Here is a 72,089-nt window from a genome sequence, read left to right on the forward strand (position 1 = left end):
AAATGACGGTTTTAAGGCCTAAAGGAGTCAATATCTCTACATTTGACCCATTCTTAGCTCAAGATGAGAAACTCTAGACTCTAAACCAATAGGCGCAGTCTTTCCCAAGGTCAGTTACCAGTTCAGGGTGGGCCTGTAACCGAGGCTAGCCAAGGAGACTGGTGAGAAGGATTTACACTCCACTGTGCCTTTCCATGTCCTACTGGGTGAGAAAAAGGAAGCCCATTGCCCAAGTTGATGCCAGCCTTAGGGTGGGGCTGACTCTGTGATGGCAGAAAAAGTGATTCGTCTCCAACAAAGTGGATGAGCTGCTGAATCAACCAACGCTGAAGCCTATCTTACTCTAGATTCTCTGTTAGGGGGATAATAAATGTTATTATTGTTTAAGCCATTTTGAGTGATGATTTCAATTACATTCAGCCCAAAGTATCTAACTGATTCAGTGTCTTGTTCTATTTTATAGATTTTTCAACACTATAATTTATAGAATAATACAGTACCATGAAATAGAAAGTATTACACACAACTTTAGCCATCAGTGTTATGGGCCACAGAACACAAACAATCACAAATGTTTAAATTTGGAGTTTCGAGTTCTTCTGAGATTTTTGATAACCCTTCCATGGCAAAGGTTTCTGCTAACTAGAGACTGTTTAATCCATTGCACCTCATTTAGATTTTCCTGCATTTTGGTGGATTTGATGCCCTTTCATAAATCTGGATAATTTCAGGATCTAAACTGCTGGAAGCCACACTGCCACCATTCTGTGCAATCGCTTCTTTGGGTGGCCTGTGGGGAACTCTGTCACAGCAATTTCCATATCTGTGTAAAAAGACTTAAGTTCATGGAACTCAATACCTGTGAGGACACAAGAACCCCATGCCTTCTAGATGTCCCATGCCTGATTGTGCTTCCTCTTACCATCTTGAAGGTGTCAAAAGCTTACAGCTACTGCAGATAGGAAAGGCTAGGGCAGGCACATAGAGCATCTTCTTAAGCTGCTCATTGCTCTCCCAGCTCTTCTTCTGGCTGCTGCCTGACATCATCTTCTAAATATATTGGCAGAAATGGAAGATGCATCCATGGCGTGAGCAGCCTGGGAACTCCTGAGAACTCCCTTTACAGTCACGATTGCAAAGCCTCTCACATGTGACAGAGGATGAGAGATAGATTCCAGCTCCTGCACCTGCCTCAGCAGGTAAGTGTGTGGCAGAGGGGAGGAATGGACCCTCACAGAACCCTGAAGAGTGGTTGGAACAGTAATGAAGCAGTTTTTGAAGCAGAGTTCACACTGTCTCTACGGTTTTAGGCAACTTTGGATGACAAATAGTGACAAACACACATCTTCAGCCCTGCAATCACTTGAGAGGAATTTCTTCCCTCCTTTCTGCCACTTGAAGCAGCCCATCTGGAAGCAGCCCACCACAGCATGAGCAGGGCTCACTGGAATGGCTGGCTCATTCTTACTCCTCCTATTGCTTTGTTTGTTTTTGTTTTTCGTGGTAGAAACATTAAGGAGCTGACGAGTTTTGACTACTGACCACTGGACTCTACTTACCCATTAACTAGATTATGCACCACTCCTGACTTGGTGCTTTGAATTTAGCATACACAGAGCAACTTCCCTTGGGGAAGGGTGACAGGGACAGGATGGGTTCTGGGGGACTCCCTCATGAGGATCTCTGAATTCCCATCACTTGAAGGTCTAGAGAGCCTGATCTTCCAACAGTCCCAAGGCTACTTCCAAGTCCTGTCCCTGGAGTGTGTGATGCTTATTTGAGGAAAGTATTTTACAGCAAAGAGATGGCCTTTTGCACAGTTAATAGCAGTTTCAGTCCCTAGATATGAAGCCATCATATTATTTGAGTTTGCCACCCTTTGTTTTGTAAAACTTAATGGGATTACTTATACGAAGATAAAGCTAGTAACCATCCATTGTTTTCAGAGATTAGTTTGAGGTCACTTTAAATCTGTGACAGATGCTACAACCTAGGATTTTAAGGATTGTAGAGAACAACGAACATTGATTGTAGAGTTAGTCAGAGCCTTCCCTCAAAACAAAAACCCCAAAAAACAAACAACATAAAAGGAAAAGTTTTCATTAGAAGGCAAAAGGAAATCTAGGTGGTGGCTCTCTTATGGGATGATTTAATATTGAAGAATCAATTACCAGCAGTGCTTTTCTAGGCCATAGTGTCCTTGGTAATTTGTATGGAGCAAATAATCTGTGTAGAGTTAAAGGAAATAGATTGCGTGCACGTGCACGGTTGGGAGTAAACTGAGAGGAGAAGCTTGTTCTGGGTATAGCGTATGGCTGATGCTGGAGCCTCTGCTCACCCAGCACCAAGAGGACCCAGCGGCAGGAACAGCAGCAACAGCGGCAAAGGGGCAGCTTCACTGGCCATTAGACTTCCTCACACTGGTAGCTATGGCCCTTGTGGATGAAGTACCCTCAGTATACTTAAATTCATCACAATGCAGATCCTAGAAAGATCAAAGGATAAGGGGAATAGGAGTCCCTTAAAAACATCATTTTTTTCCGTAAGCCCATGAATTGAAACATACTCATATTACAGGCATGTGTAATGGAGATACACATTAGAGTACATGGTACTGTTTATTTTCCACTTAACCGAGATATAATTGGTGTACAACAAACTGCGTATATCTAAGTGACCTTTGACCTGTGTCTACTGTGAAATCACTATCACAATCAAGATGAAGAACATATCCATCACTTCCAAAAGTTTCCTCTTGTCCCTTTGCAATCCTTCCCGCTCTTCTGCTCCTCCCCAGTGCTTCTTTCATCTCTAGGCAACCATCCATCTGCTTTCTGTCACTATAGATCAGTTGGCATTTTCTAGAATTTTATATACATGGAATTATACAATATGTATTTATTTTTGTCTGTCTTCTTTCACTCATCATAATTATTTTGAGATTCATTCATGGTGCTTCATATATCAATAGTTCATTATGTTTTTAATGCAGAATGGTATTCCATTGCATGGACACCCTACAATTTGTTTATCCATTTACTTGTTAATGGACACTTGGGTTGTTTCAAGTTTTTGGCTATTAAAAATTAAGCCCTTATGAACCTTCATGTACAAATCTTTGTATGAACATATTCTTTCATTTTTCTTGGATAAATACTTAGGTGTGGAATGGCTGGATCGTATGATAGATATATGTTTAACTTTTTAAAGAAACTGCCAAATTGTTTTCCAAAGTGATTGTACCATTCTACATTCTCACCAGTGGTGTATGAGAATCCCAAATGCCCCACATCTTTGCCAACACTTGGTATAGACAGTCTTTTTTATTTTAGCCATTCTAATGGGTGTGTAGTGGTATCTTATTGTGATTTTGATGTATGTTTCCTTAATGGCTAATAAGGTTGATCATCCTTCTATGTGCTTAACACCTGTATATGTTCACAGGTGAAGTGTCTGTTTAGCTCTTTTGCCCATTTGTAATGTACATATATGTATAATATTCTCTAATTAAAAATAGATTTTTTGGCTAAATCATACTAGATCAATATATTGAGGCAGATTACTATTTCCTCCAGATTTTCATCCCCACAACTACTAAATACCTTACAAATAAGATATTTGAAAAGTCTCAGCCCATTCAAGGAGTAGAACATAGAGACTAGAGTCTGACTCCAAAAGTTTCCCCTGCCTTAGAAATCTTACAGTATGGAATTTAGATGTCTTAGAGCAGGGGAGTGGAAGAAGTCAATTGCTAGAATGCCCAGATCCTAGGACCAGAGTATAAAAATGGCATCGAAAGGGAACTGAAGAACAAGGAGGTTGTAAAGTCAACCACTGTTTATAAGTGGTTCTGGGATGGAGGGCAAGATGAGGATCTTTTTTGGGCTACATTCTCTTCTTTGCCAACATGGCCTTACAGGAATGTGCCACCTTTCAGCTGGATATCTGTGCTGGAGGCAGCAAGAGTCACACAAAGAGACTGGGCTGCCTACAAATCCACTGGCTGTTAAGGCCAGAGCTCTCCTGAGAATCCCAATCTTAAGAGGGTTCACAGAGGCCTACAATTAAATAGAGTGGGCCCACAGAGTTGGAGGGGTGATATAGCTGTGAGAAAAGGGCTACGATTTAATAAGCATGGTGGTGCCCAGTGTGGCACACAGCATTTTGCAAAAATGGCTGCCAACACTTTCAATCCCTAGTGTTTTGCTTAAATGTGACCTTGACATTCCACTCATCAAGCAGTGAGCTCTATATCCCCTTGCCTTGAGTTGGGGTACACTTCTGTAACTGCCTCATCCAAGAAAGTGCTGTAGAAGTGAAGTTATGTGACTTCTGAGGCAAGGTCACCAAAGATGTCATGTTCTTTCACTTTGTTATCTTGGCATGTTCTTAGAACTCAGCCACTATGCTGCAAGAAACACTAAACAAACCCGTGGAGAGTCTCAAAGTATATCCCCTCAAATAAGTTACTATTTACAAGGGGAAGAATAAAAAACTATACAGTGGAGAAACCTGTGGACACCATCTGAACCAAGTGAGCAAAGTTAACATGACCAGTGATGAGGAAAATGAACATCATGCGTCTCCTGATATGATATACTAAGAAGGACACACATTCACTGCAGTGACATATCTGTAAAAAATGGAATCTAATAATGAGAAACATCAGATAAACACAAAGAGAAAGGCATTGTACAAAATAACTGGCCTGTACTCTGCAAAAATGGCAAGATCAGGAAAGACAGAGAGGGACTTCCCTGGTGGCGCAGTGGTTAAGAATCCGCCTGCCAATGCAGGGGACAAGGGTTCGAGCCCTGATCTGGGAAGATCCCATATGCCGCGGAGCAACTAAAACCGTGCGCCACAACTACTGAGCCTGTGCTCTAGAGCCCGTGCTCCACAACAAGAGAAGCCACTGCAATGAGAAGCCCGTGCACCGCAACGAAGAGTAGCCCCCGCTTGCCGCAACCAGAGAAAACCCACGTGTAGCAACGAAGACCCGACACAGCCAAAAATAAATAAATAAATTAAAAAAAAAAAAAAAAGAAACAGAGAGAAAGTTGCCTTACAGATTAAAGGCGACTAAAGAGACATCACAGCTAAATGCAACACATGATCCTGGATTAGATCTTACACTGGGGGTGAAAATAGCTATAAAAATATTATTGGGATAGTTGAGAAATGTTAACATAGACTCTGGATTAGATAATAGTATTCTACAAATATTATATCTCTTCATTCTCATAATGCTACTCTGCTTATGTAAGCAAATGTCTTAGTTCTCAGGAAATACACACTGAAATGTTTTCAACCTACTTTTAAATGGAAAAAAGAAGTGTATGTGAATAATTGGCAAAACAGTATACAGAAGTTTCTAGTACTATCCTTGTAACTATTCTGAAAGTTAAAAGTTAGGTCAAAGTAAATAGCTCTCCCTAACCCCCTAAAAGAAGAGAGGGGCCTAAGCGTTCATGGGATAGGGCTGGCTTGGGCACAGGCAATCTTCTTGCTCCTAGAAGATTCTCTGAATCCAGCAATGTTCATAGGCTGGTTGTGCTTTGGGAAGCAATGAGCGAGCCTCAGAAAATGGGAATACAGTACAGAGGGATGCCCTGGATTCTGGACAGGGGCTTGGACCAGCAAGTATTGCTTTGTAGCACAGGGTGGTCAGTCCATGCAAACTTTTCCGTGACATTTTGTGGCTATTGCAGACTTCAGTGCCATCTATTTGCCAGGATTAACCTTTGAACTTGGTCATCTCTCAGAGTTCTTGGACGATTTGGGAGGAAAGATGTTAGGAGGGGACACTATGCTTCCTGTTAAATATGGCATGTGAGTTTTCAAACTAGAAAGTAGAAAAATAAAAGATGTAACAGTATTTGTAGCCTGAGTTTATAAAGTGATGCCAATCCTACTTCCTTAGCTTTATACACTCCTGCACAACAATTGTGTCAAAAGCGATGCAAGTGCTAAGAGAAGATGGTGAAAATACAACCGGGTGTGTTGTCACAAAAGGTAAAAGTGCAACTACCAAACAGAATTATGAAATAGTCTTTTGCAGAATATGTGTTCATAAAAAGCTATGAATAATTTGTATTTTTATAATTGAAACCATATTTTCATTGCACATGAGAAGCATTTAAAAGAATATTATAGAATAACATTTTGAAATGTGAGAACATACAAACTTTTTAGTTCTTTAATCCAAATTTTCAGTGCCTAAAACAAACATCTTTCCTTAAAGTGCAGTATTCCTGCAAAGTTGGATGTTTAGATAGGTAGAGGCTAGCGATAAATCATGTAAGCTTAAGAGCAAAAATCCTATGTTTTAAATTAATGAACCATATGATAGGAAATAAATGTATACGTAGATATTAAGATAAATTTCTTCATGTATTATCAAGGCTGTTACGGTTATAAGTGACAGAGATCCACACCAACTAGTTTAAGCAAAAAATGGGAATTTATTGGCCTCTATTACTAGGGAGTCCAAAGGTAGTTGTAACTTTCAGGCATGGCAAGATACAGAGGTTCAAATCTTTCCTATCTATCTATCTATCTATCTATCTATCATCCATCCCTCCAGCCATCCAGCTATCTATCTGCCTATCTGCCTAAACATCAATCATCTATCATTTTCTACTTCCCTCCATATTTCTCTCAGTTGCTCTTTGTACAAACAGCCTTCTCCTTAAGGCCAGGGAAGACAGCCAAGAGCAGATAAAATAAGTCTCTTAATTTGCTTTATCAGCAATGGCTGGGGGAATACTCTGGTCCAATTTGAATCACAAGCACATGCCTGGGATGGGAGAAGGGAGGCAAGGTGATTAACAACCCTTCCAGGATCATGATCCAAGGTGGCGGGGTGGGGGCAGAATAGGATGTTACAAGGTGCAGTTCACCTAAAGAACCAGAAGAGAGAAGGAGACACTGGTAGACAGACAAAAACCATAGCTACAATTTTCCCCTATGCTTCATAAAGGCACAGTTTTATGATATAATTCTAATGAACCTAAACATAGATAACTATATATCAAAAGCTTTTTAAGGTAAATATTGGACAAAAACATAAAAATCTATTATCATAGATTTAAAGAAAACACTGTTTTATGAGAGCTAAAGATTTTTATTTAATCATCTAGTAGAGCTTCAGTTAAACAAATCTTATGTTATTCATGAAATGGTTTTGAATATATATAGAAATTTAAAAACTGTATGTATTTATAAAGCAGTATATAAACACTAAGTCTCTCTTTTCATCTTATAATGTATTTTCTTACCTGCTTACATAGATACATATGCATTTAAAATATAGGGAATGGGGCTTCCCTGGTGGCACACTGGTTAAGACTCTGAGCTCACACAGGGGGCCTGGGTTCGATCCCTGACCAGGAAACTAGATCCAACATGCATGCCACAACTAAGGAGCCTGCCTGCCGCAACTAAGACCCAGCACAACCAAATACATAAATAAAATAAATAAAAAGTAGGGAAGTATATACAATAGAATGTTACCAAGGGATATTTCAAGCTGGAAAGAAATGGATGATAGATGATTTTTAAAAATTTTGGCCTATTTATACTTTTTATTTTCCTATAAAATAAAACTCAAATTCTATATAAAATTTTATGCATTAAATGTTACTTGCAAGTAACCTAGTCAGTTTCACAGTGGTGGCAACAGGCAGGTGTCGGCCCCACTAACTTACCTAGTTAACTAAATGATTTGGTCAATGAGAAAAATTGGGCCAAAAGTCTCAGTGGATTGCAATGACCTGCAGGAAAACATTTAGATACCAAGTATGGGTAATGTTTCCCAATGTGTGGGTCTTGGGTCACCTATATCAGAATCATTTCTGAGGAGTTTGCTAAAATGCAGATTCCCTGTCTTATTCCTGTCTTATTTCTGATTCAGAAATTTAGGCAGTGGGCCAAAGAACTGGCATTTTCAGTAAGTCCCCCAGGGGATTTTTATGCACACTGAAGCATGAGAACACCTGTTTCAGAGATCATAAGGAACAGTGTGAGAAGAAAGTGTCTGCACTGCCAAGAAGGGACCACTGTACACCCCAGTGCCTTTATATTCCCACTATCATCAACTGCACAGTTCTTTTGTCTAACATTTCACCTATGAACATTAATCATAAAATTATACAGTTGTCATCAAACATTCTTTGATTTGAAAAGTAGAATCATTTTACTACATTTTTTCCCAGTAGAATACATTCCAAAATTTTAGGGATCAAAATTCATAAAATCTTCAAAAATTCACATTATAGAAACGATTCTAGGATCATATCTATGTTGTTAGCAAAGTAGTATTGAAAGTATAGATAGTCCTGAAAGAAACAGAAAAGGAAAGGAAGGAGGGAGGAGGATGGGAGAAGGAAGGAAAGAAAAATTCATTAGCATTTTTGCTAGGCACCAATTAAGTATTATACTTAGGACAAGCACTTTTATAATCAGAAAACTCCATCGAGGTTACTTTCTAAATGATTTAAAATATAATTTTATTACACCAAGTTTGAGTTTGCAGATTAACTTTTAGGGAGTCTACAATTTTAGGTGTTTCTTATTATCCTAAAACTTTAGTAGAATGATAATTAAATGAAGAAATAAAAGTAAGTTGAATAATTAAGACTGCTTCAACTCTACCTAGTAAATGAGTATACATAAATAATATAATGGAAAGCAGTCAGTAGTAAGGGAAGTAATTTAATGGAAAAGTTTTGTTTAATAGAATAAAATGAGTTAAGCTAAATTCTGGTAAATCTTTATTATGAATATACTGAATAATTTTCCATTGGGAGTAGAAAAAAATCTTTATTGGCTGCTATGAGTAGTTTTAAAGTACAGGGATACCACGGAGACATTGCGGGTTTGGTTCCAGACCACCATGCTAAAGCGAGTCACACAAATTTTTTTGGTTTCCCAGTAGGTACAAAAGTTATGTTTATGCTATACTGTAGTCTATTAAATGTGCAATAGGTTTATGTCTAAAGAAACAATGTAAATACCTTAATTTAAAAATACTTTATTGCTAAAAAATGTTAACCATCATCTGAGCCTTCTGCAAGTCACAGTAGTAATATCAAAGATCACCAATCACAGACCATAATAATAAACATTATAATAATGAACAAGTTTGAAATATTGCAAGAAGTAACAAAATGTAACAAAGAGACATGAAGTGAGCAAATGCTGTTTGGGAAAAATGATGCCAATAGACTTGCTCCATGCAGGGTTGCCACAAACTTTCAATTCGTAAATAATGCAGTATCTGCAAAGCACAATAAAATGTCTGTATCTGGAAATACAGTGTAGAGGGAAACTCAGCAAAATATATAAGTTAAATTACCCATTCAGTTATTTTTTTCTATAATTCTACAGTTTCCTAATAGCTTAAAGAAAGCTTTACTACAGAAGAGCTGTTGTGCACCGGATTTCAGTTATGCAGCACACAGCTTATTCTTAGGGACATAGTACTCATTCTATTGTATTCTAATATGATTGTATTAGTCAGAGTTCTGCAGAGAAACAGAACCAATAAGGTGTGTGTAGCTATAGAAAGAGATTTATTTTAAGGAATTAGCTCCTGTAAATATGGAGGCTAGTACATCCAAAATCTGCAGGGTGGCTCAGCAGGCTGGAGACCCAGGAAGGTTCAATATTGTAGTTCAAGTCTGAAGGCCATCCACTGGCAGAATTCCTTCTTGCTCAGGAGGAGGTCAGTCTTATGTTCTATTCAGGCCTTCCACTGAATAGTCAACCTGCCTTAGTCAACCTACAGATTCAAATGTTAACCCCACCTAGAAACGCCCTCACAGAAACATTCAGAATGATATTTAACCCAATATCTAGGCACCCTGTGGCCCAATTAAGTTGACACATTAAATTAACCATCACACAGAAACACCCAGAATAATGTTTAACCCAATATCTGGGCACCATGTGGCCCAGCCAACTTGACACATAAAATTAACCATCACAGTGACCTAAGTTGGATCTGATGTCTATGAGATGAACAGTAATTTTTCTTTACTTTTTACAGAAATGGTTCATTTTCCAGTTGAATATTTTATAATAAAAATTAAGGTTTTCAAGTTACTTTATGAAAAGAAAGATGAGTCTGTGTATCAGTATAATAACATAGAAGAACCATCAAAGTTAATTATATGTCATTTGTATCAAGAGGCTAAGATCTGAGGTGGACATTTCTCGGCTGACCAGCATTTTGACTCTCTTCTTACGTTTGGGCAGTCTTCCACTGGTTTATTTTGATAGCAGCCAAGCTCCCATCTCCCACCAAAAACACCAGACACGTGCTCCCATGAATTCCTGATGACTGGAAATGCCCAGTACTTTTAACCTGAAGTGAACACACAGAGAAGGGAGGGACAATTTGTGACTCTGGTGTGACCAGTGGTAGCTGATTCCAGGGTCTGGAGCTGGGGGTGGGGATGGTGGTGCTATCAATGACAGTTTTCAGTGCCAATGAGGAAGTAACATCATAACCAGACCCATCAAGTGAAATATTTAGCTGTGCTCTGTCTTACGTTGGTTGATTCCTGTCAATTTTCCAAGCCCGTACCTCTGGCTTTCCCATCAGCTTTGTGAGCAACTTGTACCCTTCTAATACATTCCTTGTATGCTTATGGTAACCAGAATTGGCAACCAAGAACCCTGACTAATGTAGCACTCTTGTCTAGGAAGTTTCAAGGGAAGTTCTTTTGATATAGTTTATAAAGTAGTTATAGCATAAGTGGGGCTATTTTGATATGTTACAAAGCCTGGATTAATTTTACGACATAACTTGTGTACATTTATATTAGTCATCCAAAATCCAAAGAGAAATAAGACAAGTTTCCCTCTTACTATGGGTTGAATTGTGTCCCTCCAAAAGTCATATGTTGAAGCCCTAACCCCCAGGACCTCTGAGTGTGATTGTACTTGGAGACAGGGCCTGTAAAGAGGTGATTAAGTTTAAATGGGGTTCTTAGAGTGGTCTTAATCCAATATGACTTGTGTCCTTATAAGAACAGGAGATTAGGACACAGACAACACAAAGGGATGACCTTGTGAGGACACAGTAAGAGGGAGTCATCTGCAAGCCAAAGAGAAAGGCCTCAGAAGAAACCAAACCTGCCAACACCTTAATTTTGAACTTCTAGCCTCCAGAATTGTGAGAAAATATGTTTTTATGATTTAAGCCACCTAGTCTACGGTATTTTGTTATGGCAGCCCTAGTGAAATAACACACATGTTTGCAAGGATCTTAAAACTTTGTAAAGAGTGATAAATATGAATAAGCATAAGAAAAAATATAGATGCTAAGATATAAATTAAATAGAGGATGGTGGAGGATAAGCATGAAGAGTTAGGGAAGAGGGTTAGGAAAATGCTATAATGGCTTTAGATATTATTTGTCTTATTTTTAAACATGATCTTTTCTTGAACCTCATTAGTTCAAGTACTAGTTGTTTAAGCTTAGGAAGAAAATGAAAATGTTTGGCTAATTAACCTACAATCACAAAAGAAATGCAGTAAAGGCAAACTATAAAGCAACTGATGGACAAAAAAAAATTCAAGCCTTAACATCGTATTTTTAAAGTTTTTCCTGAAAGATGCTTTCGAACATACTAATATATTAACCACTGTACACATTTATTGTGTGAACAGATAGAATATATAACTAATATCAGACTATTCCCACAAAGCAAGGTGACTAAATTATACCAGGACAGCAACTGACCATCCTGTGAAGAAAGACTGCTACTAGCACAACTAAGCCAGGGTCCACAGTGAAAAGTGTAATGCTTTAGAAAATGTTGAAACTTTGTTATAGAAAAAAAGAGTTAGCAGCAGGAGAGAGCGCAGCCCCTATGACTGTGTGCACCCAGGTGGAAGTCGTTATATTAAGGAAGGTGTGGTAATTTCTCCAGGCACCACAATGGAAGGTTTGGATGAGAAAGAAAACAAGGTCATATGTCAATTGTATATCAATAAAACTGGAAAAAAAGAAAACAAGGTCAGTTAGAAGAGAAAAAGAGAAGGTGAAGAAAACGTCAGTTGGCATAATCTAACCTCCCCTGCTGCTGAGTAATATCTAGCCCGGATTATCAGCATTCTCTATACAAGCTCATGAAGATATTGAATCTTGGATAATTTGTGATTCTATTCAAGTGCTTTTGATTAATACCTCAACCTTTTTTGTACTAACATTAGCACAAATGGGATATGATACAAGAGCATATCCAGTTTTCTTTGCTAACTACCAATCTGATGGGGTTTTCCAATTAAACCCATCCAAAGCTAATGTGCAGTTTCCTGGGAATTTTCACAGTTTTTCCCTTGTGATCAGAAAGAAGAATCTAGGATTCATCTCGAGTTGGATGTAAAATATCTATAGGCTCACAGTATAAGGAAACATTTCTCATTGTTAACAATGTTTTGGCGTTATATGGTTACGAACTGTGAAGCATTTGGGATTTTATTCCTTCTTGCAATGTAACAAATTAACCTGTTAGTTTCATGGACTCTGGCTCAAGTCAAGAGACTCCTGGATCAGAAACAAAGTACTTTACTGTTCACAGCACAGCGAGTGGCATGAGCATCAACATATTTGTGTCAGTTGCTCTCTCCCCCAAGCCCCACAGGGGGAATATGTGATGGACCCGGATGACATCCGTACACCGAGTGGGTTGCACTGCAAAAGAGGAACTGAAGACCAAGAATCCAGGCTTCTTGAGCAAGCAGCAGCAAGCCAGTCTCCCTTCCCCTGAGAGCAGGCAGTTACACGATAGCCATGATATGGTCACCTTGACCTACTTAGTTGTCTGTGTGACCAGCCACAGAAACTGCTCAGTCGCAGGAGAAGCCTCACAATCTGGCGTACTCAGCAAGGATGTGCAAGGACACTCAGAGCTACGGCAGACCTGCCCCTTCTAACAATCCACTCCCCACGTTCTTGGCAGAACTGAAAGGTTTACATGGATATGTGATTCTGTTGACCACTATGATTAATCTGACAAAGGTGTCATTCAATTTGTCTCATACAGCATTTGATTAAGGCACTGTCACCAATAGCCAAACGGCAGGGTGAGGCCAATCTGCAGTAGTGACTTCAATCGTGGCCCCCAGGTTCCTGAAATCCCATAAACCATCAGGGTCTACCTTATAACTGTTATATCTTCCTGCTGTTTTGAATCTTTTATTAATATATAATGTCCTTCTTTGTCTCTTGTAATCTTTTTTGTTTTGTTTTTTTGTCTTGATTTTGCGTTTTTTGGTCATGCCATGCATGGCATGTGGGATCTTAGTTCCCCTACCAGGGATCGAACCTGTGCCCCCTGCATTGGAAGCACGGAGTCTTAACCACTGGACCGTCAGGGAAGTCCCCATCAGGGTGTACCTTAGAAAGCCAGCAGCTTTCTCCTTAAGGCTCTGATTTGACCTTTCTACTCGGTCTGAGGCATTAATCCAGGTACATCTGGATGTATTAGGGATAGTTCAGAATCTGCCATCTAGGGCAATTCTATCATCTATAACAACTCTGGCCAGTGAGTTGAGGCAGACCTGACTGCCTTCTAAGGCTCGGGTGGCATCACTGATCACTTTAGCTAAACTCAGGGATACATATCTTACCACTTTTTCTGATTAACTACTCACATCATGGGGATTACCAATCACAGAGTGCGCATAAATGAGTCAGTTATCCCTCTGGGAAGTCCTTCCAAGTAACTAAGGATGGTCCTGTTTCAGAGAGATCTCCATAATTATCTGAGTCTCTTATGACCACGCCTGGGGTACAAATTATTGTGATCTTGGAAGTAGAAAAATTAATGTGTGGCTTCCACACAAGAAGTACAGTCCTGAGGGTGAACAGGGTGTCCCTTGAAAGAAAGTGTTGATTATAATTATTGGGGCTCCCCAGACTTACGTGGAACCAACGTAAGTCTGAGATCCCAGATGGACAGTGCCTCCAACATGGTGAAGAAGTTCCAACACCTGGGGGAAAGTTATAACAACCAGGACACTGTTCAGGCATCTGTCTGTAAAGCTACTTTCCGGTATTCATCCTGAAACCCCCTCCTCACTTGCTCCTCATTAACAGGCAATACAGTGGAGGGCCATTTAATTCCCAGGTGACCATACAATCTGGCTGATATGTTTGCTACCAATTCCCATGGACTTTCCTCAAATTCTGTTGGTTGATAAGGCCTTCATCTTTCCTTTTTCAGAAAGCTATGTCTCTCTCAGCATCCAAGCCTCATCACCAAAAACTGTTAAGAAATGGGACGGATCTGAGATTTTACCCTATTTGCAAGCTAACAAGCTAGCCAACACAGTTTCACAGATGCTAGTATAAGACACAAAAACCTGCGTTAAAGACAAAGGATAAGTTATTATTCATGACCATAGCAGTGACCAGTGCATCGATATTATTTTTTCGTGATGCTGCCCTGAGGCCCCAGTTCCTACAGGCCATGAGGAAGAGGCCCAGATGATACCTACACTTGCAGTGGATTGCATTAAGGAGAGGAACCCTGAATTTAGGGAACCTGAATCTTTTATAATGGGTGGTAAGCATGCCCATCCTTTGCTCCAGGGGGAGTCATCGTCTCTACCTTCCAGAGCTGTTCACTATACAAACATCCTTGAATGGACTGTTCAGAACAAAAGGCATTCAGTACCTCTGCTCTCAAGATATTCAGAAACCCATGGAGAGCTGTTTCCTAACAGAAATCCATAGTTTCTTAGTAGAAATTACCAGAAGCCACTAACTTCTAATTCATATTTTACATGAGCTATTGTATTCAGCTGTGTATAACAAAATCCTGAGTACAGTGGTTTAACCAAATATTGTTTGTTTTGTTTGGCTTTTTCCCTGCATGTAACCAGCAGTCCAGAGGTGGCCAGTCCAGGCTTGGTACAAAACTAAATGAGTTCTTCAAGGACCAGGTCCCTATCCTCCTGCTCTACCATCCTCAGCATTTGGCTTTCCACTTGATGGGTGGAGTAACAACATACTCCGCCCCCATTTGTATAGTTCTAGTGCTCCGATTATCAGATTTGAAGGAAAGCTTAAAAAACTGAGATATGAAAGAGGAAGAATTAAGATACAAATGTAAAGTGATTAGGAGATACTAGCAAGTAGATTTCCATAGAAACAGTGTGGGTGTAGAATTTTACTAGAAAATTTGTGCAAGTAGATGGATTGGATCAAGGTAATACTATGTTTTGAGGTTCACGGGCAAAGTAATAATTAACAAGTTAACAGAGGTGACTTGGAAGGTTTAATGTAACTGAATAATTTAGTAGATAAGCTATAACTCAAAAATATTTTTAATGAAAATGGGCGATTTTAAATTTTGTTACGCAAATACACAGTTCAAATAGCATTATAATATTTCATTGTTTTGGTACTACTGTTTAGATTATGAGCTACAGTTTACAGTACTGTGTAAAAATAGGCACCATGCTTCCAAGGAGATCAGAATTCAGCTTGAGGCTGTTTTAGTTTGCAATAACACCCTAGTGTTAGTCACTATACTTTACCTTCTGTATTACCTTATGGAATTGCTACATAGAATTTAATGCCAAGAAATCTAAATTTTCTTAGAGTAGAAACAAGCTTATATGAATAATTTTATAGCAACCAAAATTAAACTATCTGCTGCGGTTGATAGCAAGGTTTAATTTTCAGCATACGCTGAAGCAATCAGTTTTTAAATAGTCATGTTTCTAAATAATCCATTTATGTTTAACAGATCATTTAATTGAATAATCTCAAAGCACTAAACATCTTCAAGACTGAAAAAAATAAGTCCATGTAGACAGAGCAGGAACTAAAGAAAAATAGTTTAAGAATAAAGACTATCCTCAATTATGCATTCTATGAATTATCCATGCATTCAATTTGTTTCCTTCTGATTATTGTCTAAAACTCCCCTTTTTCTAATGGTAAAAAGGTTTGATAGAGACGAGTTTGAATATGGAAATGAACTTGTCAACAGGTTTCAATAACTGATTCCAGGTTTAGCTCTAATGATCTAAAGTTCACTACAGATGTTTAGGCACATAATTCTCATGACCATAATTATCATTGGACAAGACTTCTTCTCCAATACCAGTTTCTAGGGCTAAAATAATTTGCTCGGTTGATTTAAAATCATCAAATAATCGGGTGGAGATCAAGATGGCAGAACAGAAGGACATGGAGCTCACCTCCTCCCACAAATACACCAAAATTCTGTGGAATAATTCTCACAGAATACCTACCGAATGCTGGCAGATCTCATACAATCCAAATTGCAAGAAAGATCTTTATGTAACTAGGTAGGATGAAAGAAAAGAAAGGAATTGGGGTGGACCTGCGCCCCTGGGAGGGAGCTGTGAAAGACGAAAGGTTCCCTCACCCTGGGAACCCCCTTCACCAACTGGGAGATCAGCTGAACTGAAAAGGAGCGTCAGAGGCTCAGAGGAGAGCACAGCAGCTGGACTGTAGCGGGCAGAACAGAGAGAGACCAGCACAGAGGGTCCTGGCCATCTCCGTGCACTCCCTAGCCCAAGAACACCTCTGCTGGTGTGTGTGGGGGCTGGGTGCTGAAACTCGGGCTTCAGCAGACAGGCCGGGGAGAGGACTGGGGTTGGCCTTGTGGAGACAGCCTGCAGGGGTGGAGTGTGGTCTGAGCTGCAATCAGGGTGTGGGGGGTTACACAGGACCTAGCCCAGGTCTTCCATAGGAGCGCCATTAATTGGAAGAATTTATATTGTTAAAATGGCCATACTATGCAAAGCAATCTACAGATTTAATGCAATCTCTATCAAATTACCCATGACATTTTTCACAGAACTAGAACAAATAATACTAAAATTTATATAGAATCAAAAAACCAAAAAAACCCCTAGAATTGCCAAAGTAATCCTGAGGAAAAAGAATATAAAGCTGGAGGCATAACCATCCCAGACTTCAGACAATACTACCAATCTACAGTAATCAAAACAGCATGGTATTGGCACTAAAACAGACATATGCATCCATGGAACAGAACAGAGATCCCAGAAATAAACTCACACACCTACAGTTGAGTAATCTTTGACAAAGGAGGCAAGAATATAAAATGGAGAAAAGACAGTCTCTTCAGCAAGTGGTGTTGGGAAAGCCCGACAGCCACATATAAATCAAGGAAGTTAGAACACTCCCTCACACCATACACAAAAATAAACTCAAATGGCTTAAAGCCTTAAATATAAGATATGATACTATAAAACTCCTAGAAGAGAACACAGGCAAAACATTCTGTGACATAAATTGTAGCAGTGTTTTCTTAGGTTAGTCTCCCAAGGCAACAGAAATAAAAGCAAAAATAAACAAATGGGATCTAATTAAACTTATATGCTTTTGCAGAGCAAAGGAAACAAACCAAACGAAAAGACAACATACGGACTGGGAGAAAATATTTGCAAACGATGCAACCAACAAGGGCTTAATTTCCAAAATATACAAACAGCTCATACAACTCAATAACAAAAAACTAAAAACTAACCAAAAATGGAACAAAAAACTAAACAACCCAGTCAGAAAATGGGCAGAAGACCTAAATAAACATTTCTCTAAAGACATACAGATGGGCAATAGGCACATGAAAAGATGCTCAACATCGTTAACTATCAGAGAAATGCAAATCAAAACTACAATGAGGCATCACCTCGCACTGGTCAGAATGGCCATCTTTAAAAAGTTTTTTAATTTTTTTGTTTTTATTACACAACGGAATATTACTCAGCCATAAGAAAGAGTGAAATAATGCTATTTGCAGCAACATGGATGGACCTAGAGATTATCGTACCAAGTGAAGTAAATCAAAAGAGAAGGACAAGTACCATATGATATCACTTATATGTGGAATCTAAAATATGATACAAATGACTTATTTACAGAACAGAAACAGATTCACAGACATAACAAACAAAGTTATGGTTACTAAAGGGGAAAGGGGATGGGGGAAGGATAATTTAGGAGTTTGGAATTAGCAGATACAAGCTACTTTATATAAAATAAACAACAAGGTCCTACTGTATAGCACAGGGAACTATATTCAATATCCTGTAATAGCCGTAATGGAAAAGAATATAAAAAGGTACACATTTATACTTTAAAAAGTATACATATATATATAAAACTGAATCACTTTGCTGTACACCAGAAGCTAACATAACATTGTAAATCAACTATATTTCAATTAAAAAACTAAAAATAAATAAATAAAATTATTAAATGATAATTAATATAACAAGTTCCTCAACCAGTCAAAATATATAAATATATGTCCGGGCTCTTTTCACATGTTCAAGGCTAGGTGCTGTGGATGCCAACAATAATAATTATTACTAGTACTATAACAATAATCCTAACAATCCCTTATATTCACATAGTTCTTTATTGTTTAAAAACTATTCTGTATTAATTTTCTTATTTGAGGTACTCTATATTCACATGAGGAATTACTCTCCAAGTAATACTGCCCCATTTTACAGATAAGGCAATTCAGACAATCGAGTGACTTGCCCCAAGTCATAGGCATACACATATACTTATATGGAAGACAGACACAGTCGCTCCTCTCATAACGCTCTGTTCTAATGAGAAGTTCAGAGAAGTTACAGGCAACTGCAACATGGTGACTGTGGAGCTAGAGGGGTACAAGTCACATCCAGGCAGTGAGGGGCTGAAAAAACAGACTCCGGGGTGGGGAAGAAGTAGTCAGGGAAGTGTTACAGAAGAAAACAAAGTCTCACTTCAGATTCCACTATGCTGGCTCTGAGAAGAACATTAGTTTCTACTAAATTAACTTATTCTGTTCTCAGAATGCAGCAAGTTGATTTTGGACTTGATAGAGTAAAACTTTTAAGGTCAATACCATGCAATTTTTACCTCTGAGTCAAAGTTTCTCACTCTGGTTCCTGTACCAACTGCATCAGTTACCTGGGGTGCTTGCTAAAAATACAGACTTGGGTAGAGGGCGATGGAGGCTACCCTGGACTTTTTCTAAATTTCTTGGGGATGAGGTCCAAGAAAATTGCTGCTTTAAGTATGAACTACTTGGGGATTCTGAAGTCAAATAGCAAAATAAAGAGGATATTTTTGGTAGTGGCTCTGAATAATTCCTGCTTCAATAAGGCCTTTTTTTTTTTTTTTTTTTTTTTTAATGGGGGTGAGGGAGAGTGTGTATTTTGGGAAAACTGTAAGTGGCAAATGGTATAGGGGAATAAGAGTTCTATGTAGCGGACTGTCAGCCTCTGCCTCCCCCCAGTCACCTGCAAGGTGGCTGGCTTAGAGTAGGTAGGTGCTCAATGTTTGTTGACTTGTTGAACACAGGGACAAAGGTATTTATAACTTCCAAGAGTTTTGAAAGTCCTTTCTCTGAACTTCTGCACCAATCTTTCAGTGCCCAGCTATCAGAAGCAGTCATAATGGAGTAGCTAGGGTGTGTGGATTTTGGAGAAAGACTGAAATCAAACTCCAGACCATCAACATTTGAGAGGATCAAGTTCCTTAATCTCCCCATTTATAAAGAAGAACTAGAAGTAATACTTACATCCCAGCGTTGTTGGGAGTCTTAACTGAGTTAACAGGTTATCTATTACAAATAGGTATCAATGAAATACATCATTAATGCAAACACTCAGAACCCTATCCAACACATAAATGCATTCCATAAATGCCCATTCGAACCCAGGTATTCCTTAATGTCTGCAGTAGGTCCCCTTAACAGGTCAGAACCTCCGAGCAATTATCAGCAGAAAATGAAAAAATAAATGAAATCCACGACGACCCAGTATAGGGGTCGTGGGCTGCAGCTCAGCGGGTTCCATGCGGTCGAATGGGTGGGAGAGTGGTCTCTCCCCGCCCGGCTCGGAGCACGTGGTCCGCCCGGGCGGGAGCTTAGCCACAGTGGGGGAGGGGAGCGGCGTGGGACTTCGCGGAGGGGGTCTAGGCAGCCCCGGCTACGGTTGGGGAGGCGCCGACTGCGCAGGCTCAAGATAGGCGCAACCACTGTGCGAAGATCCGCAGGGGTGGAGCGTTCACCTGGCTCCATGCTCTCTTTACTTACGGAGCGAAAGCCTGACTCTTTTTAAAAATAGTTTTCCGACTGTATTTGTACCCGCCCTGCGCAAGTTGTTCATCATTGGAAGGCCTCCTTCCCCAGAAATGAAGAAGCCTCTTTCTCTAGTCGTGCCCCCTCCTCCCCCGTGGAGTCACAGTGGACGCGCCCCACCTCCCCTCGGCCTCCGGAGGTGGTTTGGCTGCCCCCTCCCCCTCCCCAGTGTCGCGAGTTGGCGCCGCTGCCACCCCGCGGTCCGCGCTCTCGGCCACTCGGCCGGGCGGTACCGAGCCCTCCCAGCACTCCCCTCCTCTCTTCCCTCCGGCCCTCCGGCCTGCCTTTCCCCGCGGCACTGCCACCCCCCCCCCCCCCTTCGCCCCAGCCCTCTTCCCTCCCCGCCGAGCCGCGGCGGCAGCAGCAGCAGAAGCAGCCAGAGGAGGAGCCGGAGGCGGCGGTGGCCGGGGAGCCCATGGCGTACAGTCAGGGAGGCGGCAAGAAGAAAGTCTGCTACTACTACGATGGTGAGAGGCAGGCCGGCCGGCGGGTGGGTGGGCGGGCAGGGCTGCGGCGCCGGGCCCGGAGCCGCACCTGGCTCTGCGGCAGCCGTCGCGAGTGGTCGCCGGTGCTGAGGGGTCAGGAGGAGGGACCGACGTTTGGCCGCATCTTAACCCATTCGCGACCCGACACTGTCTGGCAGCCTCCGCGGGGAGCTAAGTGGACGCCCCACTTTTCCGTCCGGCCCCTCTCCTTCCCGCAGTGTCGTCCGCCGCCGGCCTACCCTGGCTTCGTGCTGGTGCGAAGCAGACGGCCCTCCCTCGCGTGTCTCCCCTCCGCCTCTCCGTGGGAGGGAGGTTTGGGGTCCCCTGCTCCGGCCGCCTGCACCCGATTTCTCCCCCCGGGTCAAAACAGCTACCCCGGCCCAGACTCCACACAAAGCCCCACGGCCTCGAGAGCTCCGCCCCTCGAGCCCCCATTCCTCCTCTCCCCTCCTCCGCTCCCCTCTGTCCCCGGCTGGCCCGAGCGTCTTCTCCTTTCTCTGCTGCCGGCCTCTCCCCGGACCCCTCGACCCGGGTGGGTGCTGGAGAGCACCCCTTGAGGGTGGGGGCTCACGTGCGCCTTGAGGCGCGCTCACACCCCTGTTTTGCGTGGGCTCCATCCCTCTCCTTTGTTTGCCGGGTGCTTTGAGCGCCACTTTCTCAGCATTCAAATGAAAAGGCTTCACTTCCTCAATAAAAATGAGGGTTTTCGAGTTTGAGGTAGTCAGGCTTCACGGGAAATAAGACGGTGGGAGGGCATCGTAGAGCTGTTGCTGCTTGTGTTGTCGATCAGGCTCGATAGGTCCTGGCTTGCCTCTCTGAGAGGTGGTTACCACCCACTTCTTTGTTGCTTTGTTCGATCAGGAAATACCGTGCTTTGGAGGTGTGGGACAGATAGCATTGGCATTTGGCTTGCGAAGGCTGTTTCTAGGCGATGGGAGTCCTGGTGCAGGAAAACTTTGAGGAGCAGTGCGGAAAGTGCTAAATAATCAGAAAAGCTTGAACTCGTGGAACAGTAAATTATAAAAGTAAGATAATTTCATTTTAGGGGTTCTTCTCATTTGCAATTTGAGCAGTAAGTCTTCTTGAATCCTGTTTCTTGGGCCAGTCAAAATACAATGAAAGGAACCGTTACTGTTTTACAGATTGCACAAAGACGTTAACTTGGTAAATAGTGCCTAGTAGGTTACTCTCCAGAGAAGAAATTCTAAAATTTAACAAAGAAGCTAGGTTCAGAGACCTGAAAGTCCATCTGATTTGTGAGAAGCGATACAAATTTTGGAAGCTGTTTACTACATTCAATGTATTGTAAATCGTAAAATCTTAGAGCGGTGGAAAGATCTTACAGGACTAGGTCAGAATAAATCTGACTTTAATTTTAAAATGGCCATATTATATCTCTCCAGTTAGCAAGGATGAATCATTTTAATGCCTCTTTATATAAAATAACCACTTGTGTCATTTGTGGAAAAATCTAAAATCTTACAGAAGAAATCTAAATTGTTTGATATTTGGTAGCTAGTGCTAAGTAGTCACAGCCATGTTTTTAAAATATTTTTTGAGAGAACTGCATGTATGTGTGATACAAATTGATTTGAAATTATGCCATCATGGGGGGGTGGAGATGGGAGTACATTTTAATTTTAACGTGAATTATTAACGTTTCTTAAAGTTAATTCTTTAAGAATTCACGCATATTTTGGGTCACTGGCCTGGTCTTACATTCCATGACCAAATTGGAAAGTAAATAACTATATGTAAGTTAATTTTTAAAACAACATTGTTTCTCTAAGGTTTAGAGATTGTTGTTGTCAGGGCTTTGGGTAGAGAAGAAAGGTTTTAAAAGTTTGGGGTAACTGGTGCTAAGGCTCTTCCTGGAGCTGTTAGTTGCTGTTGACAGTGATAGGCTCTGATGAAGTAAGCTGCTTGAAACTTCTCGTCACCAGGCTTGAACCGTAGAACCAGGAGGTACACTTAAGTTGCAGTTTTATCAGCTATTTGTTCCTGGGCCCGTTTATGATGAGCCTTTGTTGAGGAAATGGGAGCAAGTACTGGTCCCAAAGGCGGGATGCAGACTTGATAGGAAGAGTAATCTTTGATTGTGACTTAAGTACTTTATAGTGGACCATACAACGGCATTATCTGATGGCCAACAGCAGGTGTATAACTGAATGTTTGGGTATCTCTGGTTAGGTTATCTGTCTTTTGTCTGTGGCTCTTCCTTGACTAATTTTTAGAATGGAATTTGTAGTTGCTTACATTTGGAATATGCTTTGAGTTCTTTTCATGGGCGTGGGGCTAATAAAATATTTTGCAGAGGTTATTAAATTGAAGGGGTATTATTATGCTAATTCTTTGTATGTGATAGTATTTTAAGCTGTGCATAGTTAATTCCAAAGCTTACATTTTCATCACCGGAAAAACCCTATTTTGTCAGCTTATAGAGGTAGCGATAGTAGTTTTTTCTTTTTTTAATTGTGAGGAAAGAGGATGCAAGTAAAGCAGCTTGTGCACAGGGAACTAACTCTAAGATACACAACATGGATTGGATTTGGAGTGTGTGATGTCAATAATAATAGGGCCTTAATCTATTAGACTAGAATAGCTGGTTTTAACTTGTTAGTAAAGGAAGTAGAAGGAAGAAAGATAAAGAGGAAAGGAGTGAAGTAGCAAATTCTGTAACCATAGGAATCCTACCTTTAGGCTTACTGGGACCATTAGGACTACTCTTGGTGACACAGAGAGAATGTCTAGCAAATGAAAGGGGCTTCTAAAAGACATATGTTCTTTTCTCCGTACACATTACAGTCTTCAATATCATACCCTTTAGATCACTGGAATGATGGTTTCTTCTTCTTTTTTTTTTTTTTTTTTTTTTTTGCGGTACGCGGGCCTCTCACCGTTGGGGCCTCTCCCGTTGCGGAGCAGCACAGGCTCTGGACGCGCAGGCCCAGCGGCTATGGCTCACGGGCCCAGCCGCTCCGCGGCATGTGGGATCCTCCCGGACCGGGGCACGAACCCGCGTCCCCTGCATCGGCAGGCGGACTCTCAACCACTGCACCACCAGGGAAGCCCATGGAATGATGGTTTCAAGTGAACCTTCAGGCACTGATGGATAAAGTATTCTTAAACCTTTGAGGACAAGTAAGAGAAGTTTTTACTTCTCTTATTGCAGCTATTGACTCATGACTCATTTCCGAAAACGTATATCTAAATCTTGAACTTCTAGTATATACTGCAAGATTGTCAATAATCTGTAAACGATATAGTTAGATCCCTTCTGGCTTTAAAATAATGCGACTTCCGGGGATTCCCTGGCAATGTGGTTGTTAGGGCTCTGAGCTTCCACTGCAGGGGGCACGGGTTCTATCCCTGATCGGGGAACTGAGATCACACACACCACACAGAGCGGCCGAAAGAGAAAAAAATAAAATGATGTGATTCTGTACTTAAATGTAATTAGCAAACCAAGCTTTGTTAGGCTCTGATTAAATATATTATTAATACTTTATCTAGAAATGTTAAGTGTACTTTCTTTTAAGCTTGAGGCCAATTACATTTAGTGTCTTCTACTGTATATACAATATGATAGGGTTGTATATATACATAATTTATATGATTACATGCATTGCTCTGTGTTATATTTTTCCCTTCTCTGATAGGACACATCAAACTATTTGGAGACAGGTGGTTCAGAGAAAAGCACTCAACACTGTACAAAGAGTTACCAAGATCATGTCTCCCAATATACTCCTAGTTTACTGTAGCACATTATAAGAATTCTGCTTGGCAGCCAACTTGACAGATTTCCTTAGATGTTTACTTATAACAGTGATGCCAAAGCCTTTTGCTAGGTAGTCCTTAACGTAATTGCATGGGTTCTTAGCTATAGTATAAATCGTTATTATCCATAAAATAGGTAACCTTTTCTTTGGAGGCAAATCAGGGTGCTGAATGAATTATAGCAGCAGTTCACAAATACCAATGGTTTTAATTGCACATCATTAATTTAAACATAGTAGAACATAAGACTGAGATTTTCATATACTTGGGTTCTCCTCCCCCAGATATTTTTTTACCATTTACTTCCTTCAGATTTCACCTTTTCAGAGAAGCTTTTCCCTATTACCTTAATCCCTGTTACTGCTTTTCTCCCTATCAATTATACCACCTAATTTTTGTCTCTCTTCCCACTAGAATATAAACTTCATGAGGACAGAATCTGTTTTGCTGATGTCTATACTTTCACCAGCCTAAATATAAATAAATAAACAAACAAACATTTTTTACATTATTGATGAATAAATGATTAACACCTTATATTTTTATAGCTGGAGCACTTTCATATAATATTCTCTCTAATTCTTACACCCACTCTAGTTACAGACAGGTAGGATAAGTGGCGTTTTATTTATTTTCCCCATGAAAATAGATTCGTATCTCTGTTTGACTCAGTCCACCACTTAATCCTTTTCTACATTGTCTAGTTTTAATGTCCAAGGCGAGATCAACATCTGGTACCTAAAACATTTTTCTTTTTTCCTTTGGTGACCCAAGAGTGGAACTATTGCCACGGCTACAGAAAAAAAAAAGGTTTCGCTGCTACCAAAAAAAAAAAAAAAGTATTAGTAATTATGTCTTTCCATTAACAAAAATTTTAAATGCTTGTGTTGACAAATCCTTAAAGGAAACAGTTGGAATTGAGGAGGGAGTGTAGTTATCTCTTAGGGAATAATAACAGCACTGAAACATGGATGAGATAAGATTTAAAAGTTCAAGTGTAAGGGTGAAGTCAGCTTTGGGTTCAGAAATATCAAATGGGCTTAAAGTCCCTACTTTGTGCCAGGTAGAGAAAAGATTGAAGTCCTAAGAAGAAAATATAAGACCATATTAGAAGTAAATGCTGGAAAGGGTGTGGAAAAAAGGGAACCCTCCTATGCTGTTGGCGGAGGTGTAATTGGTACAGCCTCTATGGAGAACAGTGTGGAGGTTCCTTAAAAAACTGAAAATAGAGCTACCATATGATCCAGCAATCCCACTCCTGGTCATATATCTGGAGATAACTCTAATTCAAAAAGATACATGCACCCCAGAACTTCCCTGATGGCACAGTGGTTAAGAATCTGCCTGCCAATGCAGGGGTCACAGGTTCGAGCCCTGGTCTGGAAAGATCCCACGTGCCGCGGAGCAACTAAGCCTGTGCGCCACAACTACTGAAGCCCGCACGCCTAGAGTCCATGCTCCGCAACAAGAGAAGCCACCTCATTGAGAAGCCCGCGCACCACAACAAAGAGTAGCTCCCGCTCACCGCAACTAGAGAAAGCCCGTGTGCAGCAACAAAGACCCAGTGCAGCCAAAATTAAATAAATAAATTGATTTAAAAAAAAAAAAGGATACATGCACCCCAATGTTCATTGCAGCACTGTTTACAACAGCCAAGACATGGAAGCAACCTAGATTTCCAGAGACAGAGGAATGGATAAAGGTGTGGTGCATACATACAATGGACTATTACTCAACCATAACAAAGAATGAAATAATGCCATTTGCAGCCACGTGGATGGACTTAGAGATTATCATACGAAGTAAAGTAAGTCAGACAGAGAAAGGCAAATATCATATGATATCACTTATACGTGGAACCTAAAAAAATGATGCAAATGAACTTACTATATGTGGAACCTAAAAAAATGATGCAAATGAACTTACAAAACAGAAACAAGACTCACAGACTTAGGAAACAAATTTATGGTTATTACCAAAGGGGAAAGGTGGGAGGGAGGGGTAAATTAGGAATTTGGGATTAACATATACACACTACTATACATAAAACAGTTAATCTGTATAATACTGTATAGCCCAGGGAACTCTGCTCAGTACTATGTAATAACCTATGTGAGAAAAGAATCTGAAAAAGAATAGATATATGTATAACTGAATCACTTTGCTGTACATTTGAAACTAACACAGCGTTGTGAATCAACTATACTCCAATGTAAAATAAAAATCTAAAAAATTTTTTAAAAATGTCTTTAAGGAGAAAAAAAATAAGACTGTTAGATAGTAAGAGAGGGGACCTTTGTAGGGTAAATCGGGCAAGGGAAGGCCTGAAGGCACAGAATGGGCCAGCCTCCTTAAAAGAGTTTTCCTACATAAGACATTGCAAACTTCAAAGCCTGGGTAGTTAGAAAGAACCTAGTACACTTAACAGAAAGGAAGCCAAGAGGAAGACATGGGGGAACTGTAGGGTGCCAGGCCAAGTAGTAAAGGGCCAGACCACACAAGACTTTGTGGTAAGAGATTTGGACTTGAATATTCAGGAAGCAGAAAGCCATTGAAGGTTTCTTAAGTAGAGAGAACTCTGGAAAGTGGAGAAAGAATGGTAAAGCGTAATAGAATGTGAACACTGAAAGCAAGAATTAAGTATATATTGGTCCACGTACAAGACAATAATTGCAACTGATAGACATGGACATATTTAAGAGAGGTTTTGGGAGTAAAACCTATAGAACTTGTTGATGGATTGGAAATGGAGTTGGGGCTTTGTGATGACTGAATAAAGGATGGCTCCTAAATTTCTGAATTGAGCAGTTAGGTGGCTTATTCCTGAGAGAAGAGGATTTAGGGCAGCACTCTTGATTCACTGACATACCCAAGCACCTGCCTGGCACACAGTAGGTTCTTGGTCTGTTCAGTGAATGAGTGAACTTGAGAAACCCCTGATATTTCAAGGTTGGTGGAGGAGTGGCTGTGGGGTGGTAGTAAAGTCCAGGAACGTGGTATTGTGGAAGCCAAGAGTGAATGTTTCAAGAAGTGGCCAGTGTGTTAAAGCCGCTAGTGGACTAACTAGTCTGGAAGACAAAAATAATACAGTAGCTCTCTGTTTTTTCCTGAATCATTTTTTAGTCAGCTTTTCTTCAGGGGTATATTTTATATTTCATAGTCCTGAAGTCCAAAATTATCTGAAAGGTGAAAAGAAATTTTTGTAACTCATTTGGAATCAAAAGCTTAACCTGAATTAATGTTTATCATCTTTATTCCTCTTATTCTGAATATTCATACATTTTTGCTGCAGAAATATTAATGTTTGATTACAGAAGGCTGCCCAGTCTCCAGGTTATCACATAATATCTGGCAGATTTATCATTTTACATTTATAAAATCTGAAAAAGTCTGAAATGTATCTAGTCTCAAGGACTTTAGAGGACTTTAGATAAAAGAGATTGTAGACCTTAGTAACCACTTCTCTTCTGATAGCTTCTTGAAGAGTGAGCAGCTTTGAAAATTTTGCAGATAACTAAATCTTTTTGGTAATTACTTCACATTGACAAAGTTTGTTGTATTCAAGGAGCCACTTAGAGCTAATTTTCCTGGATGCTTATTTCATTGGTAAAGCATTTTAAACTATTTTGGGTAACATTTTAAATGCCCAAATTACATTACTGACTATTTAAATCAGATGAATGAAATCCATAGGTTTTTAAAACTAAGAAAAGCCATATTTTATCTTTATGAAAAAGTAGATGGCTGCAGAGCACCCATGTAGAGAATTTTGTGATAGGGGATTAAGCAGGAAAAAAGTTGGGGATGGTTCTTTTAGACCCCCCTTACATTTTGGAAGAATTCTTCATAAGCCAAATAGCAGTTATCTGTAGCTTGGCTGCCCTTGTGGACATGTGTCATTTAAGTAGTGTGCATATTCTTCTTTTTTTAAAAAAAATTAATTTTTGTCTGCATTGGGTCTTTGTTGCTGCACGCGGGCTTTCTCTAGTTGCAGAGACGGGGGGCTACTCTTCCTTGCAGTGTGCACGCGGGCTTCTCATTGCAGTGGCTTCTCTTGTTAAAGAGCATAGGCTCTAGGTGCACAGGCTTCAGTAGTTGTGGCACGCAGGCTTGGTAGTTGGGACATGCAGGCTTAGTAGTTGTGGCGCATGGGCTTGGTTGTTGCGCGGCATGTGGGATCTTCCCGGACCAGGGATCGAACCCGTGTGCCCTGCATTGGCAGGCGGATTCTTAACCACTGTGCCACCAGGGAAGCCCAACAAAGATCTTAAGTCTTTATTAAAATGTTTGTATTCTGTATTATGTCCTTTTCTTGTCAGGCTTCCCCCTACCATTTCTTTCTAGGTTCTATAAGTGTCGTTGCTTTCCCAGTAGCTACTACTTAAGAAGATTGGCAGAGTTGCCTTGCCTGAGTTTGAATCTAGCTCCTCTATTGCTAGCTGTTGTGACTTTGACAATATCACCTGACCTGTCTGCATCTCATCCATCTTCACTATTATAAAATAGGAAAGTAGTAATAATACCTACATTATAGGGTTGTTGAGAAGATTAACAGATAATACACATGAAGTGCTTAGAATAGTGCCTTCTAGTAAGCTGTCAATAAATGTAAATTATTGCTAACATCTTTTTTTATCAAGCACTCTTGCTGAGAAATTGCAACTGTACTTTCCCTTCTATAGATTATTGTGGTCTTTCCCATTATTAGATTAGTGATTACTTTTCACTGGATTCTCAGTATGTACATAACTAGAGTATTTGATCTTAAGATACGGTAGATATTAGAGATATTTCATCTTGATAATTCTTACACAGGGGCAGATGCAAGTTATGTGAAGATTAGTTTCTTTATTCGTACTCTCGTTATCTCCTTTGGTAGTGATGATAACTTAGAAATACCTTCCTTGCGTTAACCTTAGCTCAATGATGCTTCGTGTCTCTAGTGGGCTTTCTACATCTAAGAATTCATTGAGACCAGGCTGCTTTCAAGGAACTTTATGTGTACTACCGCGATGTAGAGCGGAGCTTTATAGCTTGGGAGGTAGTTTGTTTCCTGCGTTCATAGACTGAATTGTGATAAATGCAGAGGAGTGTCCCCATAGCTCTGCTTTGCTACTTGTCTGTATTGTCTTAGCTTTACTGTTGGTACAGATTAAGAAAGGTTAAAATTTAAAATTAAAACATAAAACATAATTTATAAACATAAACAATTAAAACATAAACCTTTAAAACATAAAGTTTCCTTTTAAATGACCATGTGTATATATGAATTGTTTTCAGAAGAGAGCTTGTGTTGAAAATGAAGAGTTAAGTAAATTAGAGGTGCGGTACCAACAAAATCAATTAGTAGTAGTATTAGAAACGGCTATGTTATAAAAGTGAATGTTCATCCTGGACTGTTATCAAAAATATGGAAGAGAGAAGCAAAAGGTTTTGAATTCTTAGTTTTCATTAAACAAACAAAAAAAGGTGTGTATTTAGGCAGGATTTTGAAAGATTTTTTTGATCTAGAAGGGGAGTAAATGGCATTTTTTATCCCTAGTTTTTATTATATGAACCCATGTTTAAATGATTAACTTCAAGCCACTAAAATCAGCTTGGCTATCCTAACAAAATTTTAGAATTGATTATTTAAAAACTAGAATTAGTACTGAAGGTAATTTCTAATAAAGGCTGTTGTAAAAGTTGCCCATTACATTAGAAAAATGGTATATATTTAAGTGGCATCCTTAACACTTTTTATTATAGAAACACTGGATCTTTACCTTAAAGTATTAATTTTGTTGAAATCTGGTAGACAAAAATCTGGGATTTTGGTGTTTTTATTTTGTTTATTTATTTATTTTTTTGCGGTACGTGGGCCTCTCCCGTTGTGGAGCACAGGCTCCAGACGCACAGGCTTAGCAGCCATGGCTCACGGGCCCAGCTGCTCCGCGGCATGTGGGATCTTCCCGGACTGGGGCACGAACCTGCCTGCATCAGCAGGCGGACTCTCAACCACTGCGCCACCAGGGTAGCCCTGGTGTTATTTTATTTAAAATAAATCTTATGTGTCAGTTTTAAGGCCTTGGGATGTAATATATATCGTAAAAAGATAGGTTAGGAATTATAACTTTTTAATTGTGAAGAATGAGAAAAAATATCCTTATTACCTTGAAAAATGTAATAAATATGTCATCATAGCAAAACTTTATTTAGGATCCAAATTTCAGTTACCAAAATTTTTATTGACTGTGATATGGATATATAAAACATTGTAGCCGCGATAATACCAACTATAAAGGATTTTTGGCACACCAGAGAATCATCCAAGAAGCAATATTTGCTATAAAATTTTTAAGTCATACTGGTGAAACTCAGAGAATGTACCTTAAGCATCTAAATTTGCCAGTAAATACTAAAAGCAGGTATCACTCTAAGGAACAAAAACTTTTGTAAGTGAGTAAAGAGTATTTTATTTGGGCTAATCCTAAATAAGAAAGTTCAGTAAACTAAAAATCAGAAAAGCTTGCTTGCCTTAATCTTTGAACAAACATAATGTATTGATGGAGTCATCAGTATGTAAAAGTGTGCATAGGATCTTGGTTTTCTAATACAGTTTGAAAGTTGAAAAATCTAAAATTATTATTTAAGATTTCAAATAAAGCTTATTTAGGTGATAAATGTCGTCTAATGGTGGACACATAAATTTTAATAGTTCATGAAGATTCTCTTGTCTGTATTGTTCATTTTGTCTCTTTCCTCTTTTAGGTGATATTGGAAATTATTATTACGGACAGGGTCATCCCATGAAACCTCATAGGATCCGCATGACCCATAACTTGCTGCTAAATTATGGCTTGTATAGAAAAATGGAAATATATGTGAGTATACCTTTCGGTAAATATTCACTGTTTGTTTGTTTAAACCACTACTTTGAAACTTTGTTTTCAAAGTTGGAGGGCATTTAGCAGATGAAAAGGTGTGGAAGAAAACAGAAACTCCTCTTTTTGTTTTATTCTTCAGAGAAAACTTGAGAGTGTGGGAGCTGTGGCCTCTTTTTTTCCCCCTATTCCTTCAACCATTTTAAAAAACAGTTTCCCTTCCCCAGGTTTTCACATAACTGGAGACCAACTCAATTTAGCATACTAAATATTTTTGTTATGATAATTATTGACCTGTCTGCTGCTGAAGAGTTGACCTGGGACTGTTAAAAAAGAATTATGCAGAAAATTAATCCTACCAATATTTGTTGGCGTATAGGAACACTGTATTAGTGAGCAAGCAAAGTGTCTATTTTGTAGAAGATGTGGGAGTATAGATAAACAGACATAAGATGCAACAATTCTTATCCACTTGGGGAGAAGAGAAAAACTTGAAGCAGTTAACAATGTTGGGTAATATATGTGAGCTTCTTTGTTTCAGATTATAGACATTTGGAGAAGAGGAGTTGGATAAGACTTTCAGTTAGGAAGCCTTGTGGCAGAAGTGTGTCATAAATGAAACGATCCTAGGAACAAGGATGATTTGGATAGTCAGAGGAAAAGGAAGAGAGATCATGAACTAATAGAGAATGAATCTCATTCTACCTGAATGAGTCTCACTTATCCTTCCTGAAGCTTTTTGGTCATTGATGAAATTACTGGATATAGAGCAGGAGGTTTGTGATAGAAAATAAGAGAAAGTAGAGTTTATGAACGTGGATTAGTCTTTAGAAGGGTTGACCTATTTCCACTAAAATAAAAGGAGTGATTAATTCATAGTTGGTGTTAGGCCTGCCTAATCTTTTTTAAAGGAATGTGAATTATCTTTGGATTTGATTTCTATTTTCTAAAACACACATGTATAAATTTGGATTTGCTTTGGAATTTATCTATTTTGTTCTGGCAGACCTAGTTCTTTTGAGAGTATTGTTAGGGGAAATTGTATACTTTGTGTTTGGTAACCCTGATGTTACCAGTTGTAATTCCACAATTCTGACATTTATTTTTCTTCACAGAGGCCCCATAAAGCCACTGCTGAAGAAATGACAAAATACCACAGCGATGAGTACATCAAATTTCTACGTTCAATAAGACCAGATAACATGTCCGAGTATAGTAAGCAGATGCAGAGATGTATGTTTCTATGTTAAAAGTATATATTAGTAATGATAAATATAAATGAGTACTTTTAGAAGCTTGTAATTAGTTATCCAAATCTAGGTATTTTCCTGATCTAAAATATTGTTTTAATTATTTACTGATTTAAAAAGTCCATGTAACAATACTAAAGCTACTTTAAAAAAAAAACAAAAAACCTACTTGAAGCTTGTTGGTCTACCAAACTGCCAAAGGGCTATCTGGATCTTCTTTGCGTTTTGTTTTGGTTCCTTGTTAACTTTGGGGTAATGGATATTGGTGGGGAGACCTCACTGCCCTGCATTAAAAAAAAAAAAGATTGTACTTTGGCCTTAGCTTGGTGTGTATGCCTCTTGTCTTCTGTTTGGGTGCTTTAGTTAATCTGGACTATTCCAGAAAGTTCCAAAAAACAAAACTGAATTTGCCTCCTGTAGGCAACTGTTTACATTGAATTTACAACTACATGCTTACGTTGTATCAGGTATTGTAAGTAATCTAGAGCTGATGTAAATACATGGGAGAATGTTCCATGGGTTGTATGCAAATACTATATAAGGGATTTGAGCATCCCCAGATTTTGGTATCCTCAGGGTCTTGGAACCACTCCCTTGTGGATACCAAGGGACAATTGTACATATAATTTGTACTTCCCTTTGTTGTATTAGTGGAGCTTTTGATTCTCTTCTACATAGTGTTCTCTTTTGTAGATAAAAGGTATTTTATTATTAGAGATTGATTGGCTTGAAGATGGAATGCAAAATGTCATTCTAAAATGACTGGAACAGTGTCTTTTAAAGCTTGATACTGGAATTCATTCTCATTGATGTTTCTATTGATGGACTTCAGTAATGATTTTTTAAAAAAAAGAACAGTTTCAATAATACTAAATTAAGTGTAGTTGCTAGACATCTCATAAATTCATAGAACTTCATGTACATTTCTATCATAGATTATCTCATTTGATTCAATAAAATGCTGTAATATAAATAGATATTATTTGTCCCTGTTTTTTCAGTGGGGATGCAGGCTTAGATTAAGTCATGGGTAGCCCTAAGGTAAATGAATTAACAGGATTGGTTTAAAATTTACATAATACTGAATTGTATTAAGATTCTGATCATATCTGAATAGCAGGAAGCTAAAATTTATTCATTATAGTGTCAATGAATTAAGGATGTGCAAAGCTACATAAAATAATGACCCTTTTTTTGAAGAGGATATAAATTAAGGGATGAGGAGAAACTGAGAATGGGTTATATGCATCACGACATATTTAGTTCCTCTTTCATTCAGTACTAAGGAACTAAATATGTCGTGATGTGTGGTATATCTGCATGTGTTGTCTCCTTGTGCCTTAAATATTTCTTCTGTATCTTGGCTGTCATGAGCTTAGTTAATTCTTACCATCTTTCAAGATCAATGCTAACCATGGACGTAGGGAACCAACTGTTACATCTTTTTGGTAGTCACTAAAATAGATTTCAAAGTTTTGGATGTTCTGTGTACTTAAGGAGTTTTAAAGAATGTAAGTCATAAAGCAACTGAAGTTACTTATTTAAAGTTTTTAGAGTTTTGATTAATTTACTGTCGTATATTTAAGGAGAAATGCCTGGAAAATTTAAGCCCATGTTTTAATTAAATAACACCAAATACCTTTTATATTTTGATAGCTATTGATTTCTTGTTAATAAAGCAGACATATTCCACAAATAATCATGTTAAGAATTGGTGGTGGTATTTCACATATAACACTTTAACTGCCTTGGATAAAATTGCAAACTTTAGATTACTGCTGTGCTGTGTATGTTTTATGATTGCATCAAACAAACGTTATTTGTAGGAAATAGTTTTTGTAAGAAAAGGCTTTCATTAATTCACAGAATGAATAGAAATTAATGAAATCCATCTTCCACAGTTAATGTCGGAGAGGACTGTCCAGTGTTTGATGGGCTCTTTGAGTTTTGTCAGCTTTCAACTGGTGGTTCAGTTGGTAAGTGTCCTGATTTGGTCAAATTTGAAAGTTGATTTAAACTTGGTATGTATCTTTTGGGTTATTTGCTTAGAACAAGTTTTAATAGTGGCGGATTTTAATAACAAAAAGTGTGTTTAGCAGAGTACAGTTTTCTTTAGCTGAGCCCCCTTCCATGTTTTGGGATCTTAATGTCTCAAACTTTTTTTTTTTAATTTTCAGTTTTTTACTTCAGTTGCATTTTCACTTAGAGACTTCTAGCTACCATTGTCACTACTCCTTTCCATCTATGTGCTCTTATTTAATCGGATCACAACTATAGGAAAATAGTTACCTAAGGAGAAACTGTTAGTGCCCTTGATAATGATCCTTTTATGGTTTTATACTCTTGCTTATTTGCTTATGCATGGCATACTCTTTCCACTAGGGCTTTTGTCTAGTTATACTAATTTTTTATCTTAAACATTTAAAAGTCTCCCCTGTCTTGTTTGTTAGCTGGGGCTGTGAAGTTAAACCGACAACAAACTGATATGGCTGTTAACTGGGCTGGAGGATTACATCATGCTAAGAAATCAGAAGCATCAGGATTCTGTTATGTTAATGATATTGTGCTTGCCATCCTTGAATTACTAAAGTAAGTTAATTTGTGTTGATGTTTTTCCTATGAAAAAGTGTTTTATTTAAAACAATAAAAATCTATGGCTTAAAAAAATAAAAGTGAACAGTGGGTTGAAAATAGTTAATGGTGAATCATCATCTGTGGATTCATTCCAAACCATTGTAAAAATACAGGAAATTTGCCCAGTCCTTGGATTATTAAGAATGAGAAGTACATATCAATGTTTGAGGCTCCATTAAGTACCTTTCTAAAAAACATTAGAAGTAGTTTGACAATTTAGATTGGAGGTATAGTTTTAATTAATGAAAAATGACATGACCTGAGAAGTTTATGTTCTAACATTTTGTAAGTTTTAACTTTTGAAGGCAAAAATTTGAAACCTATGTTAAAGGAAATTTGTTTACCTATTGAATGAGACCAGCTAACTGCCTAGCTTCCACATAGAATGGGGTTTTGTGCTAATGGATATAATCATCTAAGTTGCTACAGGAGTTAAAGTTATTCTTGACTGCAGTTTGAGAGCAGTATCTATAGCGGTATTTGTGATTTTGGAGATTTACAAAGTTAGATTTTTTACCCTCATTAGTTATAACACATCTTAGCAGATTCTACTTCAGATTGTAACAAATTGGTCTTTTCTTAACTTTGAAAATGTCCTTGCCTGAAGTTATTCCATGCATACTATTTATAAAGGCTAATTTTTCAGTTACTTAAAATTAGGTATTGACTCCTTCAATAAACAACTGATCTCTGTCAATTGACTAATTGAGAGCCAAACAAAACCCCTTGAAATCATTTGCCTTGTTTTTTAATTCACTGTTGATGTTGGTTGCTGTGTCTTCATCTCTGAGCAGCAGTTCTTACCTGCATGCTAACAGTCTTAACAGGTTTAATGTAGTTTCTCTGGACACACTTCTTCAACTAGTGCAAACTTGATTTAATTAATTGACTATTGGAAACAGCTTATGAGCCACTCAGACATTTAACTTTGTTCACACTTTTTTTTTTCTTTTTTTAAGAAAGTCTATGATGAGACATTCTGGTTTTTATTTTCCAAGTTTCTGAATGTTGCTTTCCTGCGAGTTGAGGATATTCTTGTGAGTGCTTAGTCGGTAATGTCAGCCTGTATTGTATTCTTTTAACATGGCTGTGGTATTATTGTAAAATAAACACAGTGCTCTGCCATTTAATTCCATAATAATCCTCACTTCATTGTGCCTTGAAAGGATGATATATGAAATTCACTTTCCTTTTTTCTTGTTTTGACATGGGTATGCACTGGTCATAAGATGTCCAGTATGGTGATACATGTGGCTCTTAAAATGCATTCGAATTTTACTGCGATTTGTAGTTCTCCAAGCAGCACTGTGAAGTGATGAGAATACCACTTGTGGTTTCTGTCACAAGCATTCGGTTGAAATAAAAAAGAAGCCATAGACAATACGTGAACAAACGAGCATGGCCATGTTTCAGTAACACTTTACTTATGGACATTGAAATTTGAATTTCATTTAATTGTCACATATCACAAAATTATTATTTTGATTGTATTTTTCAGCCATTTAAAAATGTTAAAAATTATGCTTATCTCAAAGGCTATACAAAAAGAGGCCATTGTCCGAATTTGGCCTATGGACCATAGATTGGCAAACCCTATTTTATAATACTAAAGATATGCTAGAGAGATGTTTTAAAGTAACAATCTTAAGTGAGGTATAATCTTCAGTTATTAATGTACAGAAACATATACTATGTTTTTAAAGCAGAATAGGGCAGATTTCACAGAGTAAGTACATTTTCTCACCTAGATTGGGTGTAAAGGGAAGATTTAAAGGTCTGAGGCTCAAACTGTAACTTCAGGATGGTCTCTTTGAATGGTGTCTTATGCTGGAAGTAAAGAAAAGAAAGGGGATTAAACATTCTGGAATGCAGGAGCTCAAAAATAGGTTTCCTGAATCCATGGTGGTTTTTCCCGTCTTAAAACCTTTTTGGAAACTTACTTAAGGTTTTGTTTTCAGGTATCATCAGAGAGTCTTATATATTGATATTGATATCCATCATGGTGATGGTGTTGAAGAAGCTTTTTATACAACAGATCGTGTAATGACTGTATCATTCCATAAATATGGGGAATACTTTCCTGGAACAGGAGACTTGAGGGTAAGACTGAATTGTCTGAATAAATATTATGAGATTAACCTAGGAGGTTAGTAATCTTACACCTGAACTAATGTTTTTCTGAGTCATTAATTTGAATCTTGTATGAAGGATTAGTCATTTTATATGCTATAACATTTGTTGGAATTCACTTTTGCTGACTACAAACAAACATTCAACGAGAACTTAAAGGGCTTTCTTTTGCTGAGCTTTTTTCTTTGGTTGAATAAATATTTTTGAACATCCACAAAGCATGAAGCAGTTTTCTTTTTTTTTTTTTTTTTTGCGGTACGCGGGCCTCTCACTGCTGTGGCCTCTCCCGTCGCAGAGCACAGGCTCCGGACGCGCAGGCTCAGCAGCCATGGCTCACGGGCCCAGCCGCTCCGCGACATGTGGGATCTTCCCGGACCGGGGCACGAACCCGTGTCCCCTGCATCGGCAGGCGGACTCAACCACTGCGCCACCAGGGAAGCCCGAAGCAGTTTTCTTGATGTTCAGTTTGAATCTTCAAAACCTACTTGATGGTAGCCTGTATTGCTGTTGAATATAAAGATTGGTGGAATAAAATAATTGAGTCTTTTTAAGGTTCTTGTACTGCCCTCCTTTTATGATTGGTCTTTATTTAATTGGTCTAATTTTAATCCCTTTTTTTCTTTAGGCTTCTGAAATTTGTAATGTATGTATATTCTCCCCCCCCCCCCCCCCCCCCCCCCCCCCCCCCCCGCCTTGGGGAGAGAAAGAATATCATAGCTTATCCTGCCTGCCTATTACATTAAGTGCATTTATTTCTATATTTCTGTTATCTTCTTTCATTTGGTGCTCTTGAAGTTGTTTTGTGGGTTTTTTTTGTTTTTGTTTTTGCTATACTAGAGGTTTGGTTTTTTGAACCAAACTACAAACATGTTGAAGTTTATTCTGAAATTTAAACAGCTGTTTTTAGTTTAGCTGTATTATATGGGAGATTTCTTTTGGCATGGCATTCAACATTGGTTCTAAGCTGTTTTGTTAAGGTTGTTTTTCAGATCTGTGGTATGTCTTTATAGTTTAACAACCAAAAGTTCAGAGTGACCTTAAAGTAGTCTTCAAATGTATGACTTAATTATTTGATCACAAGGTTGTGCTCTTTCAGTAAGAATTCAGATGGTGAAACCTTACTTTATAAGTGGGTAAGAGGTCATTTGTTTCATTTATTTCAGTTTAAATTATGTGGCTTTTAAAATAATTTATATTTGCAGTTCTTTCTTGCCATGTTAGCTCATTCAGTGACTTTCCCCACTTGGTCTTATCTTACAGACCAGTGGTTGCCAAAGATTGATCCTTAAACTAGCAGAATCACTATCACCTGAGAACTTAGAAGCACATATTCTCAGACTTTAGGTACTCTGGATGATTCTTTTCTGCACACTAAAGTTTGAGAACCACTGTTCTAAACCAGTAGAATTTGTTTGTGTATAACCATTGCACTCTGGTAGAAATGAAGCAAAAGCTTTCCAGCTTTAAGCTTAAAGAAAGATAGTGTCTTTGCAATACAATTCTAATAATCTCAGAAATAGCAAATGGAAGCCTCTGTTTTAATTTCTGACAGTGTACTTGAAGTTGTTAGAAAATATTGGAGAATATGTGTTTTAAAAAGATTGAGAATGAAAAAAAAAAAAAAGATTGAGAATGACTTTCAATATCTCTTTTCTTAGGATTTTATACTCCCTGTATAAAATGTCAAAATTTTTTCCTTTTGCATATTATAAAGGTGTCCCCCAAATTTAGGAAACTAAAATTAACTGCTTCATTATATGTGTAGTTGTATTTGGACTTTCGTGAAACTCAAGCATAACTTAATAAACATTACCTTTTCTACCTGACAATTCATTCTAAATCAGAAAAGAAGGCTACTCTAAGCTTAGATTGTTGTTAGAACTATGCTTGCATTTATTAGATCAGTAGTCTAGGTGGAAGAAAAAAACCAAAGGTGTGATAAAGTAGTAGTTGTGGAGTAAGAAATGAAAGGTATAAAACTTGGTCCAACAAAGGCCAGTTCTGAGTTACCAGCCTTTAGCTAGAGTGAGAAGTACTGACCAACTTTCTGTATTGTGAAATCTTAGTGTCAACATGTATTCCATCTGTGTTTTTAGTGCAGAAGTCTAGGGGTTTACTGTTCTTTAAGTTTGTCCACATGTGTATAGTTTGTATTTAGTTATATAAAAATTTAGATTCTTTAAGAAAAATTGTAGGAGTGAGTGTGTAATTTCATGCTTTTTCATTGAAAGTTGGATCATAATAACTCTAATATTGAAGGGTAAGCTATGCTTTTTAAAAAAATGGATTCAAGCTGAGATCGTTCCATGAGAGATAAGGGAAGAACATGTATTTGTATTAGTAATTCTAAAGATTCATATATATTGAGACATTATACAGTTGACCCTTGAAGAATGAGAGGGTCGGGGCACTGACTTCTGTGCAGTTGAAAATCTGCATATGACTCTGACTCCCCAAAAGCATAAATACTAATAGCCTTCGTGATAATATAGTCAGTTAACATATTCTGTATATGTATATCTACATGTATTTTATGCATTCATAACATACCTAACTTTTTCTTAATTTTTAAAAATATTTCTGGACTGTAGTCACGTGCAAGTTTTTTCAGGTTGTTGCAAATCTCCAGAAAAATTTTCCAATACATTTATTGAAAAAAATCCGCATGTAAGTGGACCCACAATTCAAACCCTGTTGTTTAAGGGTCAACTGTAATTTAAAACATGTAAGAATCAGTTACCCCCAATCCTTTGATGTTGTAGTTAAAGCACTGTTTTGTAGAAATGTCTCAGCCATATCTTCTAGGAATATACAGTTGACCCTTGAACAACACAGGTTTGAACTTCTATATAGATTTTTTTCAATAAATAATTACTGCAGTGCTAAACAACTCACAGTTGGTTGATCTGCAGATGCAGAATCATGGAGATGGAGGACAGACTGTAAAGTTAAATTCAGGTTTTCAACTCTACGGGGGTCTGTACCCCTAACCCTGCTGTTGTTCAAAGGTCAGCTGTTTATGTGTGTATATATCTGTATGAACATACACATACATAGATATACACATGCATAACATATACAAATAAATAAGTATATAGTACATGTATGTATATTTTAAGTAAGTGTGTGTGTGTGTGTGTGTGTGTATGTGTGTGCGTGTGTGTGTGTAGCTGGAACCCAGCTCTCAATTTCTCTCCTTTGCTTCTTTTGGGAGGTATTAATGCCTAGAGTGGTACTTATTCAACAAGTAGAAACAAAATTTATTTCAAGCCCAGTTAAAGAACAGATTTCAATGCTTTAGTCTGCAACTGTTAAAACTTCAAGAAAGTCTTATAAGTAAACTCATACCAGATTGTGAGCCACAAGAAGGATTCTACTTTAGAGACAATTGTTCTGCAGGGTTCTTTGGCTCAGAGTTTATATTTCCTACAGTTTTACCTATAAAGTTGTCATGTGTATTTTGTTTATGACAAATTTCTTGGGTAATACTTAACTTCAAATTGCCTTTAACTGTGTTAAATTTCTTTTCTCCCCAATATAATCATTACAGATTAAGTGGAATTGGTTCTTTTCAGCTTTATAAGCCATCCATAAATGTTGTAGTATGTACTTTTTCTGTATTATTTCCTTTCTCAGCCTACTAGATGAATTAAGAATTGGGTTTTGTTACTTAGTCTTTTAATCTTTTAAAAATATTTTAATAATTAAATATGTCAAACTTTTTATTATGATATATTCTCTGAGATCTATTTAACTATGTATTTTAGGATATTGGTGCAGGAAAAGGCAAATACTATGCTGTCAATTTTCCAATGAGAGATGGTATAGATGATGAATCATATGGGCAGATATTTAAGCCTGTAAGTATTATTATTTTCAAAAATGAAAAGGAATTCTAAAATGTTTTTTAGAGACATTAACATTTGTTACCTTGTACATAGATTATTTCAAAAGTGATGGAGATGTATCAACCTAGTGCTGTGGTGCTACAGTGTGGTGCAGACTCACTATCCGGTGATAGACTTGGTTGCTTCAATTTGACAGTCAAAGGTAAGCAATTTGAAGGGTGATATTCCAGGAAGAAAGTTTTTTTTCTTCCTAAGAACCTCCTATAAAAGTTGTCATTTAATTTTTACCTGCTATTTTAACAGGGAGCCATGTGTTTTTTATGGGTTTTTGTCATATGTATGTATCTTTTATTTTGTCAAATTTATGTATATATTCATACATGAGTAGTTTTGTAAGGCTTGTTGCAATACCAACCAAGGCAGCGATTTTCTTTTTTTAAAACTTTTATTTATTTGTTTAATTATTTATTCCAGTTTTATTGAGATGTTGTTGGCATACAGCACCATGTGAGCATAAGATGTACAATGTAATGATTTGACTTCAATGTCATGATTTCAGCATCATGAAATGATTAACACAGTAGGTTTAGTGAACACTCATCTCTTATAGGTACAACATTAAAGAAATACATTAAAAATATGTATATTTTTCTTTGTGATGCAAACTCTTAGGACTTACTCTCTTTAACAGCTTTCATTTATAACATACAGCAGTGTTGATTATCTTTATCATGTTGTACATTTCATCCCTAATACTTATTTATCTTTTAACTGGAAGTTTGTGCCTTCTGACTGTCTTCATCTAATCTCCCCTCCCCTGACTCCTTGCCTCTGGTAATCACAAATCTGATCTCTTTTTCTATGAGTTTGTTTGTTGTTTGTTTTCGAAATATAACTGACCTACAACACTATGTTAGTTCCTGGTCCACAACATGTGGTTTGATATTTCAAAATGATCGCCATGCTAAGTCTAGTTGTCATCTGTCATCATATAAAAATATTATATTACTATTGACTGTATTCCCCACTCTGTACATTTCATACCTGTGACTCATTTATCTTGTAACTCAGTGTTTGTACCTCTTAATCTCCCTCATATATTTCTCTCCTTCCCTCTGGCAACCATCTGTTGTTCTCTATATCTATGACTGTTTCTGTTTAGTTATGTTTGTTCATTTGTTTTTTTGATTCCGCATATTACACTTAGCATAATTTTCAGCAATTTTTGTTGATTCTTTTGGTGCTTACCTTTCTTTAAATAACATAAATAAACTTTTCTTTCTTTTTTTTTTGACCGCACCATGCAGCATGTGGGATCTTAGTTCCCTGACCAGGGATTGAACCCAGGTCCTTGGCAGTGTGAGCGTAGAGTCCTAACCACTGGACCACAAGGGAATTCCCCAAGCTTTATTATTTTTCATTTTAACCTTGTATATTCACTTTCCATTGTGAAAGAAGAGGGAGCCACCACTTTGTCCCCAACACATGCATATACCCTTCCAATATTTCCATTTTTACAATTGAAATCTGGTATTTAGACCAGAATTTTGGTCATGGTATTCAGTGTTAATGGCATCACCAGCAACATTAAAGCATATTTCAGCTTATTCAATTTCCTTTTGCATACCTTGTTTTTCCCCATACAATTTTGTCATTTCCTTAGTTTTCTCCTTACTCATTAGTAAATTGCCAGTATTTATAACTAGTACATTATATTCACATGGATCAAGTGTTCTGTCCGTTTTACCTCCATGAAGAACAGCCTTCTGACTTGTTCCTGTTTGGGTGAATTTCCTCTGTAGATCTGGTAGAACATGGAGCTGTTCTTTGCTTATAAGTGTTGAAATCAACATATGCTAGAGGTGCAGACCAAAGTAAAGATCACCATTATGGAATGAACTGCTAGGGTATAAGAATAAATCTGAAATTTTATTTAATAAGTTCTTAAAATTTATTATGTATGGATTAGTTGTGATTTTTCACAGATATTGTACATGATTTTAGAGTTGTTTTCCTTGTGAACTTTTAGGTAACAAGTTCATGTTCTGCTTTGAATTCTCTCATAAAATGTGAAGAATTCTCAAGTAGAACTTTTTCCAGAACAACTCTTGGCCTAAATGGAATTTAATAACTAAATACAGGTATTAAAGGCTATTTTATTTGATGTTACAATAGCTCCTATGCCAGCCAGCATTAGAATTATGACATAGTCAATCTATTCTGCTTATATTAGGTTGAATAATTTGAAATAATTGCCCCTTTTCTTGCTAGGTCAAAAGTGGCCAAAAAGCAGCAGTTTCGTATTGTTGAAAATAATGTGCAGATAACCATCTGTTTCCTCAAAATGGATACAATCTACTTAATGTACTCTTAAGATGTGTATTAACCTGTCAGTTTTCTTAACTTTTTGAAAGTTATTAATGCCTTTGTGCTTAAAAGCAATAGCTTTCATAATCACAAACTACAGCATTTTATTTTACTCTTACTATAAATCTATATTTCAACTGACTGATAGAATATCCGTTGTATAAAGCATGTAAAGATATTTGCAATCCCAAATGTCAAACTTGATTCCAAGCTTTCTCCACTGCCAGCTTCAATTCAAACTGCTGAAGTCAGTTTACCTCTTGTCTGTCTCCTTTCTGTCTTACTTTATATTGATACTGTTGTATGCTCTCCCATTCTTCATTTTTATAAATTTTAGCCTTTAAAAAATTCCTTTATAATCATTTTTATCAGGTTTTGAGATGAAAGAAAAGTAAATGTCTTTGTTTAGCCAGCTATCTTTACTGTTAACTATTTATTTATTTCATCTTTAAAAAATACGCAGTTTTCCTTTATTATAAGAAGCCTGAATTTTCATAATTGCAGTAATAACAGTTGGGTTATGAATCGTATAATATAACTGTTTTTATATACATATATGTTTTTATATATGTTATATGTTTATGTGTTTACACTTTTTATGTCCTTATACATAATTTCACATATTTGTACATATTTGTGTACCCTTTTTTTTTAACATCTTTATTGGAGTATAATTGCTTTACAGTGGTGTGTCAGTTTCTGCTTTATAACAAAGTGAATCAGTTATACATATATCCCCATATCTCTTCCCTCTTGCACCTCCCTTCCTCCCACCCTCCCTATCCTACCCCTCTAGGTGGTCACAAAGCATACAACGTAACTACTGAAGAGTACTTAATGAAAATGCTCACAGTATAGTTACATGAAGAAAACATACCATTAAGCTTTTAAAAATTAAAAATAATTGGAAAGGAATATTCAAAAAACTATCTTTGGATGAGAATTTTAGGTAGTTTTTTCTTTGTACTATTTTGATTTTTCCAAAATATTATTCAACATACGTCAATTTCTTCTATAATTGAAGAATTTTTTTCTTGCTTTAAACATTGACTTGTGTTCCTGAATGATGATGATAATATAAGAAGTTACTAGTAACTCGTAACTGATTTCTAAACTATGACATCCAAAGGAAATATTTTGTTTTCATGTTAGGTTTACTTTATACTGAAATTTCTACACATAGAAATTGGTTAAAGTTTTTTATAATAGTAATAGATATTAATTTTATAATTTTAGGTAAGCTAAGAAAAATGTCCATAATACCACTGCCTAACGATAACCTATAGTTAAACCTGTATAGCCTTACATAATTTTTCTGTATATGTCTATGGAGGAAAGTGGTAACAAAAAGTCAGTTTAGATTAGATTATACAATGTTTCATTGCAACCTCACTTATTTTTTCCTCCAGGTAACCTCACAGGAATATAATATCTTCATATCACATTAATAAAATGTGTTATATTCATATTTTAATATTAATATAGTTGTATATTTGATCAGGGACACTTGCTGACATAGCCAGTTATGTCTTATTGTGTTTTCTATATCATTGCATAAAAGGTGTTTTATTGATAAAAGTTTTAAACTAGAAATTTTCACATAATTAAAGCCATTTTGGTTGAGTAAAGTATTGTTTATATTATCTTTTTAAAATTTATTTTTCCAACTGTTACAATGTGCAGATGTATTGTTACCCAAATTTTCTTTGTTTTAGGTCATGCTAAATGTGTAGAAGTCGTAAAAACTTTCAATTTACCATTACTGATGCTTGGGGGAGGTGGATACACAATCCGCAATGTTGCTCGATGTTGGACATACGAGACTGCTGTTGCCCTTGATTGTGAGATTCCCAATGGTAAGTGTTCTTATTTTGATGTCTTTATTGGATGAACTGTCAATTCATAGAGAAAGATGTTTAGGTGATTACAGTTAATTCCAAAACCATGTAAATAGGAGAGCAGTCACTTAATGAATTCATTTTGCATTCACTTTTAAACATCATCTCTGGAAATATTTCACAACTTGAATCTGGATTTTGTGCATGGATTTGTGTGAAAATTGAGCTTTTAATATGTAACTTTATTTCATTGTTTTTGATAGAATTGCCATATAATGATTACTTTGAGTATTTTGGACCAGACTTCAAACTGCATATTAGTCCTTCAAACATGACAAACCAGAACACTCCAGAATATATGGAAAAGATAAAGTAAGACATCATTGAATTGATTTGATAAACATTTCATCTTGATACAGCATTAGGAGTTTTTAGAGGGCCAAATGCAGTAGGTCATTTTAGCTTTATACATAGGTATTTCCTTTGTCAAAAGTATTTGAAACCTTAAGGTTATTGATTAATTTTATAAAATAATGGAAAATGTATGGGATTCATAGCTCAAAAATATTTCTATTTTCTATTAGTTAAAATGGATTTTTTAATTGAAAGGGGCACTATAAATTTTATATTTTCTTACCTTACATGAAAGTGAAATTTATTTTCATTGAAACATTTTGATAAAGCTTTATCTAAGAACAGAGTGTTTAGAGAGACATTGTAGTACACAGACCTGGGTTTGTGTCCTCTCTTTACCACACACTAGCTCTGTGACTTTTGGCAAGTTAATTTGCCTTTGTGCTTATATTTCCTCATTCTTGAAATGGGGGATGTTAGTATCTATCCTGTAAATTTTGAGGATTAAACGGGTTAATAATATGTAAAGTATCAGTGCTCAGTAAATGTTACTATTTTAATTCATAGGTTAAACTAGATAAAAGATGCAATTTTTTGCATAATGTTTCCTCTTACATTTAAAAAGAACCTGAAAGAAAATATTTTTTCTTATAACTGCGCATGTTGTAATTTAGACAGCGTTTATTTGAAAATTTACGCATGTTGCCACATGCACCTGGAGTCCAAATGCAAGCTATTCCAGAAGATGCAGTTCATGAAGACAGTGGAGATGAAGATGGAGAAGATCCAGACAAGAGAATTTCTAGTAAGATAGTCCCTTGATGTGTATTGTTACATTTTTCTGGTTTATTAAAAGAATACTATAAATTGAAGGTTTTGGTGGCCCAAGGACTTCACATGTTTTCATGAGCAGCAGTCCCCAACCTTTTTGGCAGCAGGGACTGGTTCCGTGGAAGACAGTTTTTCCACAGACGGGGTGGGGATGGTTCAGGCGGTAATGAAGGCGATGGGGAGCAGCAGATGGAGCTTCACTGATTCGCTCGCCCGCCGCCCACCCCCCTGCTGTGTGGCCTGGTTCCTGACAGGCTGCAGACTGGTACTGGTCCATGGTCCGGGGTGTTGGGGACCCCTGTTCATGAGCACACTATCATTACTTGTCTTTATTTTTACCATTTTTTTAATCTTACGTGGATTTAATTTCCTGTCTCAAAGCTTGATTGGAGTATCAGCCATTTCAGTTTATTTGACTACATATATGATCAAAAGTTTCCACAAATTAAGCACTTATGTAGAGTGAGTTGAATAACATTAAGCACCTTCTGTTTGATTCTACAGTCTAATTCCACTTAATATGATTCGTAGGTTTATAGCATAATGGTATGCTATCACGGTATAGACATTCTAACATACTTGGTGTTAATGATATTTTTTATTTTCTCTACTTCCACTCAACTCTGAAATAAAGGATTACTTTTTATTTGAAGACATCATTCCCACTACCTATCAGGAAAACAGTATTTTTCCTCTAAAGTTGTTTGTTTTTTTAATGAGATCTGCAAATGTTTTTGTTTCTTTGAATTATTTCTTCCTAAAGCTAAATTTTCAGTATTTAGCAAGCCATGCATTCAGTTCTAATCTTAAAATCTGTTATCCTTACTTCTAAATGTGGTGACTGGCTAGTTCTTTTGTAGAGGGGTGCACTTAACAATTGTAAAACCTGTGACTGCTTTTGTCAAAACTTTTATTAAAAATCTTTAATGTATCAGTTCGAGCATCAGACAAACGGATAGCTTGTGATGAAGAATTCTCAGATTCTGAGGACGAAGGAGAGGGAGGTCGTAGAAATGTGGCTGATCATAAGAAAGGAGCAAAGAAAGCTAGAATTGAAGAAGACAAGAAGGAAACGGAGGACAAAAAAACAGGTCAGATTTATTTTTTGATTAATTGTAAGTTTTTGAAAGTGAGCTATACTGCAATTTTTATGAGGTCCTGAAGTCAATGATGCAAGTATTGGAGGGGGTGAGTGTGCTAAGTAGGTGACTTTTTTTCTTCCCCCCGTGTAAGTAAGCTCTTTTAATTAGAGCTCTCTGAATGCTATCAGTCACATTTGTTTTTATATTACAGGAAACTATCTCTTCTTGACGACATAGGCTTAAAATAGTGAACATTGCACTATGATATAGATTGGGTAAGAGAGAGGACAAAGCGGTTATAGATCCATATGTAGCCTGTGAGCAGAGCTGAAATTCTAAGATAATTTGTAACTACCTGTAACTTTATTTGATGGGAATAAAACACAGAAGAGTCACATTATCTATCCTTAGACTAGTTTCACTATTTTGAAAAGGCTCAGAGAATAGCCTTTGTTCAGAAATTATATGAAGGAAACATAAAAGCTGCAGAGATGGGAAGGGATTTGGGAACTGGGTTGGGAGGAGATAATACTTTCTGCTGTCTTAATTTTTAAAATGCTGTGTCAGTTTGTTGAGAAAATAGATGCTTTAGGGCATTGAATTTGCTACCAGAATGTGTTATTTTTATCTGAGTTTCCAGAGCACTTACACATACCTGGGTCATTTTATTTTATTTAACACATTGTATTATAGCACCTCATTAGGGACTTGATATATATCTCTGCTAGATTGAGCTGCTTATGGCTAGAGAATGCAATGTGCTAAATATCTGTATTCTTGCACTTGGTGCATTTCCTGATGGATACCTGATACCTATATGCAAGTAAAGGTGATGAGCACAGGTTTTAGTTGACCTGTTAATTTTGACCCTGTAGCATGTGGAAAACTGATTCAGAGATACTGGTCCAACATCCTTTTCCTATCATATTGAAGTTATGTGAGTAAGCTGGCTCTCATGTTCTTTTTTACTAGAGAGTTAGGAATCCGTAGCATGTCTGACACATCTAGTTCTGTTCTTGTTCGTGGATTGACTCCTCTATACGCTACTGTTCTCTGTCTACCATTTTATAATTTTAACTTCCCAATGTATTACAATGATGGCTCCAGTCTACTCTTGTGTACTGATTGACATCCAGAAATTCCAGCTGTGATGGAGGTAAGAAGGACTTAGCTTTAGTTGTAGGATTTTTCTAGTATTTTTTTCTCTTACTGTTAATTTGTCTTGTCTGGTTTTTCTGTTTGTTTGTTTTCCATTTTGGTGTTTCTTCCTGTTTTTAAATCTTTATCTTTTCTGTGCTTTTTCTTCCAAACAGGAAAGTGGGTGCACTATGGTGCTTATCTTTCATTGCTATTTAAGCTAAAAATGAGAGTACTTTTTGATCTGGCTTAATGGCCGGGTGGTAGATTAATCTCATAGTAGTTCCTAAATACTTTTGTTACTGATACGGTAATGAAATTTGGTAATGAAATTCTTCTTATAGGGTCTTGCATTTGTTAAAATTTTGCAGCCTACAAATAAAAGAAATATTACCATAGAAAACATTTTTAAAAATCTGCAGTTCAAAACCTGAAGTTAGGAACGTTTCTGTTCTCTACCTCCCTCCCCCATCCCATTTGGCACTTTGAATTATTAAATTTGCACATCCTAAATTAAGCCAGAAGCCTAAACAAATGTCATAGTAACCATATTGCCATGTGTTTGTATTATAATCAGTGCCTCACAACTTTGGTTCATTTGCTTATCTAAAGAAAAAATTTAGTACATTTGGGCTAATTTGTTTCAGTGATCTTGAATAGGTAGTATTGCTCCTCCTGTTTCATTAATTTTTTTTTTAATGGTAAAGTTTTGGTACTTATATAGTGAGGGTTAAAAACTAATGGTTAGGGCTTCCCTGGTGGTGCGGTGGTTGAGAGTCTGCCTGACGATGCAGGGGACACGGGTTCGTGCCCCGGTCCAGGAAGATCCCACATGCCACGGAGTGGCTGGGCCCGTGAGCCATGGCCGCTGAGCCTGCACGTCCGGAGCCTGTGCTCCGCAACGGGAGAGGCCACAACAGTGAGAGGCCTGCATACCGCAAAACAAACAAACAAAAAAAACTAATGGTTACATAAGTAATAGAATTTACCCTCTGTTTTGTCTGTGGCCTCATCTAATTCTGTCCCCTTCTCACAGTACTCCAGCCACATTGGTCTTTCAGTTCTTCCTTCCAGCCTAATTCCTTCTTGCCTCAGAGTCCTTTTAAGTTTTCCCTCTGTTCAAGATACTTCTCCCTGTTTCCCACCCAAAAACTATTCGTTCTTCAGAATGTCTCTCAAACATCACTTCTTCATCGTAGGCTTTCCTAATCTCCCACAGTGCTATGCTCAAGTCTGTAGGCTGGACTTCTTCACAGCACATATCCTGGCTGTAGTGCTGTGATCCTATAGAAGAAAACTTCCCAAAGGCAGGACTACAGTGTTATATTGACACCTTGAACCTCTGTCACTTAGTACAGCACCTAACACAAAGCTTATTTAGTTACTGATTTCATGAATAGTAAGATTGTATATGGCAGTTTTTTATATTTTAAGTAAGATATATTTTAAAATAAAATGTATACACTTTATATTTCAAAGTAGGTGTTAATCTTTTCCCAATTTTTGTTTTTAGATGTTAAAGAAGAAGATAAGTCCAAGGACAATAGTGGTGAAAAAACAGATACCAAAGGGTAAACTATATTCTTTATCTAGTAATTTTCATATACTATAAAAATAATGAGCACATACTGGGGTTGGGGTGGGTGTACATGTGTTCTTTTGAGAAGTACTGAACTGAACCTGGAATATCAGTAAGTTGTTGTGAGATGCTCTGAATTTTAGTCTGTAATGGTGCATAAGACAATATATCTTAACTGTTAGTTTATATGTCATCTACTTTCTCATTTTCCATTTATGTAGCTTGCTTTTAAAGAATTACAAAGACTGGTAATAATCAGTATTATAGCTGAATATGGATCAGTTTATATTCTTGAACATAATTTATCTGAGCCTTGTTTTGCTATTAACTTTTTTTTATAATTTATTTATTTTTGGCTGCGTTGGGTCTTCATTGCTGCTCACGGGTTTTCTCTAGTTGGGGCGAGCGGGGGCTACTCTTCGTTGCGGTGCGCGGGCTTCTCATTGCGGTGGCTTGTCTTGTTGCAGAGCATGGGCTCCAGGCGCGCGGACTCAGTAGTTGTGGCTCGTGGGCTCTAGAGCACAGGCTCAGTAGTCGTGGTGCACAGGCTTAGTTGCTCCGTGGCATGTGGTATCTTCTAACACCAGGGCTCAAACCCGTGTCCCCTGCATTGGCAGGTGGATTCTTAACCATTGTGCCACCAGGGAAGCCCGCTGTTAACTTTTATATAGGCACTCGTGGTCTTTCATGGTGCTCTTATTTCTGCATACATGATTTTTTAGTGTTGTGAGACAGGTAAATTTAAGAAGCACTGGGCTAGCATAACATAATTTGTTTTTTAAACCGTACATAATTTTTTTAAAAACCATAGTTGAGGTGTTTATTGTTGGAAAGCATGTAAAAAGCTTGGCCACACATAATTTTGTGCTAGCCTTCATAGGATGACTTGGAATAGATTGTAGAACCACTAGAAAGATCAAGGCAGTCAGTACTCCAAAAACACTCAAGGCACTATCAGCTTAACGTGTTTCTTGGTACGAGCCAAGAATGAAGACTCAATGAAGACTGATCCATTGGTCGGTGCATTTAAGTGGTGATTGTGCTGTTTTTAATATTTCATGTTGCCTCTTTTAACAGAGCCAAATCAGAACAGCTCAGCAACCCTTGAATTTGAGAGTCTCATCACTTTCAGTGAGGAAATATTGGGAAGAAAAATGTTTTCTTTTTGAAGACTTCTGGCTTCATTTTATACTACTTTGGCATGGACTGTATTTATTTTCAAAATGGCTTTTTTCGGTTTTGTTTTTCTTGGCAAGTTTTATTGTGAGTTTTCTAATTATGAAGCAAAATTTCTTTTCTCCACCATGCTTTATGTGATAGTATTTAAAACTGATGTGTTATTATGTCAAAAAACTGCTCTATTAAAGAAGTAATTGGCCGTTCTGAGCTGATTTTTCCATCTTTTGTAATTATCTTTATTAAAAAATTGTACTTGGATTGTCTTTTGTCTGTTTATTACATCATGGAGTCTTTTTTCATAGGCTAATGACATGACTGTTTCTGTAGAAATAGAATACACTAGAGGTGGAAGATACTGATTTGCAACTTCAAAGACATCCATAAACTATTTCTTGAGGGAAATTACTGTATTTACAGTAATTATTATTTCTTAATGTAATAGGAGTTCTTCAGTCTTGTCCTCTATAGGTTAACCAGTCAATGTTGGTGAAGATTGATATCTCATTATCATAATTTATCTCTGAAATTAATGATATAAGCTATGCAATTGAGATATAGGAATTATCTTTGAGCTGAACCAAAGATTCTCAAAAACTGGAAATGGAGATTCTGAGTTGAAAGAAGAAATCCATAATCAGAAAAGGAAACTATAGCTTCCATACTGAGCTACATGTGACTCTTTTGCCAACCCCCACAATAAACCAAGTAGACAAGAAATTGTATGGTTGTGTTTTACCAGAACTTTCCTGTGTTTATATTAAGGCTAAAATAAAACCTGCTGTTTAGACAAAACCTGGTTCTTGTACTGCATTTACATGGTATCCAGGTTCCACAATTGCACCCAGGTTTCCAAATCAAGGAAATCAACACTTAAAAGTCATTTATGGTTCAATTTATTGAGTGTCCACCCATTAAGGCTTTGAGTATGCATCTGAACATAAAGGGGAAAATGCCTGCTCCTATAGCTTACATTCTAGCGGTAGAGAGCAGACAAATGGGGTAATTTCTACTAAAATATGCAAAGGAGAAAGTAAAACATTTCAGAAACTTGCCAAAATCAGTGAAATCTCTCTTTTCACAAAGCCCAAATTGATTATTTTGAGATAAAAATTATAGAATGCTAGACAACAGATCAGTCAAAAATGTTTCTCTAAAAGCCTGTGTTAAGAAATACTTCAGACATTCACAAAAGCACCTGGACTTTTGTAATGAGCAGCCATGCTCCCACCTGTATTTAACAGATGTTTCACTTTAGCCATATTTGGTTCAAGCGTTTTCTTTTTTCTTTAAATAAACTACACAGAAGTAGAAGCTCTCCTTACCACTTTGCCATTTAATTTCCCTCCCACTCTTCAGAAGTAACCATATCTTATCCATGTTTTCACTCTTGCTGCATATCTGTCAGCATATAAACCCTTATGACATTAGGAATTATGGAATTCAGTCTTTCGTTAGTGAAATAGTGACATGCATTTAGTGTTTGAGAAACACAGATGGTATTGCATGTGTACACTTCTGTAACTTGTTTCTTTACATTTTAATTATCTAACCCTGTTTAACAAGTACAGCTCATTTTAACTGCTCTGTATTAATGTTCGATTACAAGGGTATACCAACAATTTGTTTCAATACTGAGGTGAGCCTGCTTGGTCACATTTAGGTTTTGTTTTACTATTTACAAATAGAAGCATTTATATAAAACTGAAGCCTCTAGAGAACAGTATGAAACCAAGTTCAGCCAGGTGACTGGGTACAACATTAATACACAGAAACCAGCAGCTGTTAATATATCTGAACAACAACCAGAAGATCTGTTGGAAAAAGGAAGATCCCATTTACAAGAGCAATAACAAAAATTTCTAGAAATAGAAGTGCAAAGAAGCCAATGTTCTGGTGTATAGTGAAAAAGGTTGTAATACAGGATGTATAAATACCCTAATACATTTGGAAATTAATATTGGATAAAAATATTTCAAGATGATGAGGGAAGAAAGATTATTCCTTAAGTGATACTAGGATAATGGGTAGCCAAATGGGAAAAAAGTTTTATGCCCTCCATCAGAAGAATCAGATTAGTTGGAAAGGGAAAATGAAACTAAGTACTAGAAACCATAAGGGACTTTTGAGAAAGTACTAGGCCTTTCTAAAATGACACTGAACCCAAACTGTAAACGAAATGATATCTAAAAGATTCTGTAGGCTAGCAACTTCTAATTGAGAAAAATGACAATTGGGGTGGGCAGTGTGCAGAATTGCAACATTACAGTTCAAGAGGCTAATATCTAAAGGTTTTTTTTTAAGGCATGAAGGATGTGGAGAGTTAGCTGGGAAAAAATGGAAATAATTCTTAAGTATGAAAAGATTTTTAACCTTAATTTAGGAAATGCAAGTTAAAAGCTATGAAGATACTTCTAAATTTTTTAACCTAAATTTTAAACCTATCACGTTATACAGAATAGCTGTTGGCAAAAGTTTAAGGAAGTTGTGTTTTGCAGTAGGTTGTATAAGTCAGTATAACCTCTTGAGCTTAATTTGACATTCTATATATATAAAAATCAAATAATCTGATTTAAAATGCCATTTTGGAAAATTTAATATACTTTATGTGCAATATGTCTTTCAGAAGTCTTCATTATGAAACATTGCTTAAAGTAATAAAAGATTAAAATGGCCTAAATATTCAATATAGGATGTGTTGAATGACAAGAAAGAATACTATACAGCCATAACTAACAAGAATGAGAACTATGTACTGTATATATGGAACAAGACACATCATTAAGTGAGAAGAGGAAGACCTGGGACATGTGACATACCTTTTGTGTAAAATGAAAAAAATAGGCAAAATTACTTGATTATACAAATATCTAGGAAAGGTGATCATGAAACTGGTAGTATTGAAGCATTGGCTGCTTTCGTGGGGATTTGAATGCTGGACAATGTGAGTATACAAATTTTTAAAAAAATTTTATTGGAGTATAGTTGATTTACAATGTGTTAGTTTCAGGTGTACAGCAAAGTGATTCAGATATACATATATATCCTTTTCCAGATTCTTTTCCAGTATAGGTTATTAGATAATACTGAATATAGTACGCTGTGCTGTACAGTAGGACCTTCTTTATTCTATTTTATATATAGTAATGTGTATATGTTAATCCCAAACTCCTAATTCCCCACTATCCCCTTTGGTAACCATAAATTTATCGTCTCTGTGTTTCTGTTTTGTAAATAAGTTCATTTGTATCTTTTTTTTTTAAGATTCCGCATGTAAGTATCATATGATATTTGTCTTTCTCAGTCTGACTTCACTTAGTATGATAATCTCTAGGTCCATCCATGCCACTGCAAATAGAATTATTTCATTCTTATGGTTGAGTAATATTCCATTGTATATATGTACCGCATCTTCTTTATCCATTCATCTGTTGATGGATATTTAAGTTACTTCCATGTCTTTGCTATTGTAAATAGTGCTGCAGTGAACATTGGGGTGCATGTATCTTTTTGAATTAGAGTTTTCTCTGGATATATGCCCGGGGGTGGGATTGCAGAATCATATGGTAACTATTTTTAATTTTTGAAGGAACCTCCATACTGTTCTCCGTAGTGGCTGTACCAATTTACATACCTACCAACAGTGTAGGAGTGTTCCCTTTTCTCTACACCCACTCCAGCATTTGTTATTTGTAGACTTTTAAGGATGACCATTTTGATGGGTGTGAGGTGATATCTCATTGTAGTTTTGATTTGCATTCTCTAATAATTAGTGACGTTGAGCATTTTTTCATGTGCCTGTTGGCTATCTCTATGTCTTTGGAGAAATGTCTATCTAGATTTTCTGCCCATTTTTTGATTGGGTTGTTTGTTTTTTTTTGATATTGAGCTGTATCAGCTGTTTATATATTTCAGAAATTAATACCTTGTCAGTACTATAATTTGCATATATTTTCTCCCAGTCCATAGGTTGTCTTTTTGTTTTGTTTATGGTTTCCTTTGCTGTGCAAAAGGTTTTAAGTTTATTTTGTCCCATTTGTTTTTGTTTCCATTATTCTAGAAGGCAGATTCAAAATGATACTGCTGCAATTTATGTGAAAGAGTGTTCTGCCTATGTTTTCCTCCAGAAGTTTTATAGTATCCGGTCTTACATTTAGGTCTTTAATCCATTTTGGGTTTATTTTTGTATATGGTGTTAGAGAATGTTGTAATTTCATTTTTTTTACATGTAACTGTCCAGTTTTCCCGCCATCACTTACTGAAGAGACTGTCTTTTCTCCATTGTATATTCTTATCTCCTTTGTCCTAGCTGAGCTTTCTGTCCAGTTCCATTGGTCTATATGTCTGTTTTTGTGCCAGTACCATACTGTTTTGATTGCTGTAGCTTTGTAGTATAGTCTGAAGTCAGGGAGCCTGACTCCTCTGGCTCCATTCTTCTTTCTCAACATTGTTTTGGCTATTTGGGGTCTTTAATGTTTCCATACAAAATTTAAAGTTATTTGTTCTAGTTCTGTGAAAAATGCCGATGGTAATTTGATAGAGATTGAACTGAATCTGTATATTGCCTTGGGTAGTATGGTCATTTTAACAATATTGATTCTTCCAATCCAAGAGCATGGTATATCTTTCCATCTGTTTGTGTCATCTTCAATTTCTTTCATCAGTGTCTTATAATTTTCAGAGTACAGGTCTTTTGCCTCCTTAGGTAGGCTTATTCCTAGGTATTTTATTCTTTTCGATGCAGTGGTAAATGGAATTATTTCCTTAGCGTCTCCTTCTAATGTTTCATTGTTAGTGTATAGAAATGCAACAGATTTCTGTATATCAATTTCCTGTCCAGCGACTTTACCAAATTCATTGATGAACTCGAGTAGTTTTCTGGTAGCGTCTTTAGGATTTTCTATGTATAGTATCATGTCATCTGCAAACAGTGGCAGTTTTACTTTTCCAATTTGGACTCCTTTTCTTCTCTGATTGCTGTGGTTAGGACTTCCAAAACTATGTTGAATAAAAGTGGTGAGAGTGGGCATCCTTGTCTTGTTCCTGATCTTAGAGGAAATGCTTTCAGCTTTTTCACCATTGAGTATGATGCTAGCTGTGGGTTTGTCATATATGGCCTTTATTATGTTGAGGTATGTCCCCTCTATGCCCACTTTCTGAATAATTTTTATCAAATGGATGTTGAATTTTATCAAAAGTTTTTTTCTGCATCTATTGACGTTATCATGGGGTTTTTATTCAATTTTTTTAATGTGTAAATTTTTTTTTTTTTTTGCGGTACGTGGGCCTCTCACCGCTGTGGCCTCTCCCGCCGCGGAGCACAGGCTCCGGACGCGCAAGCCCAGTGGCCATGGCCCACGGGCCCAGCCGCTCCACAGCACGTGGGATCCTCCCGGACCAGGGCACGAACCCGTGTCCCCCGCACCGGCAGGCAGACTCTCAACCACTGTGCCACCAGGGAAGCCCAATGTGTAAATTTTTAATTAAAAATTATGAACAGATCATTTCTAGTCAAACGGATGGAAATTTTATACAACCTTACAACTTCCTTTTCCTTTTCTCAAATTATCTTTTGCAATGACTTGCAGATTCATGTAGTTCAGTGTTGCTGGGACATTAGTGACTATCTTAGTTTCATTTCTTCCCAGGAGAAGGAAGATTTTGCCATGTGGCTAAAAGCCTAACACAAAAAATAAGGTATGTAAGTCATCTGGAATAATGATATGGTCCCGATGAGGGTATAGTAGCTATCAACCATCAGTATCATTTCATTCTTAAAAAATGGCACTTTAAAACTAAGACGTCAATTCAGCAAGGGGGTGGGGGCCAGTCCTTTAACTAAGTTAATGAAGATGCTGTGTTACTCAATTTTTCTCATTTTCCTTGTGGCATGGGTGAAAGCTTCCAAATCCCATTGGTACTACAAGGTAGTTGTACCAAACCTACTAGCATTCCGTCAATAGGAGATTCTTTGAAGTCCTTACATTGAAGTAATTTACCTGCATCTTCTGGTTTCCCTGGTTTCAGTAAAATTACTACTGAAGCTCTTACACCTGGGGTTCATAGCATTTCTTATTTATATTGTGGTATAAAGGACATGGACTTCAGGGTTTTAAGTGAAAACGTCAATTTGTATGCTATCACAAGTAATAAGTTTCAGCAGCTTAAAGATCCTTTTTTCTTCTCCACAATCTTGTGCAAGTTACTACCTTCTCTGTGCCTCAATTGCTTCTTAATTTAAAATGAGGAAGATGATAATAGTCCTCACCTCATTAAGGTTGTTGTAAGGATTGAGTCAATACACAGTTAATGCTCAGCAAGTGTTAACTACTACGGTTGTTGTTATGTCAGGTAAAGGGAGATAGATGGGGCCAGAATTGTGAGGGAAGTCTTAAATCTTCAAGTGTTATTTAGACATCAGATGAATTGCTTTTGAGCCTTCTGTTGCACTTCGATGCCTACTAGCATCAAACCACTAGGCCATGGTGGATAGAGAAGCAATCTTTGGACAACTGGTTTTAGCAAGGAAGCTATTAACGTTTGGCAAATTTAAGGGGATCTCAATGCCCTTGCAATTTACTCGCGGATAATCTGTCAAGAAAAATGGTTGTGAATGGATTATGGAAAAAATGAAACTATTAAATTGTTATCGGCTATTTACACGCGTAGCAATGTTCATGTGAAGAAATAAATGCTCAGAAGGGTTACAGTATTTAGAAGTTACTCAACAGTAGCTGCATTTCCTCCATCTTACCACAAGATGGCAGATGTTCCATTGTTTAAATTTTTTTTTCTACTGTTTGTGCGTTTTCTCCTGTAATCACTTGGTGATCCATTTAACAAGCAGAGTAACACTCGTTAACAGGTTCTTCTGCATGCAATATTGGACTCAATACTATTTGAATTAAACTACAATGTGGTTTATTGATTTGGATTTTTCTTTAGGTAGAAAAATTATAACACTGATTCCTGAGCTTTACATCCATAAAACGCAGTAGAGTGTATCTGGTAGTAAATGTTACTTGTGACATGTCTAGTCAAAAGTAGAATAGAAATGAATATTAGAGCCAGAGTAGTTTTCTATTTTGGCTGGGAATGGAATCATTTAAAATACACAATAGAAAAGGAGAATTGAAATTTATTTCTAAGAAATGCATCTCAGGGACTTTCCTGGTGGCGCAGTGGATAAGCCTCCACGCTCCCAATGCAAGGATTCTGGGTTCGATCCCTGGTCAGGGAACTAGATCCCACATGCATGCCGCAACTAAGAGTTCGCATGCCGTAACTAAGGAGACTGTGTGCTGCAACTAAGGAGCTGGCAAGTCTCAACTAAGGAGGCTGCCTGCTGCAACTAAGACCTGGTGCAAACAAATAAATATTTTTAAAAAAGAAAAAAAAATGCATCTCAGTAGAGTCAAGTTCATATGCAGGGACATTGGACTCTTGTTCCACATCTTCTGTTACTAAACTAAGTACCTAACCTCTTTGATCTTTGAAATTATGAAACTTTGCAGAGTTGTGATTAGGATTACTAGTAAGTGCTGGTGGAATAAATTATAAAGGAGAGCTGAGTCCTTCCTTGATTAAATTGTTATTTGCTCTTTATTTAATAATTTACGAATGTTTAAAGGTTGAGGAAATATGTACAAATTAATTATTTCTAAAATAACGTGAATAATAAAATTCCAAATCAGTCAGTGTTTTGCCAGGTCCACCTTGTAACCAATGGTATGTGTTCAGGAGTGAGTTCAACAAAGTAATGAGTGAAATCTAGGACTCTAGTCTCTCTTGAGTTATGAATTTTGGTTCTATTGATAAAGCAGAAGTTTCTAGCTTCTCTCATGTATGCTTTAACTAATTAGCTTTTTTTGTTTCTTCAGAAATCAACATTTCAAGGGTGACCGCCAATCACGTGGCGTATACTTAATTGCTTGATGTGCAGGTAAAACTTTTCAATAAACAGGCAAATATAGAGAAGCAGTTACTAAGTTAAAAGAGAAAACGTTCTCAAAATTGCTTCTGCTTAATAAATACCAACAAAAGGTCATTGGGTTCCGGCAACTAATAAACTGAATGTTTGACTTGCCTTTTTTAATTGCACTTTTGCTGTGTCCCTAGGTGAGAAAAGCACTTCAAAAATCTCCTTATTCTGTAGTCTAGCAGGAAAATTCAAACTTGGGTTGTCTTTGATTAGATTCTAGGTGGGATTGAGCTGCTTAAGGGCACTCTTGTGTGCTCCTGTGGTGGATAACAGCCTTCCACGTACAAGAACTGGAGAGCTACATCTCATCAGCCTTGCAGAAGTTATACTCTTAAATGGGCTGAATTCGAATTTCCATAGGATCTACCTGAAGTGGACATACAGTAATTTCCAGGAAAATATTTTCTCTACAATCCAAAGTCCGAACTATTACTAGCTATCATCCTCCCCATCAGTCAATTGCAAATAAAATTTCTTTTGTGAATTAAAAAAAGAAAATATTATTTTTAGACATATTTACTTGTATAGTTAATGTTTACATGTACTAGGCTTAGGTGTAATTTCTGTGCTATTCCCTTTTTTTTTTTTTTTTTTGAGGTACGCGGGCCTCTCACTGCTGTGGCCTCTCCCATTGCGGAGCACAGGCTCCGGACACGCAGGCTCAGCGGCCATGGCTCACGGGCCCAGCCACTCCGCGGCATGTGGGATCTTCCCCGACCGGGGCACGAACCCGTGTCCCCTGCATCGTCAGGCAGACTCTCAACCACTGTGCCACCAGGGAAGCCCCCAGTGTGCTATTCCCTTTTGATGGTGAGTACGTTTTTAAAATCAGTCTGAAAACCAAATTAACATATGACATCTCTTTAAGTAAATGGTAAAGCATTGGGGTTTTTTAATTTAATGACACTCAGTGCCGTCCTATTTCTAGAGTTAGACAGAAAACTCTGTAAGTTCATTTTATTTCAGATCTATTTATTACTATGGTGGGCAATAAATCTGATTTCCCAGATATGCACCACAGATCCTAAAAGTGATTTAAGGGTAAACAGCCTCATCTTTAGCTTGTTTGTGCTTCTTACTTGGCCTGCTCAAAACTCCATCATCACTTAGAGCAGCAACAGGTAAACAGCAGTGCACTGGAAATCATAAATATGGAGTTAGCCTTTATATTATATAGCTTTGCTTTGACCAAGTCATTTAAATCTCTATGCCTCAGTTTACTAATCTGTAAAACTGGTCAGGTAACAGCTGACAAATAACCGTGCTTTTCCACCACTTTTCTTTTGCCTGTGGCAGATATCATAAATTGATCATTGTTTTCTGACCTTAAAATTCTTCTCAACCCAGATAGCCATTATAGTTAATCAGAGTTGGCGTTAAAGATGAAATGCTTTTGCCATCCCTGTGTTGAAAGATCTTTCAAGTCCAAAATTAACAGTATGCCTTTATGTCTTTTTGCATAATAGGTATGCAATATATTTTTTGGTTGTTGAATATAATATACTTACTAGAAATTCTTTTTTTTAATCTTTCCCTCCTATCTAAACATTTACCCATAGAGGTTAATTTTTAAAATTTTACACCAGTTCATTATACCAAAAATTTGTATTGGAAAAATATCATAAAGGTCACAGAGACCAAAGATTCCCTGTGCCAGAGTCTAATCAGGAGAGAAAAACCACTGTGTAATTTGCACGTGACAAGTTTAATATAATCATTAATTATAACAGGATTGGAGTAATGAGGGACTGCCTAGTGAAAAATAAAGAGAGTGCTAAAAAAAAAAAAAAAACCCAACCGAAAAAACAGCAATAAATAACAGATATAAGGAGAGTCCACTACCCCTAGGGCTGAGAGAGTGTGTCCAAAGAGCCCACCACCCCAACCCAAGACTGAGATCCAGACTCTGGAGGGGAAACGTGCATGGCTCTCAGCGTAGCAAAGAAGTCACCGGGGATTGTCTGGGTGGAAACCCACTCTGCAACACCTGCCGGAAATTCTCCCTCGAAGGTGCTAGGGAGATGCTGCTGACCGTTGTGTGATGGGGCCAAGTGCTAGAGAACTGACTGGTGATGCAGGAGCCAGGAGCTGGAGAAGCCATTCACGCTGCAAGGACCTGCTGAGGAGAGCACACCAGAACCAGAGAAGAGAAGCCCCTCCTCCTTTAGCACCCTCTGCTGACAAAGCTTGGTATCGTGCCAGCTGACCAAGCAGAGGTATTTAGAAGAGTCCCCTCTAATATTGCAGTGCAGGCAAAGAAAACTCTATTTGGAACTGAGAGGAAATAAACTCATAACTGGCCTGTTCCTCTTCCCAGAGGACTCTCTGGTGTTAGCTGTTTTGTGCAATGGAGTCGTAAATCATCAACTGTTCTCTCTCTGGGCTCAGGTAGGCTAGACTTGAGTCACTGTTGCCTTGCCCACCTAGAAACAAATCCACTCGTCCTTCCTGCACAACTATCCAAATCTCTCTCAGCCACTATCACTACCACTTGATTTCCTCTTTACTGCTTCTTGAACCTTTGCTAGTAATTGCCTAATACAGATTCCTGTGTCTCTAGGAACATTGAGTATGAGTAAAGGTTAAAATAATGAACCTGTCTAGTCTTGGGGTACGAGTACCAGGAAAATGAGCTTCTTGATTTATGCCATAGGGAACAGAGGGAACTCTATAAACAAAACTTGTTTTAGAACACTTGCTGAAGCCAGGTAACGTTGGAGTAATTGTGACTACTTATGCTTAGTAAAGCTATATAAGATAGTATAAAGATCACCACTTACTATCTTTGTGGCCTTTTACAAGTTTCCTAAACTCTCTGAACCTCAGTTTCCTCATTTATAAAATGGGAATAATATCAATTTCAGATACATATAAAGATTAAATGAGATATGAGTTTATCTCTGGTCCTTCTTAAAACCACTAATATATTAAAAAGGAGCAAAAACTAAATCCAGAAGGAGAATGGAAGTGGATATTAAAGCAGAAAAGAAAAATGATTATTTTGGAAAGTTACAGAAAGTGATGATTGGAACCAACTCCTACAAGGGTAAAAGTCAGGAAGCAGTCAGTTCCTTGTCAGAACTCCAGAAAGGCATAGAATGGGAGGCATCACTGAAAGCTGCAGTGCTAATTGGAAATGAAAGTGGGACAATTGGTGGTGTCTTTAAGAGGATCAACTAGATCTCTAAATACCTTTCCCTACCCTGAGAAGCCTGGCAGTCAACCCACTCCTTCTCTCCAGTAGAAGAGCTTTGCCCTCTGCAGAAGATGAACCAGATTGGCTCTGGGCTCAGAGACACAAGACCTGAGGTGACACCCTGAGAAAATGAAAGCCTTCATGCTAAACTGTGAGACCCTACTGTGTCTCAATGTATATTTTTTGTGTTTATAATTCTTGGAGTTCATTGAGCTTCTTAGATTTGTAGATTCATATATTTCATCAAATTTGAAAAGATCAACAAAATTGACAGACTTTTAGCTAGGCTGACTAAGAGAGAGAGAGAATACATAAATAATTAAATCAGCAATGGAAGTGAAGACATTGCTAACAAACTTACAGAAATAACGAGGATTATAAAAGAATAATATGAAGAATTGTGTGCCAGAAATTTAGTAATGTAGATGAAATGGAGAAATTCCTAGAAATACACAAATTATCAAAACTGACTTAAGAAGAAATAGAAGATCTCAATAGACATAACAAGTAATGGGGATTGAATCAGTTAAAAACCAGAAACAAAAACAAAAAAAAAACAACCTCCCAACAAAGAAAAAATGTTCAGGATCAGATGGCTTCACTGGCAAATTCCACCAAACATTTAAAGAAGAATTTATGCCAATACTTCTCAAACTCTTCCAAAAAATAGAAAAGGAACACTTACTATCTCATCCTATGAAGCCAGTCTTTCCCTGATACCAAAGCCAGATGAAGACACAAGAAAAAACTACAGACTAATATATAATAGTGAAATGTTATAGGAATGAAATACTGATACATGCTACAACATCGATGAACCCTGAAACCATTACACTAAGTGAAAGAAGCCTGACACAAGGGGTCCCATATTGTATGATTCCATTTATATAAAATATCAAGAATAGGTAAATTGTTAGCAAGAGAATGCAAATTGGTGGTTGCCAGGGGCTAGGGCAGAGGGGGAATTGGGGAGTATGTGCTAAATGGGTATGAGATTTCATTTTGGAGGTGCTGAAAATGTTTTGGAACTAGATACAAGTGTTGGTTGTACAACACTGTGAATGCACTAAACACCACTGAATTGTTCACTTTAAAATGCTCAATTTTATGTTATGTGAATTTCGCCTTAAAAAAAAATGTGTATGTTTATGTTAGGCTCTCTCCTGAATGATGTATTTACTGTAGGGTTCATAGCACTGGCCCTAAATCTAATCTAATCTACCTTCTAGTCTCATGAAAGAGGCAGGCATAGCAAAGAAGCAGACAATTGATTACTCAGTTACTAACTGATTTTGGTCAGTTAGCTATATAAAAGAGAAGGAGTGGCATGAAGAAAACAGTGAGGAAATTAAGTTAGATCGGGATGTGGGAGAGAGGGGACAACGGGAGAGGGGGCATCGGGAAGGTCTATCTGAGGAAGTGACTTTTCAGCTGGGATCTAAAGAATGAGTAGGAATTAAGTCTAGTGAGGGGTTGGGTATTACAGACTCCAGACAGAAAGGGCACCTTGCCTAGTGTCCTGAGGCAGAAAAGAGCTAGTGCATTTAAGAAATGGAAAGACTAGCCCAGCCCAGGCCCAGTGAGGGCCCCGGGGTGGCTTCAGTCTGTCCCTTGAGGAGCAGAAGAGGCGCTCATCTCCACGTGGATGCCCCTCAGCCTGCTCAGACTCTGCCACTCCACTTTGAGGCTCCTCAAGGTGTAGGCGCCTGCCTTGGCTCTGCCTTGTCTAATATACAGTTTTTCAGATCATATTTTTTTCAGAAAGAGAGGGTAAAGGAAGGGAAGAGGGAGAGCAAAAGACAAAAACTGGAGTCTTGTCTGCCACTATTAGTGCCTGATTTAAGGCAAGTTATTTAACCTCATTATCCCTTAATTGATTAATTACTTAATTTTTTTTGGGGAAAAAAAACATGTCCTGTGGTCAGTAAATTAGAGAAATTGTGTGTTGGTGGACTAGATACTTTCTGATCTTTGAACATCTTTCTCTTTCATTTCCTGTATTCAATCCATTGGACTTTCATTGTTTCTTCCTTCATAATATCTTTCAAATGTGTCTATTTAAAATCACATATTAACATTATATACTAGGCATTTAAAAAACTATAATTTAGTCTTCACAAGAATTATATATGTTAACTTCACATCCATTTTCTAAGTAGAGAAACTGAGGTTTAGAGGGGTCGGGTACCTTGCTTGGGGTCACGGAGCTCATACGTGATTGAGCTTTGGTTCAAACCCAGTCCTTTTTAACTTTGAAGTCTGTGCTTTTCCCAGGAGTACGTGCTGTTTTCTTTCAATTCTACTGCAGTGACCTTCCTCGTTTTCCCCATGGACAACACCAACAGCTTCCTAGTTTGCCTTCCTTCCCTCCAATCTCTTTCTGCTTCAATCCACACTGTCCCATACTCTACCCTGCAACCAGGTTAATTTATCCTAAACACATATACCCGCAAAATCGAGGTCCCCAAAGCCTTTTGATTGAATCAAAGCAGGGGAGGGAGCTGAGCTTCCAGTAGCTTCACAGAAATTTATCTGTGGGGAAAATTCTTCTGCACCCATTAATGTTTTCAAAGAAAAAACGATTATAAATTACTAGAAGAAGGTGAGATGGTTAAAACCTTCCAGAGTACTTGAATATGTGCCCTCAGGTCAGGTGGGATCTGGAGAGGCATGGGACGTGCAGAAGGGATGATCCAGTGGTCTGGACATTGCCTGCTCTCTCCTCTGTTCCCCCTTACATGCCAAGGGGAGGTGGGTCCCTCCCTACTGCACAGGAGACCAGGTCTGGGAAACCTACCAACAATCCACGATGGAAACTGGAAAAGGAAACTGATGTTTTGATTCAGCGAATATTTGAAATTATTTCATTCTAAAGAAAAATATCCCAATTAAAGTGCCAAGCATTCAGTATTCACAAACAGAAAACAGATGCAACATGTGTTCAATTTGAAACCGGCTTGGGAATAACTCCCCGAAACTGAATGTGGACATATTTAAACAATATAATTCATAACAGAGCTCTGGAGGGGTTTCTAAGAGGAGACAAAGGAGTACTATACACACATTTAGCTATCCCTAGAGTATGGGCATGTACCAAATGTAATAAATATATGTCCGCTATTTAGCTCTGCAATTTCCACATGTTTTTTAAGTGACTGCATTCCTGATTACATAAGACACTAAAATCTTTTTAGAAATATGTGTAGTGGTAATGTTTTTAGAACCAAATTATAAAAATAATTAACCACTGGAAAATATATATTTTTTCTATTTCTCAAGTTCAATGCTATCCTAAGAAAAAATTTCTGCTTCCTGATTTGGAAAATGAACTTGGAGCCAAGATTTACTTTCTCTTAGAAAGGAAACTTCAATAAAGTTTTCTCATCCTTTGATCCTTTTAGGAAAATGAGGTTTATCACTCTTCAGAAAACAAAATTCTCGAAGATTTCTCGCATTCCTTTTGCATAAACATAAAAGTGTTTTTGGAGTGCAGAAATAGGATCATAGTTTTTAAAAAATGGCTATCAGGATGGCTAAATTTTAGCCAATCTTCCATCCAAGTGAATAAAAAAGTTTTAACATGGCCATAAAATACTTCCATGTGTTTCTAACTAGAAAGATGATGGTGGATACCAAATTGTAACATTTTAGAGTCAATACTGTTGTCAGTATTTTGTATGTATTTTTTTTCTTTGTTTCAACAAATGAGAGTTTTAACATTTTGAATGTGTTGTTTTAGCAACAGTTTTCACATTCAAAATAAATTTACATAGAATCTATTCAACAAATATATAGAGTACTCCCTATGTATGAAACATTATACTGTGCTGTTATAAACTTTCCATTTAGATTAAACTTTTATATTGGTTGATTTATGTGTCAATTTTATTGACTGATGTTTTAGAAACAAATTTTCAACCTGATTTTTTTATACTACTTCCTCACTAATGTACTGTGCAATTGACTATGTACCTCTGTAGTCTCAATTAATAAAAAGAGTGGGTTTAATATGGTGTATTTTCATCTAATAAAGTTTAAAATTAACAATCCTATTAAAATGTGGAATAAGATTAAATGTAAGTAAAATTAGAAATATATAGATATAGTACACGGTCTAAGACTGCTGCAATATAAACATATATGAACATCTAAGATACTAACATAGATTACATCATTGGCCCCAGTTGCCCCTGCCCCACTTTCCCTCCTCCATATCCGAGCACTTTGCTGTGCCTCTTTGCAGTTCTCTCCCACAGTAGGCATACTTCTTTTTTATTTATTTATTTATTTATTTATTTTTAAACATCTTTATTGGGGTATAATTGCTTTACAATGGTGTGTTAGTTTCTGCTTTATAACAAAGTGAATCAGTTATACATAAACATATGTTCCCATATGTCTTCCCTCTTGCGTCTCCCTCCCTCCCACCCTCCCTATCCCACCCCTCCAGGCTGTCACAAAGCACCGAGCCAATATCCCTGTGCCATGTGGCTGCTTCCCACTAGCTATCTACCTCACTATGTTTGTTAGTGTGTACATGTCCATGACTCTCTCTCGCCCTGTCACAGCTCACCCTTCCCCCTCCCCATATCCTCAAGTCCGTTCTCCAGTAGGTCTGCGTCTTTATTCCTGTCTTACCCCTAGGTTCTTCATGACATTTTTTTTTTCTTAAATTCCATATATATGTGTTAGCATACGGTATTTGTCTTTTTCTTTCTGACTTACTTCACTCTGTATGACAGACACTAGGTCTATCCACCTCATTACAAATAGCTCAATTTCGTTTCTTTTTATGGCTGAGTAATATTCCATTGTATATATGTGCCACATCTTCTTTATCCGTTCATCCGATGATGGGCACTTAGGTTGTTTCCATCTCCGGGCTATTGTAAATAGAGCTGCATTGAACATTTTGGTACATGACTCTTTTTGAATTTTGGTTTTCTCAGGGTATATGCCCAGTACTGGGATTGCTGGGTCATATGGTAGTTCTATTTGTAGTTTTTTAAGGAACCTCCATACTGTTCGCCATAGTGGCTGAACCAATTCACATTTCCACCAGCAGTGCAAGAGTGTTCCCTTTTCTCCACACCCTCTCCAGCATTTATTGTTTCTAGATTTTTTGGTGATGGCCATTCTGACTGGTGTTAGATGATATCTTATTGTAGTTTTGATTTGCATTTCTCTAATGATTAATGATGTTGAGCATTCTTTCATGTGTTTGTTGGCAGTCTGTATATCTTCTTTGGAGAAATGTCTATTTAGGTCTTCTGCCCATTTTTGGATTGGGTTGTTTGCTTTTTTGTTATTGAGCTGCATGAGCTGCTTGTAAATTTTGGAGATTAATCCTTTGTCAGTTGCTTCATTTGCAAATATTTTCTCCCATTCTGAGGGTTGTCTTTTGGTCTTGTTTATGGTTTCCTTGGCTGTGCAAAAGCTTTGAAGTTTCATCATACTTCTTATTGACAGTTATCTAGATTGCATTAATTCTCTACCCTGGGCTTAGTCATTTGGATTTCTTTGGTCAATGGATGAAGCAGCATCAATAGTTTGCTAGCTCCAAGATTAGGCCTCAAAAGATTTTGCATATTTCCATTTTCTCTCTTGTGCTCCTGCCATCCACAAGAAAGATATGCCCAGGGCTAGCCACAGGTGCCAGAAGTAGGAATTTAGGCATGTGGAGGTGAGTCGCCCCAGCTAAAGTACCCTTGTCAAACCCAGCCCAGGGCAGAGCTCCCAGCTCACTTGTACCTGGAGCCCAACTCATACCTGCTGTATTAGTTTCCAGGGCTGTCATAACTAAGTACCACATACCGGGTGGCTTAAACAGAAATTTATTTTCCCACAGTTCTGGAGGCTGGAAGTCTGAAATCAGATGCTGGCAGGGTTGGTTTCTTCCAAGACCTCTCTTCTGGGCTTGTAGATGGCCGTCTTAACGTTCACGTGGTGTTCTCTATGTGTGTCTATGTCCAAATCGCCTCTTCTTGTTAGGACACCAATCAAATTGGATTAGGGCCCACCATAATGACCTAATTTTAACTTGATTACTACTTTAAAGGCCCTGTCTCCAAATACAGTCACATTCTGAGGCACTAGGGGTTAGCACTTCAAAATATGAATATTTGGAGGACACGACTTGGCTCATAACAGCAGCCAAACTCAGCCTAGACCAGGCAGTGCTCAGGTGTCCAACAGACTCGCGTGCTGTAATAATAGATCAGCGTTTTAAGGCACTGAGTTTTGAAGTACTTTGTAACGAAACATTAGCTAATCCATACAAATGGTATAAAAAAGTTTTTGAATAATTATTGGTGATGAGATTTTGAGTAATTAAAAATATTTTCTTTAAGATTTTGAGTAATTAAAAATATTTTCTTTAAAAATATTTTTTTCGACATATCCTTTTAAACTAGCATCTTGTGAGTGTAAAGTAATACTTTTCCATTATTATAAAAACAGAAAATATAGTAATATATAAAATGTAAACCCCCCCCACCCTAGAGGAAATTATTTTCCTATTTACAAACACACACTCATACATATTTTTACACATATAGTCATACATAGTTTTACCCAAAAAAGGTATTCCATCATACATACTTTAAACTGCTTTTTTTTAAATAAAAATTTTTCCAAGGATAGCATTGTTAATAAATATAGAGCTACATTATAATTTTAATGACTGCATAGTATGTCTTTTCTTCAATTTCCAGAATTTATTTACTAACTTCTTATTGACTATTATATAGATTGCATTCATTTTTCATGATCATTTTTTTTTTTTTACTAAAAAACCAAACCAAACCAAAAAAAAAACATGTAATAGTAATGTTTCTTCCTAAAATGCTTTGAGATCTGGGGTTGAAAACACAAAATACACATAGAGACTATTACTGCTAACTCTAGTTTATTGGAAGATTTCAATTTCTGCCAACTTTACATAGATGGCTTTAACAAAGCGTAAAGATGATAATGTATTTGGCCTTGGTGCAAAAGTCAGTGAATTGAAGTAAGGATGATGATAACACCAGAGCTGATGGCTTCATTTTATTAAACATTAATCCAATCAGTATCTACTGGGTTACCTACAAAGTGTGTGACACTGGCCTGTGCACTCCAGAAATGAAGCAGACACAGATGTGACTTCAAATATCTTCCTACTTAGCAGGGGGAGCAGACAGAGAGGTATACAGGTGACCCTGAGGACTCACCACCTTAAGTCCACAAGGTTGCATATGGGATGAGGAAGGAAATTCAATGTAAATTTTGGAAAGAAGCGTGTTTTCTAATCTTGTCATTGATAAACCTTACTTCTTAAGAGTACTGCTTTTCTTCTTGGTCTTTCCAACCAAGAGAAGAAAACAATTCTAATTTCCCTAACAACAGGATACATTTAACAACCCTCAATATCTCTCTAAGGAACAGCCTCCTAGGCAAATACTTTCTTCGAAGTCCCTGGCGCTTTGGCCAGCCATCTGTTATTTGTGCTTCTGGTTTCTCTCCTGCCTGCCTTCTACCACTCCATCGCAGCTAGCCTGGCCACAACAGGGAGTCAACACCCATCACACAAGGACCCCTCTATCTTCTGACCCCACCGAGGCGGCTGGTGGTGCTAAACTGCTGGTGCCATTTGTCCCATGGCTCGGGGACCCCTCCTTGGATGTGACTTGGTGCCAGAGAATCTTTACTTCTGGAGAATATGGCTGTGATGTGCTTGCATCGTTTCTCCTCCAGAAAGCAAGGCATTCATTGCGTAAGTAACGTACCACACGGAAGTGTTTTTCTCTGCAAAGTTGGGAACCTCTTTGGAGGGAGCAATATTTTTATCTAAACACACTGTTTGAATTTAGGTTAGTGTGATACGGAAATTGTACAAAAGCCATGCCAGCCTACTTTCTGCACTTCTGTCAGTAAATTTAGAAAGCACAGATTAGTGCAGCTATATTGAGTTTTATTACATTTAATGTTTTTAGCAATGCTATGTGTTTTCAGTATCAGGATTCTAGGAAACAAGTATGCTGTCTGATAATGTAAATGACAGGTATGTTTACCACACACTTACTTACCTTTGGATACACTTGGTCAAAGCTCTGGGATGCAAAATAATGAGGCTGGGGACCAACAGGTGTATATATTTTCAATCAAGATGATAAAGGTCTGGGCCAAGGAGGAGATTAGATTTTACACTGGAAGATTTGTTAACAGACTAAATATAGGAAGTGGAAGATAAGGCTAGAGTCATTATAACAACAAGAGCAACAATAATAATAATAGAAACAACAATGATAATTACAACTATAGTTTATTGAAAGCTTCCTTTTGCTCAGCATCAGGCTAAGCATGGCATATACTTACATTCTTTCTCCTCCACAACAACATTATAGAGGCAAATACTATTATTATCATTATTCTTTCCATAGATCGAGGCACAAAGTGATTAAGTGACTTGCTTGTCACCTTAAAGGTAGAAAGTGACAGAGCTGGGATTTTTACCAGATCTTGGGCTCTTAATCACTGCAATGTACTACTGATGGGCATTCATCTTTCACTGTTCTTTTCTGTACTGTGCAAGCTATTATTACTTTTAAAATAAGATAATAACAAACACCTAAGGGGGGAGAAAATTCCTCAAGTCTTCTTATTTGAAGAGAACCAGTACTGCAGGAGCTAAGACCCAGGCCTCCCAATGGGGTTCATAATACCCACTACAGTCACTGCCACATTTCCATGTCTAGATCTTTCTAAATGCAAGATGAGATAGTACTTCTAAGGTATTGCTTTGGGACCTTTGCACAAAGTTTCCTATTGACAAATGCACTGCACATGGGGAGGACACCCTTGACAACATAGGTCCTGGATTGTCCTGGGTGGTGTGCTTGCAGTAGTTTCTCTCTGGCTGTCTCTCTCTCAGAATCATTAATCATGACTTTACTATCCATACCTTCCACATAAATAACCCCCACCCTTCCTCCTAGGCCCACTCCTCAAGCTCCCTTTCCTCCTTAGCTCACCTCCACCTGCCTCATTCTAGGGGAGTCCCTACCGGCTTTGGCATTTGTCCACCTGTGCTCCAGCCTCCTGGAGAACCGTGTCACCTTCGGTCCACAGATGACCCAGGCAGTGATCCAGGCAGCCAGGGAGCTGGAAGCAGAAGAAAAGACGCACTGCCACTCTCTTACCTGCTCTTTCAGGTCAGTAGAAGCTGCCTTCTCAGGAGCACAGCAAGATACCCGACCAGTCCTGAGGTTGGGTGCAGTTTCTTTACAGCTTTAATGAAACTTCAGAGTGATGAATAGCTTCCACATGTCTTATTGATGCCATGTCCACACTCGTCTATATTCACATTGTCTCTTACAAGCTGTGAATCTCACAGAGCATTTGGGATACGCATTGCAT

The 72,089-nt window shown here is 37.6% G+C and overlaps 1 protein-coding gene across 1 annotated transcript; it reads left to right on the top strand.

The window, feature by feature from the left end:
- Positions 1-20,271: 20,271 nt before the first annotated feature.
- HDAC2 (histone deacetylase 2) lies at positions 20,272-51,777 on the top strand. The gene is made up of 14 exons (XM_027088228.1): positions 20,272-20,629; positions 31,178-31,290; positions 32,406-32,523; positions 34,442-34,516; positions 34,991-35,129; positions 37,133-37,274; positions 41,072-41,164; positions 41,246-41,354; positions 45,235-45,375; positions 45,621-45,729; positions 46,386-46,516; positions 47,478-47,633; positions 50,275-50,332; positions 51,418-51,777. Exons 1-14 carry the CDS (start codon positions 20,578-20,580, stop codon positions 51,446-51,448), a joined length of 1,467 nt encoding a protein of 488 aa, XP_026944029.1. The 5' UTR covers positions 20,272-20,577; the 3' UTR covers positions 51,449-51,777.
- Positions 51,778-72,089: the final 20,312 nt, after the last annotated feature.

This window comes from Aethalodelphis obliquidens, unplaced genomic scaffold (assembly GCF_003676395.1).
Source record: "Aethalodelphis obliquidens isolate GAN/ISIS:26980383/991018 unplaced genomic scaffold, ASM367639v1 scaffold3, whole genome shotgun sequence".
Taxonomy (NCBI): Eukaryota; Metazoa; Chordata; class Mammalia; order Artiodactyla; family Delphinidae; genus Aethalodelphis; species Aethalodelphis obliquidens.

Excerpts from the sequence above, each read along its gene's own strand:
- HDAC2 (XM_027088228.1), top strand. The coding sequence starts at position 20,578 with ATGGCGTACAGTCAGGGAGGCGGCAAGAAGAAAGTCTGCTACTACTAC. Across the intron at positions 45,730-46,385 it reads GAATATATGGAAAAGATAAA|ACAGCGTTTATTTGAAAATT; the intron begins GTAAGACATCAT and ends GTTGTAATTTAG. Across the intron at positions 47,634-50,274 it reads AACGGAGGACAAAAAAACAG|ATGTTAAAGAAGAAGATAAG; the intron begins GTCAGATTTATT and ends TTTTGTTTTTAG.